This window comes from Diospyros lotus, chromosome 1 (assembly GCF_014633365.1).
Source record: "Diospyros lotus cultivar Yz01 chromosome 1, ASM1463336v1, whole genome shotgun sequence".
Classification (NCBI taxonomy): domain Eukaryota; kingdom Viridiplantae; phylum Streptophyta; class Magnoliopsida; order Ericales; family Ebenaceae; genus Diospyros; species Diospyros lotus.
Genome location: NC_068338.1, coordinates 16,491,250 through 16,548,235, shown reverse-complemented (window position 1 = coordinate 16,548,235; position 56,986 = coordinate 16,491,250). Strand labels below are relative to the sequence as shown.

General features: G+C 35.2%; 1 protein-coding gene across 1 annotated transcript; it reads left to right on the top strand.

Annotated features, from left to right (window-relative positions):
• The first annotated feature begins 27,969 nt into the window (after positions 1-27,969).
• On the top strand, positions 27,970-48,347 carry LOC127804075 (outer envelope protein 61). Its single transcript, XM_052340804.1, has 11 exons — positions 27,970-28,435; positions 29,187-29,417; positions 31,286-31,342; positions 31,476-31,604; positions 39,551-39,628; positions 39,747-39,817; positions 40,255-40,304; positions 40,422-40,620; positions 43,694-44,264; positions 44,656-44,799; positions 47,753-48,347. Exons 1-11 carry the CDS (start codon positions 28,340-28,342, stop codon positions 47,897-47,899), a joined length of 1,773 nt encoding a protein of 590 aa, XP_052196764.1. The 5' UTR covers positions 27,970-28,339; the 3' UTR covers positions 47,900-48,347.
• Positions 48,348-56,986: the final 8,639 nt, after the last annotated feature.

Below are 56,986 nucleotides of genomic sequence, written 5' to 3'. Positions count from 1 at the left end.
GGGTCAAAACCCATCTTCTTACCCAAATCATCTAGGCTTTTTCCTTCCACCTTTCGTCGCTTCTACCTTTACCATTAACAGCCATCTCTTTCTTCTTTACTCTTCATCAAGCAACAGACTTACTTCCAACGACTGCCTATCTGTACATTTCAACAAATCGATCGATTTGTATAGTGACCGATCTGTATGCTTTGACAGACATGCCACCCATCTTCCATTTCTACCTTCCACGGTGGCCAATTTGTACGCTTCAACCATTGGTTGCCCAAAAAGAAGAAGACAGTTAAGCATACAAATCCACCACCCATGGGTAAGCAACACCATTTTTGGTCGCCTCTACGTCGACCGTCACCTTGTCTTCCTACTGCAACATGGCTAACAATAGCCCAAATCTACCACCTCCAACTGTCATCAAACGCCAACCGCTTTGCCATCGCGATCATTAGCTCTCGCACACCTTCACTGATAACTCACACACGCCGTCACCATCAATTCTTCAGTCACCCATGATCTATTTGGCTAAGTTTTCATCGTTGGCTTCTTCTGCCTCCAAGTTCGATCGGACAATCTCGCTTTATCCGTCATCGATTATAGAAGCTCCATCACCATTTGCCCTTGTTTTGTCCTTTTTTTCGACCACTTCGCCATCGTCTTTCACCAGCTTTCACCTAGATTTGGGTTGACCCAACTCACCATTTCTTCCACCCCATATTTGATTATTAATTTCACCAAAACAACATCATTAAGCTGGGGCAGACGCTTGCTCAATCAAGGATAAAATTGAAACAAAAGTTAAGTTCGATGACCAAATTGAAGCAAAGGTCAAAACTAAATGAAATTGAAAATTGATCTTAAGTTCAGGATACAACAATTTATTCGACCTTTCTCTAATCATCTTCCTAGTCAACTTAATATAAGTAGAAGGGGTGCTTCCTCACAAAAGGGATTGCAATGACTATACTTAAGCCCATGCAACTGTTTACTAAAAACACAGGTCTTCATGAAGTCATACGAGTATGTATGGGGGTTGATGCCTGCCCAGTGCTTGAAAGTTTGTTCTTATCTTTTATTGTTGAAAAATGACACTATATTTGTTGAGGTGTGATACCCAACAAGTCTAAGGCGATGATGTGTTTTGGTTGGGTAAATTATCTATCATAAGCCACGACCCAGGATTGATAGTTTTTTATGAGAAGTCCAATCCCACAAATAGGTAGCCCGACAAGAAGATGGCCCAAGCACATTTACCTTGTGTTTAAAGAAAGTTGGGCTTGGCTCTGCTGCTCAAACCAATGACCAAGCCCATTTGTCTAAGCCCATAGTGCCTTATCTAAAAGCCCATATATATATATATATATATATATTAGTTTGACCTAGCTTCTCCATTTATGTTCTCTAACCAATTCCAAAGCATGTTTGTTTCTTCTTCAGCCGATTCCAACGTAGGTATGGTTCTCTTCCCTTATCTTATATCAACCTATCGGATAACCCAATGGTTATCCTTGTCCTTGGAGATATCTATCTGGTTCTTGGGAGGTCATTTTGATCCGTAAATCGGGGAAATAGAGGGCGCCGAATAAGGGTGAATGCAAGAAGAGAGAGAGAGCCGAGAGTGAGAAGAGTGTTCTCCTTAGTGGGGTTTCTTCGTCCTTATGTGGGTATGCTATTCTCGGTTGTGGGTTTTGTGATTGAGGTTGCTTTGGGTGTTGATTGAATGCGATTCTTGAGTTGTGCTTGGAACCGATTATGGGTTACTTTTTGTGGGTGTCAGACCGATCAATGCTAAGCATTGCAAATCCACCTTCTTCTTCTCCATTACTGAGCAACAACAAGGAGTTTGTTGTTTTAAATTTCTAGCTTCTGTTCTTTGATTTTTTACTTATTGTTTTTGTTATTTCTTTACCCTAACGATTATATCTTGTGGTTGTTTTGCGAGGTATTATCTCTACAAAGTGGTATCAGAGCCTTGGTGGCTTCGTGGGTGGAAGAAATCGACAACTTCTTGGCCGATTTCAAATATAGAACGTTTTGCAAAAACGTAACCCAAATTTCAATATCGGGCCAGATCTCCTTGCTCCATTCAAATCTCAGCGTGTGAGACCCTATGTAGTTTCTCGACATTGAGGCGCACCGATGGATGAGGTGCGTGTCACTCAACAACACCGGCAGCAACGGCACATGGTGACTGCAGCAACGACGCATGGCAACTTTGACCTATGTGGTTGGTCCTTTCAAATTCTCTCATTCATTTATGGACTTATTTATCATTCCGCTCGATGAGAAAGTTCATAACCGAACTTTAAATTTCTAGCAACTAACAGGCCATCAGGTGGGGGTGCCCATTAGGTTGGGGATTACCTTGTGGTGGTAACCAATACGTGTTGCTAGAACTAGGGTTATATATGTGATTACTTGCTCATTAGCTGTGATTTAATCCTCTATGTGGTTGCTGTTTTTGTTGATTTCCTGATTATTTAAGTTGCTGCAAAACTTACACCCTAATAGCTAGTCATTTCCTTGTCTTTAGAATTTGTTTCACTTGACATTTAGAAGACCCAAAAACAGTCTACTTGAATATGTTTTTATCTTGTTTTTGTGTTGCATTCTTGTGTGCTTTATGCATATCATGGTTGCACATCACTTTGAGTTAGGTGTGTTTAATGGAAAAGGTGATTTTACAATTTGGCAATAGAAAATGAAAGGAATATTGGTTCAACAAAAGGTTTCAAAATCAATTGATAACACTTTTGATAAATCTCTCACTAAAGAAGAAAAACAAGGAAGTGATGAGTTAGCATATACTTTTGTCATCTTGCATTTGTCTGACTCAATTTTACGCAAAATTGGTAAACATGATACGACTCAAGAACTTTGAAAAAAACTAGAGAAACTCTATTTAACCCAGTCCACTCCTAATAAGCTCTTCTTACTTGAAAGTTTTTTTAGCTTTAAAATTAACCCCTCAAAAGATAATCTTGATATTTTCAATAAATTTGTTCATGATATCACTAATTGTGGTGAAAAAATTATCGAAGAATATAAAGCTATCATTCTTTTAAATGCAATTCCCGACATATATAAGGAGGTCAAGAATGTTATTAAATATGGGAGGGAGACCCTTACACCATATATTGTGATTGAATCTCTTAAATGTAAGGAAAAAGAAATGAAAGCTAAAAGAAACGAGAGAAAAGGTGGAAAAATACATATTGTGAGGGGAAGGCCTCAAACTAAGGGTGGTGAGAGACAAAATAAGAGTGGCAAGAAAAAGGGTAGAAGTAGGTCAAAGTCACAGAGGAAGGCAAAAGGTAAAAAATGCTATGGTTGTGGAAAATTATGGCATTTTATAAAAGCTGTTATGCAGAGAAAAATAAACAAAAAGTGAAAGAAATGAGTGAGGCCAATGTTATATCTTCTCAATGTGATATTGGGGAGGCATATATGTTGGTGAACCAAGAACCCTCTAAAATTAATCTATCTATGAACTCCCATATGCATGAGTAGATCCTAGACTCCAGTGCATCTTTTCATGTCACATCTCATAAACACTGGTTTGAAAACTTGCATGAGTCTGATCATGGGCATGTCATTACATGTGATAATGTTGCTTATAAAGTTGTTGGTGTTGGTGACATAACTATTAGATCTGAAAATGGCTTTATGCACACATTAAATGGAGTTAGGTACATTCCACAAATTGGTAGAAATCTAATTTCTGTAGGGGAATTAGAAAAGATAGGCTTTACAGGTGGGGCTGATGGTGGCATAATTAAAATGTTTAAAGGCACTCTTAGAGCCCTTAAGGCAGTTAGGAAAAATGGCATATATATCACCTATGTTGAAGTAATTAGTGGCACTACTCCCACTATTGCATCAGTTGACACTGATCACACACAAAAGTGGCATAATAGATTAGCCCGTGTAAGTGTTAAAGGACTTAAATTTCTTAATGATAAGGGTGTGTTTGGTAAGGATCAGGTGTCAGATTTACCATTTTGTGACCACTACGTGCTTAGAAAACACCATAGGCTTTATTTCTCATCTAGCAGTCATAAAACGTCTAGAGTCTTAGAGTATATTCATACGGACTTGTGGGGTCTTGGGAGCAATCCCACTTTTGGAGGCAATAAATATTTTTTGTCCATTATTGACGACTTCTCTAGGCGTGTATGAGTTTATTTGTTAAAAAAAAAATCTGATACTTTTCAAAAATTGAAAAATTCAATTGGAAATTCAAACTGGAAATAAAATAAAACTTTTGAGAACGGATAATGGTCTTGATTTTTGTAATGCTGATTTTAACAATATGTGCATTGAGAATGGCATCACTAGACATAAAACAATCTCTTATACTCCACAACAGAATGGAGTTGCTGAGAGGATGAATATGACTCTACTTGACAAAGTTAGGTGTATGATGTTGAGTTCTGGTGTACCTAAGTCATTATAGAGTGAGGTTATTATGATTGTTTGCTATTTGACCAATTTGACTTCTTCTGTTGTTTTGAATGGTGACACTCCTTATGAACGTTGGTATGATAAATGTGCGGACTACTCTGTGTTGAGAACTTTTGGTTGTGCTGCTTTCTCTCATCAGAGTGAAGGAAAGCTAGATCCTAGAGCTAGGAAGTATGTCTTCTTAGGTTATTCTGAAGGTGTTAAGGGATACAGATTATGGGATAGAAGCAAAAGGGTGTCAAAATCATTATTAGTCAAGATGTCACATTTAATGAAGTAGATATGCCATGTCTTAAGGATGAGTCCAATTTGGTGAGTGAGAAATAACAAGATAGTAAAGAGCGTGAGGTTGAGGTGGAGAGAGTGAGTACCCACATTCCCGTTACCCCTAGTGAGATGGAGAATGATACTCAAGATCAGTCTATTACTGAGGAAGAGAGTAGTGAGGATGTGGAAGATGAATATCCTATTGACCAAGACCTTTTAATTGATTACCAATTGACTAGAGATAGAGAGAGAAGACCACGTAGGATTCCTCAAAGATTAGGAACCGACTATACTCTTGCTTGTGCCAGTTATCAAGAATTAGTTAACAAAGAGTCAAATACATATGATGAGGCAATTAAAAGTGAAAACTCTAAGGAATGGGTCAAAGTAATGAAAGAAAAAATGAATTCACTTATGAAAATCAAACATGAGAATTAGTGCCTAAGCCAAAAGACAAATTCTTAGTGGGTTGCAAATGGATTTATAAAGTTAAAGAGAGTACTAGTGGGAATTAACCAATAAGACTTAAAACTAGGTTGGTAGTTAAGGGGTTCACACAAAAGGAGGGGATAGACTATAATGAAATCTTTTCTCCCGTTGTCAAGTATACCACTATAAGAGTGATGCTTGCCTTAGTTGCACATTTTAATTGGGAACTTGAATAATTAGATGTAAAAATTGCATTCTTGCATAGGGATCTTAAAGAAAAGATTTATATGTCTCAACCTAGAGGTTTTGAAGACAAAGATAAACCTAATCATGTGTGTTACCTTAAGAAATCTTTATATAGTTTGAAACAGTCCCCTAGGCAATGGTACAAACGCTTTGACTCTTTTGTGCATTCCATTGGGTTTAAGATGAGTGAATTTGATCACTGCCTATACTTTCAACAACATGATAATAACTGTGTGTTCTTATTATTATATGTTGATGACATGCTTTTAATTAGCCTAAATTTGAAGGTGATAAATGAAATAAAAATAACTCTAGATAAAGAATTTGACATGAAAAACCTAGGAAATGCTAGAAAAATCCTAGGAATGGAAATTGAGAGGAATATGTCAAATTCATGTTTATTTCTACACCAATCATCTTATGTTTTGAAAATATTGAAAAAATTTGGTATGCATGATTGTAAACCTGTATCTTTACCTTTGGCTAGCTATTTCATATTGTCTAAAGAACAATCACCTGCTAATGAAGAAGAAAAAAAAAATACATGAGTAAAATATCGTACTCTAATGTCATTGGATCTATAATGTATCTAATGATGTGTATTAGACTTGACTTAACTCACGCAGTTAGTACACTTAGCATGTTTATGTCTAATCCTAGTCCTAAACACTCGGAAGCACTGAAATGGTTGTTAAGATATTTGAAAGGTTCCTATGACATTGGCTTAGTGTATAAACATAAATCTGAAGGAGTGAAACTAAAAAGATTTACAAATTCTGACTATGCTGGTGATAGAGATAATAGAAAGTCCATGTCGTCCTATGTGTTTACTTTATGTGATGCTTGCATTAATTGAAAGTCACAACTTCAACACATAGTTGTACTTTCTACCACCAAATCTGAATATATAGCTACCACTGAAGTAATTAAAAAAACATTGTGGTTTAAGGGTTTACTTAAAGAACTAAGTGGTATATTCAGATAGTCAATTGGTATTCATTTGTGCAAAAATCTTGTGTTTCATGAACGCACTAAGCACATAGATGTCAGACTTCATTTTATACGTGACATTGTGTCTTAAGATATTGTTAAACTTGAGGAAATATTGTCAGAGTATAATCTTTCAGATATGGGAACTAAGGTTCTCACGTTGGCCAACTTTAGAAGCTGTCTTACACTTCTAAACGTTGGTAAAGGTAAGTGAACTTTCAATTTGTTTGGTACTTATGTTAACTAATAAATTTATTTGCTTGTGTGCAGGCCTTGTTAGGTATCGAGGTGGAGATTTGTTGAGGTGTGATACCCAACAAGTCCAAGGCGATGATGTGTTTCGGTTGGGTAAGTTATCTATCATAGGCCTAAGCCCAGGATTGATAGTTTTTTATGAGAGGTCCAATCCCACAAATAAGTGGTCCGACAATAAAATGACCCAAGCACATTTACCTTGTGTTTGAGGAAAGTTGGGCTTGGGTCAGCTGCTCAAATCAAGGACCAAGCCCATTTGTTTAAGCCCATAGTACCTTATCTAAAAGCCTACATATATATACCTTAGTTTGACTTAGCTTCTCTATTTCTGTTATTTGGTCAATTCCAACGCAGGTTTGTTTCTCTTCCCTTATCTTATCTCAACCTATCGAATAAGCCAATGGTTATCCTCATCCTTGGAGATATCTATCTGGTTCTTAGGAGATTATTTTGATCCATAAATCGGGGAAATAAGGGGCGCCGAATGAGGGTGAATGTGAAAAGAGAGAGAGAAATGCGAGAGTGAGAAAAGTGTTCTCCTTGGTGGGATTTTTTCGTCCTTGTGTGGGTGTGCTATTCTCAGTTGTGAGTTTTGTGATTGAGGCTGTTTTGGGTGTCGATTAAATGTTGTTCTTGGGTTGTGCTTGGAACCGATTATGGGTTACCTTTTGTGGGTCTCAGACTGATTAACGTTGAGCCTTGCAAATCCACATTCTTCTTCTCCATTACCGAGCAGCAACATGGAGTTTGCTGTTTTAAATTTCCAACTTCTATTCTTTGGTTTTTTACTTACTGTTTTTGCTATTTCTTCACCCTAACGATTAGATCTTGTGGTTGTTTTGCGAGATATTATCTCTACAATATTATTATCCTTGAGAGTGTATGAAAGAACTAGGATTGAGATTGATATTGATATTAGGGCTAATTCGCTCATTTTTGGTATTCTTCTATACGTAATTATATATAAGAAAAATTTATGTTTTAGTGTTATGAAATTATGTTAATAAAATATTTTATTATTTATATATAATAGACACCGTGTTATGGTATTATAAAACCATGTTAATAAAGTATTTTTTAAAATCATCTTTATATATTTTGCTTAAAAAATAAAAGTTTACTATGTTAATAAAATTTGAACTCATGATCTCTAAAAAATAATTAATTTATTAAACAATTTTACCTTTACATTAAGACTCATTTTGTTCAAAACTTTGCTTAAAAAGATTAAAAAGTAAACTGCAACTATAAAAAGCCTCCCCCAATAAAATTTTATTTATTTTTTTTACATGTGCATGGTACGAGCTATCCTTTCAGTGTGTGTGTGTGTATATTTAGGGTTTCAGATTTATCTATATTCTATATATAAGTAAACATCATGTTTTAGTGTTACAAAACTATATAATTAAAGTATTTTCTTAAAAAACTCTTTATATATAAATAAACACCATATTTTAGTGTTATGAAGTCATGTAAATAAAGTGTTTTCCTAAATACCCTTTATGTTTTTTTCTCAAAAAACAAAAATTAACTAATTTAAAAAAATCTGAATTCATGGCCTTTAAATAATAATTAATTTATCAAACAACTTTACCTCCACACTAATACTTATTTTATTCAAAAATTTGCCTAAACAATCAAATGTCGCTTGATAAATCTTCATTTAGAATTTTTATTTTTTTTTATATGCGTGGCACAAACTACTACTCTAGTTTAAGATTCCAAATTTATAATGAAACAGTTAGTTTAAGAGAGGGGGAGGGGGTGAATTAAGATTTTTCACCATTTTTAAAAGCTTCAAAAAATTGAAACAAAGTAAAAATATAGCACAAATTATTAGAGTGGTTAATTTTAAAGGCTAATCCATTAACACGATTCCTCAGCAAGGATTTTGACAAAATACAATATTACCTATGTAACTTTTGAGCAAACTTAACTACTTAACTTTTATAATATGGCTTTTCAACACTTGACTCAGCCACAACCAATGTCTTTTATAGGTTCAGATTTAATCTTTACGAGTTTCACAAATAATGTGAAAAAAATTATTAAGAGAAAAATAAAAAATAATAGAAGATTACATATTTTTTTCTTGAATGAAAGAAAGATTCAAAATGTAAAAATTTAATACACTCTCTTTTAAAATCTCACAAATAGTAGACTTTGAAAGCACGAGAATGAAAGATTAGAAAGTTCTTATATATTTGCAAGTCGTGGTCAAGCTCTTGTAAACTGGTTAATCTTTTTTAATATGTTTCATCTTCTATTTATAGATTTTATGCATTAAATACTATTGACAGATCAATAAACAAATAGAATGTTTGTTTGTCTCACTCATTTTTTGTTTTTACAAACTTCAAATAAATGGTTAGTCAATAATAAAATAAACATACTTGCGTGGTACCAACTTCTACTCTAGTATATTTATATGTTTTAAGATTCAAGGTTTATATGGGAGGATAGAGCATTCTTAAAAATTATATCATTCAAATAAGTAAGCTTAATTAGCATTCTTTATTGGTTTAAAGTTCTAAGGTTTTACTTAATGTCTTTGCTTATATCCAAAAACAATTGTTACCAAACTAGGATCCTTTAAGATTTGTACACATATAACATTTTATTTAGAATTAACAAGGAATGTAATATTCTCTCTTATCTAATCACTTGACAAGCACATTATTTATTATATTAAGTCCATTTTTCTATAGTACGAAAATAATCATCTTAGCTCAACTCTACCTTCAATGACGCTTGTAGTATTAATAGAAAAATGATACACATTTTTAGTTTTGTATTACTTTATCATGAGTTTACAACTCAAAAATAATTATTACCAGATGTAACTCACCCCGATTTTATAAACTCACATCTATTTAATTTCTAATGTGTTTTATTTAATATTCATGGATGATGATCCTTTTTAAGTAAAAAAAAATTAGAAAGATGCACCAATTGATTTATGCAAAAATTTTTATTTGTTTTGCTCTTAACGAGAGTGAATATAAATTAATCTAAAGAGATTGATTTATTTTTTTAGCTTGAAGAATAAATATATAATTTTTTTTCAAAAAAGAATAAATAAATAAGGTACATGAATAATTAAACTCTTGGGCATTAGATAAACAGATTAAAAATAATAAACTAGTTATCTAGTTAAGTGATCCTTAAAAAAAGGTGATTTTTGATTTGAGGTTCAAACGCAATTACCTTAAATTGCTAGGCTATTATGTGATTTTGGTGAAGTTTGTGGCTAGGAGTAATTAATTGGTGATGATATGTGGCAGGCAAGGTTGGAATTTATCTTGGCTAAATATATAGAAGCCAACCCCGAGTTATGAACATCCTATCGTAGTTATTACATGTGATTATACAAATAAGGCTAAACATAAAATTATTGCATGATAGGTACTTGGGGAGTTAAAAATGATTAACCCATATACAACAATTAGTGTAATACCTTGAGAGCTTAGAAAAGTTAGTATATATCGAGGATAGTGTAAGGAAGGAAATAACACCAACTGTATATCTTTTGGGCTAAATGTTGGCAAAGAACTTCCAAGTTAAGCGTGTTTGACCTGGGGTAATTCAGGGATGGGTGACCCCACCGGGAAGTTTGCGTAGGCCCATCAGGATAAGTTGTTTTGATCCTTTCTATCGCTCGAACGAGATGTTACAGGTGGTATCAGATCCGACTCGGGCCGTGTGTTAGGACCGTGTACTAGCCAAAGGCTGGGGGTATTAGACTGGGGATCGTGTACTAGCCCAAGGCTGGGGTACTGGACTGGGGACACTGAACGGGAGAGAGCTGGGACCAGTTGTAAGGTCGCATGACGAGGACGTCATGTGCTCAAGAGGGGGAGAATATAATACCCCGAGAGTCTAAAGAAGTTAGTATATATCGAGAATAGTGTAAGGAAGGAAATAACACCAGTTGGATACCTTTTGGGCTGAATGTTGGCAAAGAACTCCCAAGTTAAGCGTGCGAGAGCTGGGGTAATCCAGGGATGGGTGACCCCCCTGAGAAGTTCGCGTAGGCCCATCAGGATAAGTTGTTCCGATCCTTCCTATCGCTTGAATGAGATGTTACAGGTGGTATCAGAGTCGACCCGGGCCGTGTGTTGGGACCGTGTACTAGCCAAAGGCTGGGGGTACTAGACTGGGACCGTGTACTAACCCAAGGCTGGGGGTACTGGACTGGGGATACTGGACAGGGGAGAGCTAGGACCAGTTGTAAGGTCACATGACGAGGACGTCATGTGCTCAAGAGGGGGAGAATGTAATACCCCGAGAGTCCAAAGAAGTTAGTATATATCGAGGATAGTGTAAGAAAAAAAATAACACCAGTTGGATACCTTTTGGGCTGAATGTTGGCTAAGAACTCCCAAGTTAAGCGTGCTTGAGCTGGGGTAATCTAGGGATTGGTGACCCCCCTGAAAAGTTCGCGTAAGCCCATCAGGATAAGTTGTTCAGATTCTTCTTATTGCTTGAATGTGATGTTATAGGTGGTATCAGAGCCGACCCGGGCCGTGTGTTGGGACCGTGTACTAGCCAAAGGCTGGGGGTACTAGAATGGGACCGTGTACTAGCCCAAGGCTGGGGGTACTGGACTGGGGATACTGGACATGGGAGAGCTGAGACCAGTTGTAAGGTCACATGATGAGGACGTCATGTGCTCAAGAGGGGGAGAATGTAATACCCTGAGAGTCCAAAGAAGTTAGTATATATCGAGGATAGTGTAAGAAAAGAAATAACACCAGTTAGATACTTTTTGGGCTGAATGTTGGCAAAGAACTCTCAAATTAAGCGTGCGAGAGCTAGGGTAATCTAGGGATGAGTGACCCCCCTGAAAAATTCGCGTAAGCCCGTCAGGATAAGTTGTTTCGGTCCTTCCTATCGTTCGAACGAGATATTACAATTAGGTACTACTAAGCAATACAAGGTGAGATTCATAACCAGAAGAGGAAACCTTGACCAGAGGAAACCTTGACCAACTAGGGTCATAGTTATAGAAGTGTTCAATCAATTCGGACTAACCTTAGACTGAATAGAACCAAAATCAAAATTAGTAAAAGTTTTGAACCGAGGACCAAACTATATAAGGGCAAAACTAGATCGATTCAATTTGATCTAGTTGGATTTGGTCTTAGTAAATTTGTATGTACATCTATACAACAATACATACCAAATATATATGCTGTTATATTTTTAATTACAACAATATTATTGTATATTGTTGTAAATATGACAGTTATATACCGTTGTATTTACATATTATTGTATTGTCGAGCAATGTTACACAGAATAATTTGTTTAGTTTTCAATAAGAAACTAAGACTAGACTAATGACTGATTTTTTAAATTTTTTAGACCAAAGACCAAACAAAACTTATTTAGTCTTATATTATATACAATTTTTCGATCTGACTAAAATTTGAATACTTCTACATGGATTGCAAACAATAACATAGCCAATAGCAGCTCTCAAGATATGGCACAAGTGACAAAATTTTTAAATTTTGTTGGAGTGATTGAACATCAACTTTTAGTGGAGACATAAATATTTTATTTGGTGAGATTTGATTACGTATCTATTTAAAAAATATATGAAATTATAATTACATTTAATTTATCTAGAAGTAGAATCAGAGAAAGATCTACCTATTTCAAAACATAGCCAATAATGATGTGGGCTCAGAACGATATAATTGATAATACGTGGACTCCTAATAAGTGGTGTAGTTGTGGCACAATGGTGGCCACAGAGAATGCAGTAGGTATACTTATAGATTAACTCTAGATAGAGAATGCAAGTGTTGTAATTGTGGCAGAATAGTGGGCATCATGGAAGACCTAGTAAGTATGTTTACTCGTAAATGAGCTCTGGTTAGAGCATGCATGCGGTGTATTTAGTGGCATTCTAGGCTTGAGGTAGATAAGGCACTGATAACTCCTAGATGGGACAATAATGATGGTTATTCTGACTTTGGTGGGTCTCGAGACCAAGGTACAGTCAACTTCAAGAGAGCCAATACTAGGGACATGAATGGTGCCTAACTGAATGGATACTAGGCAAGAAAACACCTAGTGAGGTACTATCATCCACTTTATATGGTTATTATCAGGTGAAGCCAAAAGTAAGACTCATAAGGTCTAAAAGAAATAGCTTATAAATATGGTGAACTAGCGCCATTAACAGGACAAAGAGACCTATGAGAGGTGAGGGTTGAATTACACAACTAGGTTGAGTCATGCTGCTCTGGGAGCAGGTTCAACTCGAGGCATACGCCTATATTTAGACACGAGGGCTTTAAAATTAATAATTAATTGATTAATTATTTTTATATTTTAAGATATAAAATTATTATTTTTATTTTATGATATTTTTTTTAAAATTCATTCTCTATTTATTTTATTATTTTATTTGAACGAGGAGAATCTTTAACTCCCTAAATTCATGAATTATTTTTTTATATTAAGCAATGTATAGTGAGATGTCATTTAGATGAGTAGGCCGCTAATTTCATAAGTTTACGATCATTTTTTAATATTAGAGAATAAATAATTAGGTGTAAATTAATAAAATAACGAAAAAAAACAAAAAATAGTATTATTTTAAAAGAACAATTTAATAAAATAATTTTTTAGACAATAAAAATTTTGTCCAGATAATTTGCACTAATTTGGATATTAAAGAAAATTTTGTTCGGAGAATTTGCAATGATTCTTTAGACAATGAAAATTTTGTTTGAAGAATTTTTAATTTGCACGACTTGTCTGTAAATTCTTCACATTTTTTAATTATTCAATTTTTACGTTTTTAGATATTTTTCTCTTGTCTGTATTGTCAATTAAAAAAGAAATTGATTCTAGAGTTGAATACAAAAATTTAATTAGTGATTTTATATCTCAAAAAATAAATAAAATAAAAAATAAATAATTTTTAATATTTATTTATATCATTAAAAAATTATTAAATTAACTTTGATCTAAAACCACGTATATTCTTTAACACAAGACTCGGAGCATTCATGGACTTACAAGCGAATAGTTGAGACCTTGGAGAACAAAAGGGTAGATTAAGGCACTGTCATGTCATGATTGAATCACTAAGTGAAGGGCTGGTAATTAGTGCATATTGGGTATGCAATATTTAAATTAATAAAAGTATAATGAGACACTGTTAGACATTTCATGGGAATGCTAATTGTGCACATATTGGCATGTGAAGGGCTATAGTTAAATTTTGACAAGAAAAGGTGCTAAAGGTACCAAACAATGAATGCTTAAAGCTAAGTATTGATGTGCTAGGGGTGGGTCACGACTGTGGAGATGGGTGCAGGGTTGGGTTATGATTATGGGGATGTTAGGGTTAGGGTTTGTTGTTTTTTTTTTTAATTTTTATAAAAATAGTGATGTAAAATTATAATTGATGTGACAGTAACGTGATAATGTGACAAGGCAAAGTTAATGTCTCAGTTAACGTCGGTTAACCCAGGAACTAAAAATGAGTAAAATTATTTTATTTAGGGATGAATAATAAAGACAATTTAGTTGATATCCTTAAAGTCATTTTTTTTTATTAGTCTAGGGACTAAATAATGTATTAAGCCATAATATTAAGTTTGTTGTTAATATTAATCCATGAGATGGGGAAGTTTGGGTACACGAAGATGTATAAATTATATTTTATATTTCCAATATCCCTATGTATTTGGTGCATAGTGGATTGAAATTGTAATAGAATTAGTGATATAATAAGTCATAAATGTACATGGTTTGAGGCTATGAAGTCAATCATATATATTGTTCAAGTGTATGCATCTACTATTAAAGGATGATGTCTGTATGATAAGTTTTTAATTCAGTGGCATAGTAATATCAATTGTAAAGCCCAATTTTTTTTAGTACCTTATTGCCTTGAAAATTTAGATTTTTTTAGAATTACATTTACACATGCAAATTTGCATGAATTCCCTTTTAACCCCTTAACAAAAATTAAGGCGATTAATTAGAGTTATGCACTAAGCATAGTATAAATCAAACTTAATTGAGATATAATACCAAAAATTAAACATCGAATTAAACTGAGTTATTACATGTCGTGTTCTCATGTTTAAACCATTTAAGGAAACTATACAATAAAAAGGGAATTTATTCTAAACACTAAAACATAAGTGGATAAAATTGTCTTCTTAGCCAGCATTTTCTTATTCTCTTTTGAAACACTCGAATCACCTATGGCTTGTTTGAATATACTGGATTAAGTGATGAACTACTTAGTAACACATCCAAAATAGTTTTTTTTATGTATATGAATAAACATAATATGTGTAAAGTACCTGCTTTCAATAGGACAAATTAGGTGATAATTGCTATTAATTGCTTATCAATTGAACCTATGATATTTAGTTCAAGGTAAATTGTCAATCACCCCCCTGATAACAATATATCCTCTTATTTATCTATCAAGTCATAAAAGGTGCTGATATAACCACACATGCATGCGTGTTATAAAAATAGGAATTTACGTCATGCTATAATATGCATAATTTTCATGACAATAGCGCAATTGATGTAAATTTAACAAACATAAATGTAGTAACATGTAAATTGCAAGACATTGATGCAATTTGAATAAAAATAGAAAGTATATGCATAATAATAAAACTTAATTGATCTAAGTACAATAACTCAAAAATTTGTAGGTAGGAGTGCCACTTGAGAAATTTGCATCTTCCTTAACAACACTTAGTTAGCATGTGACCTTTGGGGAATCACCAATGAAACACATACCAATAACACCTTATTGTTGTCATTACCCCTTAAATATGTTGAAACTCATTGAAAACAACCATTGAACTCAGTTCGTCAGAACTGGTGTTTTAACCACCAGAAGCTCCTAAGTTCCTTCTTTGTTCTTCCTCTTGCTTATTTTTTTTTTTTTAGTTGTGCTTTCAAGACTAAACGCTAGGCCTCATTTTAGAGTGATATATACATTACATATGCTATCATATATGCACTTGATTTCTTGCTAAATTCCTTTGATTTTTCCACCTATCTGATCCTTCTCAATCCGTGATAACTCCTAGATCATATTTGAATCTCAATATACAAGATTGGAGAATTTTTTGATAATTGGTCATGATAAGATATTCGATTTCTTCTTGTTTATTTTGTCAATTTTTGGCTTCCAATATCTTTGTGTTGGTGATCGAAATTATATACTAGAAATATTTGGTTATTCTCCTCCATGTTGTCTACAAGGCCTATTAAGAGATTTTGTTGAATTTGAAGATGTTTATTCAAAATTTGAGTTTAAAGTGGCCTATCCAAGCTATTTGTCAGGTCGCCGAACATATTTTTTATGATCTTTTGAGCTTAATTACTTCTAATTTAATAACCGGCAATGCAATCTAAAAGTACCATCATGTTCTTGGCTATGCCTAGTTCAATTCCCATCTTTTGACTCATCCTATAAGCCTAATTTGATTTTATTTGGGTTTAAAGTGTGCTAGCTAAGTAACTCATCATTATGTGTTTCAACCAATTTTGAACTTAAATAAATTTTAGTTTGATTGACAATTTCTCCTGAAATTGGGTCTTGCGTGTTCATCTCAATCTCGTCTACAAAGCTTAGTATTGGGATTAACCCAATTTGATGTAGTTTGCTTGAATTTTGAGCTAAAAATTAACTCTTTAGCAAAATTGACTTATTCTATAATTTTTAACAAATTACACTTAGGCACCACACACCCAAGATGGGTCTTTTAAAAAATTTGTTTGAAGAGTTTTTTTTAAAAAAAATAAATAGTGAGTAATATGAATGTTGGAAATTTTGTATTTGAAGTGCAATGTATGAAAAGTTTTGAGAAAATGTAAAAGCACAATAGACAAGAAAATTTTAGAATGATTTGGCTATCTCGAGCCAACGTCCCTACTCTAGCTCCCTGTTAAAAATTTCTAAATCTACTAAATCAAAACTAAACAACAAACCACAATCCAATACAACTGCATCCTGCTACTAGCATTTCTCGCTAGAAAATTTCTTACAAAGAAAAATGATAAATACAAAACTGAACACAAAAATCTCAACAAGAAATCTCGTTACAACAAGCTTGGAATATATTTTATAAAATAAGAACAAGTATTAAATGAGAAAATTGAAACAATTAAGCTCAAAAGAATTTAGAAGATATGATCTATAAAATATGCAAGCTTAGTATTTCACCATCTAGTATAATTTTCAAAATGGCTAGTATTTATAGATTTGAATGTCCCTTGCAGAATTCCAGCCATTGGAGATCGAAATGGAAAATGATTAGTCTGCAAAAAAACTAGTCACTAATAATTTTTCAAACATAAACTATCGATAGTTTCAATAAGTAATCGACGATTTATTTTAAAATTTGAAAAACCAATCAATAGTTTTTTCAAGTTTAAAAATCAATTGATTGTTTAGTTCTGAAACATTGATTTAAAAGATATGCACTAAATCAATTGACTTTTTTAAGGAGACAGTCGATAGTTTATGTTAACCAGTTAATAAACTTACAAAGAAGTTGACAATTCTTAAAAACTAGTCGATAGACTTAAAGAATGGGCCGTCAATTTTTTATTAGATTCAATGGAGTGAAATAACATGTGCCTTAGAAGGAGATATTCCTTTTTTTTTTTAAGAGCAAAATCATAATCGAAATTGGGGACCTAACTACGAGCAATTTAAGAAATATCAACCCCATTCCTTAAGGAGGCACTTGTGTGGTACCCACAAAAGTAGGCTAAGACAAATGTATAAGAATTTTACTATATTGGGATGCCTACATGATCAAAAAGTCAACCTAGTAGTTTTCATGCTAGAAAACAGGGCTAAATGGAAGTTCACCCTAGAAACTTGTGGTACTAAATGATTTGAAATCAATTGGCAAACATTCCAAGGCCTATTTAATGAGGAATTATTTCCCACTTGTTTATGTTGGGCTAAAAGGGAATAATATCTAGAACTTTATTAAGGTGAAAAGAAAATTGTGGCATAGTACGTAGCTCAATTATGTGAATTGACCCCATAATGTGCACCTCAATTAGTGGCTAATGAATACGACAAAGCTCAAAGATTTTAGTAAGGAGTAAAGCTTAAAGATTCACTCAAGTATCTCATTTTGTGTTGAAAACGTATGTGGAGGTAGTAGAGAAGGCACAAATGATCAAAAGTGGTTTAATAAAAGTCCAAATAAGGATACGACTATAAAAATGAATCAAGGTCAAACATCTCGATCCTCCACTTTTCAAGTCAAAATCTAAATTTAATTGTTGCGTCATAGACAAAAGTCCATTAAAATGTTCAAAAAATAAAAAACTTAAAATAACTTTTTGGGCTAAAAAGCTTAAATTTCTCATATGCGAGAGAATTTCACATAAACACGTAAACTAGATAACTCTGACATTCAAAAATTTCTTATAATATTATAAAAAAAAGCAATTATACATAAAGAATTTTAATTTTAAAAGAATTTCTAAATATTGAGATAAACAGTTATCCATAAGAAATTCTATCCCCCCAAAACAGAAAAATAAATGTTATCTACAAGAGATAGACGTCAATCATAACAATCCTAATCCCATCTAGATTAGAAAAAATCAAGGTAAATGTTATCTATAAAAATCCTAATTTTAACAATATTGAAAAAAGTTAAGATAAATGTTATCTGCAAGAATCCTAATCCCGAATTACTTAAGATTACTCCATATTCCTCTATAAATAAGCAAACAATTATTCCTAAAAATGTACTTCTCTGATATTGATTTCAATATAGTTTTCATCATCTTCAGTGTCTGGCTTAAGTATCAGAGTGTTTGTGTGGGGATTTTTTCGCACTCTCTGACTAGTTTTTTCTACTCCTTAACAACAACGTTTCCAGTCAAATAAATTTATTGTTGTATCTTGACAACAATACTAACCTTAAGAAGAAAAACAAAACTAAGAAAAAAGGTTTAACTTGCAAGTGTGTGGGAAATTCTATAAGACTAGTTAATGTTATCGACTAAATGGGGTTTGTTTCAAATGTGGACAATGAGGTTACTTGATTAAAGACTACCAATATTTATGGCAGATCTCATCCTCATTTATGGCGGATTCTATTTACATTAATGAAGATCCTGTCGACACCATGCTACCACCTAGGAACCTTCACTGGCGTCGGATACTCAGTCTCATCACTTGCAAATGCACGATACATGCATGTAGAATGACTCATTCTCCTTCTATATGAACCTGCTCTTTTTAGAACCAAGATATGTTATTCTCTCTGACTCGCTAATATTCTACCACTTCCTACTCATTTACTCAATTGAGCATCGAAGTACTTGTAGCTGCCAACCACCCTTGTCAGATCGATCATCGAGGCCTATCCCTCGCTGTTGCAAGTTTGCCTCCGACTGTCCCTTTTTTTCAAGAAGGAACATTAGGATATGCGCCTCAATTAGTGAATAATGTGTAACACCCTAAGTCATCGTGAATAATAATTTGGTATTTAGACCCTAGAAAAATTATTAGAATTATGACATTAAGCGATAAATTTAATAGGGTAAGGTATAATAAATTTATTGATTGGTATGTAGTTAATTATAAATGGTGTGATATAATCATAGTTAAATGAATTGCATATAGTTTTAAATAAATAATAAAAATATATCAAAAATTGGTATTTTATTCTATTAATGTTTATGAATAGATATATATGTATAAGTGTATATAAATAGGTATATGTATACGTATGTATATATGTATGATATGAACATGTATATGAATATATGTATATATCTATATATATATATATAAATCGTTGAAAATCTGGAGCAGGCGCACGGCCAGAGCATGGCCGCGCCTACAATCGGCCACCAGAGGCAAGGGGAGCCTTAAATGCTCCAAAGGACGTCGGGATGGCCTTCTAGGGCATATGGGTGCCTCGATGGGATGTTCCGCGGTGGAGTTTTGGCTATAAATAGCTGAGGTCGAGCGAAGCTTTTCATCCAAAAGTTTTAATTCATAAATCGCTCAATTTGGGTAGTGTTTGAGAGATTTGAGAGTGGGGTTTTGATCCTCGAGGTGTGGAAAAGCTTTCTGGTGATTTTGGTGGCTAACGGAGCAGCGGAGAAGGAGATCTAAGCACTCGCCGGAAAATCACGCCTCGCCGGAGCCGAAGCTTCAACTGCCGATTCAAGGTATTTCTTGTTTTTTTTTTTTTTTAAATCTAAGGCTATGTTCAAATTCGGGAGGTCGAGATTAAGGGAAAAGGAAGCTTTGTTTGAAGGTTGGGGGGTTAGAATCATCGCCGGCGGCGAGGCAGCCGCCGAAGATGATGAACCAGACAGGCACGTGGTTGCACGCGCCCGCGAGTGGGAAGAAGGCGCGTGCCTTCCAGGCGCCCGCAAGAAAAGAAAAAAATAAAAAGAAAATAAAATAAAATAAAATAAAGAAAAATAATAATAAAATAAAAGAAATAAGAATTTTGCAAAAAATTTCATTAAATCTGAAATATTGTTTATGTCTTGTTTTGTGAAAAATATTCTAGAAAATGCTAAATTAGTCATTTATTTAAATAGTTTTTCTATTATCGAAATAAGAAAAAAATAAGAAATTAATTTGAAAAATTCCAAGAAAATTCCAGAATGCTAGAAATATTAATTAAGGAATATTGGTAAAGAGAAATTGGATTATATGAAAGTATAGATAATTATTATGTAATTTTAAATAAATAAGGATTAGAAATAAAGAGAAATTATAGAAATTATGGGAAAATAGTAAATTTATATTCTAAAAATAAACTTAATGTTTTAGGAGTCCTTGAGGGCAAGAAGCTTGAGAAATAGCCGCTTGACACGATCTTCGAGGTCGACACGCCTTTCGAGACAACTTAGCTGTAAGTGTACCGTTTCAAACTTAGTACGGTTATAAATGTTTATCTTCGAGAATGATTTCATCATATTGACATACTATGATATATACCCAACATGTAGACTGCATCCATGACATAATTATGAAATGCATAAATACACGTTGATATCATTGATCACACGTATTTGAGGCCGTAGGGAGTATGAACTGGCATTGCTGCTTTACCAAGGGTGCACCCATACACCCCGGATTCGAAAGAGGTGGTCGCTAAAATGGGAGGTAGCATGAGGGGTGTAGTTGACACCTACGAGGAAAGACATTGCATACACACATGACATAGCATAATATACTCTTATTTAGATGGTTCATCATCTAACTTGGGTTCGCCCCTGGAACATTCGATGTTCCAGTCGAGACTTGCAGTGATGATACAGAGGTTGAAGATATGTAGTGATGCGAGACGTCAAGAAACGAGTAAATGTGCCATATTGTAATATGAATAGTTTAAGAATTATGTACGTTTGTATTTATCTTCAGAAGCTTATGTAATAACTCTATAATAAATGCCATGTTTAGTTATTTATGTATGTAATGCCATGAGCAGGTTCGATTCAGCTTCCGCTTTATACGATTGTATTTATTTTAGTGTATAAAATATTTCGTCAAGCACTAGATAGGTCTTAGGGAATTTTCGATAAAAAAAAAAAAATAAGACCCAAATTTCATAAGGCATAACACGCCCTAAGAAGGTGGGGTGTTACCTAATGAATAGGACAAAGCTAAAAGATTTTAGCAAGGAGTAAAGCTTAAAGTTTCACTCGAGTATCTCCTTTTGTGTGGAAAACGTATGTGGATGTAGTAAAGAAGGCACAAATGATAAAAAATGACTTAATTTATCCAAATAAGGATACAACTTACAAGAGTGAATCAAAGTCAAATATCTCAATCCTCCACTTTTTAAGTCAAAATCTAAATCTAACCTTAAGAAGAGGAAAAAAAACTAAGAAGAAGGGTTTAACTTGCCAAGTGTGTGGGAAATTCTGTAAGACTAGTTAATGTTACCTACTAAATGGGGTTTGTTGCAAATGTGGACAATGAGGTCACTTGATTAAAGACAACCAATATCTTTTGGAAACCCTGTGGGGCAACTCCTATTGAAAATATGTGAATGAAGTAGTTAACTTAGACATGGCATGAAAGATTGCAAAAAGAATTAGTAGCATCTCACATTGTCTATTTATCTCTCTCTATATTTATCGAGCAACCTTACATTGCAATTTGTTTAACTTCCATTAACAAATAGTGACTAACCTTATTAGCCTATTCTCTATAGCTTCAACTTTCATTATTCTCGCTCGAATTTTGTATATCTCATCACAAGATTAACTATTACATAAACTTTTCACCTAAGTGCATTGAGTATCCTTCTAGATCCATTGGATTCCAGTGTTCTCCCTTACTTTCATATACATCTTTATCAACCAAAACTTTAACAAACATTTAGGATACACAAGTTCTAATATTATGGTCAATTTTTCATGGACCACTCACATATTGTCCTAGGTGTTATCACAAATCTTTTCTAAGTCTCATAGCTTTTCTACCTAACCATATATGTGACGCCCCGTTCCCACTTACGGGTGCTACTCGTGAACAATCATCCGAATTGCTCACATGCCCGGTCATATGTGAAGGGCGGATTATGTTTCAACATGAAACACTCTAGATGAGAAATCGGTTTCGTCATTCCCTTCCCTCAACCTTATGATCCACTAGCAGATTTGGGCTTTAACCATACCACACTTGACTTGATTAATTTCCATTAAGATTGCCCTAATCGTCATTTTTTTTAATTTTAATTATTTTCTTCTTTCCAAGAATTCCATCAGACTCCATAAGAATTACCATTTTAATCAATCCATTAATTTTTACCAATTTTCAAGAAAAAAAAACTCAAAATTTTCATTTTTCAAAAATTCAGCATTTATCTCAAAAAATGCCCGAAAAATCCATTTATTTTGAAAATTCATTTAGAGCCCAAAATCAATTAGAAAATACCCCAAAACCCCCTTAATTTTCAATTTTTTTTAAAAAATTAACCGACGGTACCTGCTTGATTAGTGGTTAAATATGTCAAATATTATCATATTTTCATCCATTTTTTATCTAATAAATAAGATAATTTGGCATATTTATTTATTTTTGCAAAGACTTATCGAAATTGTGCCTAAGCAATGCAAATAACGAAAGTGATCAAAGTCATATCTGGGTGTGTGGAGAGAGAACATCTGGATGTTACTTAGCATATCCGGATGACCGTTCAAGGCCATCCAGATATGAAGATGCCGCATCCGAATGCATGAAGACATATCCGGATGACCATCCAAGGCCATCCGGATATGAAGATATTGCATCAGGATGTCCTTCAGCACATCCAGATACAAATGAAGAAGCTGCCAAGAGAGATATTTGGATACATCATAACGTATCTGGATCTAAAGAGTATATATCCAGATGTCCCTCAACACATCCGGATACAAGAGCAAAATCCAAAGAAGATACATTCGGATATCATACAACATATCCGGATATTAATAAAGCCTCATCTGGATGCGTCACTGAAGCATTCGGATACAAGACACAAGACTCGCGTGACACATCCGGATACCCCACAACGTATCCGGATATCAGAGAGAATGGCCAAAAAGTAAGATCCGGATATCGCACAATATATTCGGATATTAGTGAAGCCATATTCAGATATTACATTACATATCAGGGTACATGAGAAATATTTGCACAAAGCACGCCTTCGCACAATGGGGGCAAATTGAGTGTACATTTGTTTTTTATCTGAAAAAAAGTATGAGTGGAAATACTTTTGTAGGAGTATGGGCAGAGGAATGATAAGGAATTGTCGGGAGATTTGAAAATTGAGAGTTCCATTGGTAGAAAAATAACAAAAAAAATAATATAAAGGGACTAATGCTCATTGGTGAAGGGAGGGAATGAATTCTTGAGTTTTTTTTCTAGATCGTGGTTATCATAAAAAAATCTTCTTACTAGTTACTTTGAAGCAGAGACGCAGACACAACTACTGTCTATTTTTCTTGTTGTTTATTTTCTTTATTTTGTTGTAATGTTCTTTTCTTCCATTTTCGATTGAGCAAATTCATCTTGTCTTTCTTTAAGAAACTCCATTTCAAGCACTTCCAGTTGCGTAAGTTCATTTGTGCCTTTGATTTTCAAAGTTAAGTTCTTGGCACTTTAAACACTGCAAATTACACACATAAAATTTTTATTCTATAATTTTATGTTTTTTCATACTTTGTAATCTCTTGCACATAATAATGGAGATTTGTGGCTAAATAACGCTCGGGTCAAGGCAATAACAGTGTCCAGTGCCATAGACTGCCCAGAATAGCCAAACTTCATGTGCATGAGTAGAAGTCTGGTTGATTTAAGTGTTGTGCGTGCACTGCATCTTTGGATCCAGATATTAAGCATAGGTCCTAGAACACACAAAGAAAGCATGCTAATGCACACATTTAAAAGTTTAAGTACATATTTACAACTTGCAAGCCAACATCCCATGGGGCTATCTCTTACCTTAACACCTTTCTTTGAAGCTTCAAGAACTTGCTTTGAAGACTCTTCATGCTTCCAATCCTTCTTGCTATTTCTTTCTTTCTTCTTCATTAGAGAACTTCTTTCTTTCTTCATCTAATCACTTGGTCAAAAAGCTTAACACTCTTCTCTACCTCCCTTTATATAGCCAAAATTCCTCTTTTTTTTCACTTATTTTATTTCCATGGCAAGAATAAATCGTAGCCCTAGGATTTTACTTAAATTGGAATAATGCATCCTAGCCTTCCATAACAAGCACAATCCATGTACTTTGGAGGCTTTAATCTCATCCATTAGATTTTTACTTACTTTCCAAGAGATGATTTCAATCTTTCAAAGAAAGCATAATCCATGTGCTTTTAAAAGATTTAATCTCAACTATTCATTTTTTTAATATTTGGCAATCCATGCCATTTCTTCTCTTTAAATCCCCACCCTTGGATTCATTCTCTTTATAAGAATAAATCTCACCCATTAGATCTCTTGAATTTCCTATTTTTTCCCATTTAAATTAATGAGACTATTTTTCACCATTAATGCATGACTAATTTAATTTCTTTTTGAATTTTTTTTTAATCCAACACCATCATGCCTCTCATTAAATGCTTGGAAGACTAATTAGCATTTTTTTTACATTTATTTAAATCTCTCCATTTATCTTGGACCACTTAATGCCATGTGTCACTCTAAGACACCAAACTTGGCTTCCAAGCTTCCATCTCAACCATCCATGTGACATTACCATATTAATTCACTATTTTAGGGAAAATTAATTATTTTCTCAAATAATTGAATATTTATTATTTTTCATATTTTTCATAATTAAATTCTTTTATAGAATTTACTCCAAAATTACCAAAATACCCTTTATTGGATTTCATTATCTAAATTACCAAAATGCCCCTCTCATAGGACACCCTTATTCTCAAGAATCCAATACCTTCTTAAGGATATTTTTGAAAGTTTTTCACTTTCTTTCTCATTCTCTTAACACCGCTAACATCGGATATTACAATATACTACATTTAGGGAATCTTCTTCGATCATCCACCCAAGCTGGTTGATTTATATTCTTTTAGGCCCAAGAGTCACTATTAGGCATTATGTTGTTGTATCATTACAAAGAATAATATATTTTTCTTTGTATACATATTGTTATGGTCATAGCGTTGGCATGGTGTTATGGGTAGTGATACATCCTCTACCATGGGTGAACCATTGAGTTGAACCTCGGTACCAATCTTTACAAGTTAATCGATTTGGTAAAGGTTTCCCTCTATATAGAAGGAGTTCTTATTGGTGCTTCTTCCTCTAGAACTTCTTTGAGAAAAAAAAGTTATTTCAAGATAAAGAAGTTGGGCTTGAAGAGGGAAATCTCTATAAGGTATACCTATAAACACCCTATGGTATGGTTTTGATATTATGCATATGGTCGTTTGGAAATTGAGTCTTACAAGGTGATTTTGTACTTTATCTTTCGCTGCATTTTATGTTTGTTTTCGAAAAAGTTTTGAAAACTGAAAACCTTTGCATTGATACACCAAGAGTTGGCGTTATCCCTTCAGAGATGTCAAGAAAAATGTTTGTATTCATTACACAATCATGCACAAAAATCTTTTTTTTATCCCTTACTAAGTGTTAAACACTTACCTTACACTTAGGTGAAGTCGATACTTTAAAAAGAAAAGAAAAATTGAAGACTTAAAAAGATGATTGATCACGTATCTTAATAGTGTTTTAGCATTTTGATAATTTTTACATGCTCAACCATGAGTCATGAGTGCATGCCTATATATGACTTGCCTTATAAACTTACATGTAAAATGATCTTGTATGTATTTTGATTTAGTTGTCTATATAGTTGAAACTTATGAGAACAAATAATAGGTCTAGAAGCTTTTGAATGTAAAAGTAGGTCATTTTTGTAAAATGAACCATTTATATTCATATTATTCTTTCATAACTTGAAAATATATCACCATCTTGCTTTCTCTTTTGGCCCAAATAAGGACTTTGGTCTACATTTATGCTCAAAATTATATTTTTTTAGAAACTAAAATTTCTTAATTAACTAAGGGCACAAAAATAATCTAAAAATGATTTTTACAACAATCTTAATTTTGTACAAAAGATATGATCAATTTAGTAGGATTAGGCAACATGGTCAATCTGCAGAAATAACTAACTTTGAGTCAAGTTCGAGGAGATCAAACCTTAATAAAATCAATTGAATTTTGGATATATTATAACTAATCAAATGAGTTTTCCAATGGTGTATGACTCATGCAAAAATAGAGAAATTCGGTTACCACAATAGGAATGAAATTATGAACAATCAAATTTATAGAATTTTTAGAAGGCCCAATTGTTTTTTTTTTTTAGATGATGTTTTTACTCAAGGTCAAATTATGGGTCTTCAAATCTTTGAAAAATTTTCACATTGATAAGTATATCTTAAAAATTAAATTTTAGTAGGGTGTTGGGTTGCAACCCTCAAAAGAAAAAAAAAAAGGATAGGTCTCTTAAATTTAAAGGTGGGATGAAAATGACTCAAAAATAATATAAAAAAACAATATCACTAAGGCTCGATTTAATTACATTTAGATGCATCAAAATGCTGATTTTTACCCTAAAGTAAGATTTTATATAAATCATGAAATTTTAAAAATGAATTAAGGGTGAAACTCTCTAGTAACATTTTTCTTTATAAACGTACTTAACCAAAAGAAATGTGTTAACACATTTATTAGAAGAGCCAAGAGGGAAATAACACATTTAATAAGTGAAGTTAAATTAATTATTTAATTTTAAAATAGATTTCTCCTAATTTTTGATTCAATAACATGCTTGGGACAGCAAGGTGTGCATTGAAAATGAGAAAATCAAAAATCCAAACCAAAGTGGGGTGTTTAGTTCGATTTTTAATAAGGATCATTTTGGTTCCGGATCAACATTTCGAAAATAGAAGGAATTTTAGCTTAAGTTCAATCACGAGTGCTAAAACACAACTTGAACCAAAAACATATACCAAGCTTATAAACTAATCCAAGCCTTAATAGAACACTAATAGGCTTTTTAAAAAATATTTTTTCCCTTTTAAAATTTTTTCTTATTTTTCTCAAATATAATAATATAATATAAACTTAACCTATTGTTCAAAACCCTTAATAGAAACATAAAACCCTTACAACCTTAATTTTCTTAATGCCTCACTTTTAGTCCATCAATTTGGTCTCAATGATTTGATCTATATCTCAAATCTAAAAGCTCAAATTCTTAACTTGGATTTTAATCTCTTAATTAGATCATTGACTTCATCTTTATTTGAATCTGATCCTCATTGAGCTCAATTTTAGTATCAATTTGTTTGTTGTCATTATCATCACCCTTATTAGGCTTGCCAGAGGTAATTTTTATATTTTTTTTAAAAAAATCAAATAAAACAGTTATTGAGTATCAATTTTGATTTGATAAGTCTAAATAAATATAATAAATTAGATTTTGACAAAAATTGAACCATGCACACCTTTAATAAATAATAATCTAGAATTGAAACTAAATAGAAACTTCAATAACTCAATCAATAAAATTAAAAATTAAAGCTACAATTTAAAAATAAAAATAAAAAATGAAAATTGAGTTTTTTTTTTTATCAATCATGTTGCAAATTGCAATCAATAGCCTTACTATTTTGAAAGTCAAGACTGAGGACAATGATGTAATTTCGCGGATGCTCAGAGGCATATTCCGGACTCCTTCCTTCGCGAAGAATAGCTTTCTGTATTGGTCTGGGTGATAATATACAGCCGCCGGACGAATCAGATCCAAAACGGAGGCTGATTTCGACTTTTCCCAGAGCTACGTACAATCATGTTGACCTCCAGCCACCTGTACGCCGCCTGGAAAAATTGCAAATGTCCCTGGCAATAGCCTAATCTCAAAGCTTTCTCCAATAGGTCTATATATATATATATATATATTTTCTATAATACAAAAATCATATGATCGTCTAACGTTCGATGCTCTGAATCGATCGATCCCTCTCAAAACGTTCAAATCTTCATATTCTCTCTGTCGATTCCTCGAATCTAAACCCTAAATCTTCGCTCAAGGGTTGAGGATCGAGCGCGGGTTGTATTGCTTTCGGTTTCGAGTCGTTTTTCTTTTGTGTAGAGAATGTTCAACGGTACGATGGATCCCGAGTTGATTAGGATCGCCCAGGAGCAGATGAGTCGCATGTCGCCCGCTGATTTGACCAGAATTCAGCAACAGGTCGCCGATTTGACTTCTTTGTGGTTTCGATTCTTTTGAGCTTGTAGTTTTCAGATTTTGGGCAAAACCATGTGCAAGTTAAAGCTAATTCTAATTGAATCACACTGTAATTTCGCTGGGTACGGTGATATTTGTTGGCCTAGTGGGGGTTTTGGCTCATGATTGAAGAAAAAAATGGTCTTTCTCTTGCTTGTTTGATGGTTTTACGTGTGAGGTATGAATTTGTTTCAAATTGAAGGAAGAACTGCAAGGAAATATAAGTTTTGGTGTTGAACTTTCTGCTTGTTGCACAAAGGTTTATGAATTTTATAGCCAACATTAGGTACCCATTCTGGCATTCTGCAAAGACTAAATCATGTTCTGTATTGGACTTAAAAATACTTTTCAGATAGGCACAAGTATAGTGACCTAAACTCAGAAAATTGGGCAGTTTGAGTTGGACAAAATGGCCTACAATTCGTGCAGCCTTTTATTTTCCTGTAGAAAATGATTAGATGATTAGACCTCCTTTATGTGGTAAAGATTATCCCCAGGCCTTGCTAAGCCAAAATTGTCGAGGAAATTGATTCTTGAATGTTGGTTACAATTCTGTTTCCACAAGTAATATTTGCATGAGTCAGTAAAGTTTTTGCTCACTGTATGTGTTGGCCATCTTCTTTATTACAGTTAATTGGTTTTACTCAATTCCACTCATTTATTGATATTGGTTGAATAACATTGTGTTGTTTGGAATGGTCTATTGAAACTGTAGATGATGTCTAATCCGGAGTTGATGAGAATGGCTTCAGAAAGCATGAAAAACATAAGGGCTGAAGACCTGAGGAATGCTGCTGACCAGTTGAAGCATACACGTCCAGAAGAGATGGCTGATATTGCCGAGAAGATGGCTAACACAAGCCCTGAAGAGATAGCCACAATGCGTGCGCATGTTGATGCACAGGCGACTTATGAATTAAATGCAGCTGAGATGCTGAAGAAACAGGTACCATTGTCTTCTAACTAATGACTTCAAATCCATTTTGTTTCTCTCCCAAAAAATTTCTCTGTTGATGTTCCTTCACTGTGATAAAAAGAAAACCATTACTATAGCAGCCCTCTTATAGCGATGGATTTTGTTATGTTTGGCATTCAAGTAAATTTCTCCACATTTTATCTTTTGAACTTGCCACTGTTGCCTGTGTCTATGTGTTTCTGTTTCAGTTGATTTTAGAATAGGGGCATGTTTTCTGCAGTGCCAGATATTGTGTAACTTGTCTTACAGATGAGATTTCCAATCATCTTGTGTTGTTATATTCTGGCAAGGGACTTTGTAAGTCCAGTAACCTTACTTGTTTTATGGACGAATTTGAAGTTTAAAGTCTAGGGTGCAATAGTATGAACTTGAAAGATTGACTAGCATAGATAACTTAAGTTTGACAAGTGTCCTATTAGCAAATTCATCATAGTTTCGTTTGACAAAGACATTAAGAAATTTCACCATGATGGAAGATATAAATTCACTAATCAGGTAAGTAGAATTTTGGGATAAAATATTGTTAGAGTAGGATTTGGAATTTTCATTTCTCACCTTAGCATATATCCATTCTGTCTTTTAGAACCAAAAAGTATATATATTGGTAAATTAGTTTATCAAGTGCATGAAATAAAAAAATAACAGAGAAATGTTTAGCAAATTTGTGAGATCTCTGAAGTCTGGATGCTTGTAAATAAGAAGGTTTTGCGTTGTTCGCATCAAACATTCGTCGGGCACACCCCAACTCAAGTCCAAGTGTTTGTATACTGTTAGCTTTAAACTGTTAATACAAATTATAAACTTATGTGTGCCTGTCGTTATAACCTGTGTCTAACCTGTGTCTATCACTTAAATATACATGAATCAAATGACAGTTTTAAAGACGTCATTCTGTAATTTTTGAAATTTTGATACCAAAATTTTTAATTTGTTTATGAATTAAGACAAATTTGGATTTTTGGTCAATCTTATTTCTCAATGTGTAGAATGTTGTCATGAACCTAGGGTTCATAACAGGGTTGGAATTGGCAATCGGAAGGGTCTGATTGAATAGAACTGAAACAGAATAATTCAAGAGGGAAATGGTGCAGAAATGGGGGGAAGAAATTAGAGAGAAATGAGGGATAGCAATAGAGAGAAACAAGATGGAGATTTGAGAGAATTGTAGAGAGAGAAATGAGATCTTTGTTTATCAATTCAAGCATGGTCCCCAATCTCTTACAAGTAACCTTTATATAGGCCTTAGCTAGCTGTTAACTGATTCCTAACAGCATCCTAACAGCACCCGTGTGCTTCTAACAACTTGTAAAAATATTCTAACAGACCATTGCGATCCTATTACAATGATGTCCTTTTATTGTTTCTTGGGTCATGACAAATGTGAAAGGAAAACAAGAACTCATTATGGTCTCTTTGCCAAGAGGTCCCTAGTGACAACCAGTGGAGCAACCCATCTGCTACTGTAGGGTGACAAAATAAAGTCTTTTTATTACATGCAGTATATATATATATATATATATATTCATCAGTTGTTGTGTGCATGTAGTGTAATGCTTTGATTGTTTGAAGATTGTTATATTAATGTGTCTGTATCGTGTCATGTCACATCCATGTCTTGTGTCTGTGACTCTGTATCTGTACCCATTCTTCTTATATAATTGTAGAATATTTTCTTTTTATCTTTGATAAAGCATTATTGCTTTTCAAACCCTAACCACCTTTATATCTTCCCTTGAAATATTTGTCATTATTTATTATTGTGGTTATTGGAAAATAATCCATTGAAGAGATGCATTGCCATCTATCAAGTGGTTATGGATTCATTTTCATTGTTGTAGGGAAATGAACTTCACAACCAGGGCAATTATCACAATGCATTGCAGAAATACTTGCTTGTAAGTGTAGCATTTGTGTCCATTTCCATTTGTGTATTTTATGTGTTGGTTTAGGGCCTGCTTCTCGAAGTTCAACTAGAATGAATTCTTATTTCATCCTGTCTCCCACTTGCTTTATTGCCAACCATTTTAGGCAAAGAAGAACCTGAAAGGAGTTCTATCCTCTAAAGGCAAGAGCCTATTGTTGGTATGCTCGCTTAACATGATGTCATGTTACTTGAAAACAAGGCAGTATGATGAATGCATAAAAGAAGGCACTGAGGTATGGCAAGTCTTTTGTCACTGTGTTTCACTTTGAACTTGATTAAATTTGTCATATCAAGATGTGATTATTTTATTCCTTTAAAGGTAAATTCTAGTGAGGAAAGTTGCTGGCCTAGGTACTACTACCCAAGGAGAGGTGTGGGCTTTGTTTGGAAAAGTTTTAACTCAAAAGTCACATGAAAAAGTCAGTAATGCCTGGGTTTAGACATACAAGATAAGATGCGTAAGTTATTTAATGCAAACTTAAACCAGAAATTTGTCCCAAAAACCTTTGGAGAAACATACCCTCAAAACAGCCACTGACGTGGGTATGAGAATTTCTCAACTCTCTTCAAATGATTCTTTCAAATCACTCACAATCACTGATATCTTGCTAACTCTCTTACAAATAAATTGTACAATTAAATGTTGACACTCAAGCAATAATAACACCTAAAAAGCTTAACCACTGAAGAGAAATGAATAACTAGGATTGGGCCTTTGGTCCATTGAAAGTTTATCTTGTGACAGGTGAATGTTTTCACAATTCTGTAGCCTGGAGCTTAATCTTAGTGTTGGAATGCATCTAATGCAAAAAAATATATAAAAAACAAAATAAAATAAAAACTTTTTGGAAAAGCCACTTCCAGTGCACTTTTTCAGGTCTTGGGAGCTCATAATGAACTCTCTTTTGACTGTTGAGTCAATAACAAGAAGTCTTCTAAAGGAATTTGAACTCTTATAATTTTGATCAGTTCTGGATCTTGGAGGAGTTAATAGACGGGTTGTGCCAGACAACAAAATTCTAAGGTGCTGGTGTTTGGGTTTGACTTCAGAAAGTGGAGTTTGATAGTTATGTCCTATTCTGCTTTCAGTTTCATTCAAAACTATATCAGGCCCAATGATCAGTTAATAAAGCATTATTAAGCTCGAAATCACTTGCATTTTAAGTTTATATTTGTCTTTTAACTTCGAGAAAGGGAAAGTGTAGAATTTCAAAATATAAGGCTTTGTGATCTCATGGCATCTTTTGAAGTTTTACCTTTAATTACGTATGCTGTGTAATTATTTCCTTCAAAATTAATTAGAAATCAAGGTAGAAATCTTGGGGTAAAAATATCCCCTTTTGAATTCAAATTCTATATAGAGCCAACATATGAGAACATTGCAACCCTGCCTCTTTCCTGTAATGAAATCTAGGGCACGAAAGAAAAGGAAATGAGAGAGAGAGAGAGAACTTTCAATTATCGAAAAATGAATCAAAGCTTACAAATGACATCACTGCTAGTGTTTATATAGCGAGCTGAAACATAACTAAACAACATAGACAAATAACAATATAACAACCTACGCAAAATATAACTCATCAACAATTAAAAAGATCAGCCACTTAGTCGATATATGCTTCAACATTCCCCCTCAAATTAGACTCCCTGGAGTAAGCCATTTCTGAAATGTTGACAGTAGACTTAGGATTGTTCTGTGTAGAAGATAAAACTAAACCAAGCTTCTTACAAAGAAATAGAAACTGATCTCTTAACAATCCCTTAGTGAGGATATCAGCAACTTGATGAGTAGTAGGCACATACCGAATCTCAATTTCACCACTTTCAACTTTCTCTCTCACAAAATGAACATCAATCTCAATATGTTTAGTTCGAGAATGAAAAACAGGGTTCTCTACCATTCTTTTAGCAGCCAAATTATCACTCCACACAATGGATGTGGTTGAACATGCATAACCCAATTTAGATAGTAACGATTGAAGCCACAAAAGTTCAGTAACACCTAGGGCCACAACTCAATATTTAGCCTCTCCAATCGAGCTACTACATATTGCTTCTTAGAACCCCACGCAACTAAATTTGTACCCAAATATACACAAAAACCATTGGTAGATCTCCTTGTGATCTTGTAGCGAGCATGGTCTGCATTTGTGTAAACAACTAGAGACATATCCTTAGAAGATGGGGAGAACGACAAGCCTAGACCAATAGTTCCTTTAAGATACCTCAATAATCTCTTGCAAGCTGATTAGTGTTGCAGCCTAGGAGCAGACAAAAATTGGCTTAGTTTATTAACAATGAATGCTATGTTCGGTCGTGTATAAGTTAGGTATTGCAATGAGCCAATCATAGTACGATACGATACAAAGAAGGATTAGCAAACAAATCACCCTCATCAGTTAAGGAAACACCTGAAGCCACAGGTGTAGAGCAGGGTTTACAATCCTGCATAGCAGCTTTCTTTAATAAATCCATTGTGTACTTGGATTGGGTCAAGTATAAACCAATGGAATTTCTATAGCTTCAAAACCTAGAAAGTTACTAACTGGTCCAAGAGTTTTAAGAGCAAAATGCTTATCTAAATCATGAATGCAAGACTTCAAGGCAGTAGGATCAGAACCAGTCAGTAAAATGTCATCAACATAGACTAAGATAAACAACACAAACTCAATAGTGCGTTTAATTAACAATGAAGCATTCGAAGTGGCTCTAGAAAAACCCTAGCTCTGTAAAGCAGTTCTTAGCTTTATATACCAGGCACGAGAAGATTGTTTAAGTCCATAAAGAGACTTTCGTAGCTTGCAAACATGTGTGGGAAACTTAGAATCAACAAATCCCGCAGGTTGAGTCATAAACACATCTTCAGTGAGATCTTCATTCAAAAAGGCATTGTTAATGTCAATTTGTTGAATCTCCCAACTAAAAGAGACTGCTAAAGAGAATAGAACATGAATGGCAGGAACTTTAACTGACGCAGCGTGTAGTGAGAGTGTGAAGAAAACACACCAAAATAAACCCTTGAAAGAATAAACTTCAATGGCTGAAGCTTGGCTTTCAAGAAGATGCAAAAACAAGATTTGTTTTGCTAAGAAAACCCAAATAGGTTGCTAAAATTTGTATTGAAAAACTTGATTACAAACTCTAGATCCTAGGCATATTTATAGTATTTGGCTAATCCAAATCCATCTAATATTTGTAAACAAAATTCAATTAAAATCCTAATAAAAATAAATCCTAAATAAAATTCAATTAGAATCCTAATAAAAATAAAACCTTAATCAAACATGAAATAAAATCCTAAATTAAGTAGAAACATGAAATAGAATCTCAAATCAAGTAGAATCCTAAAACATATGAAGTATTTAAATACTATTCTGTAGGGGTGTCAAAAAGTATTTGAAAACCGGTGAACCGGACCAAATCGAACCTAACCGTGCCTTTTGGATTGATTCTATGGTTCAAAGGTTAGGTTCTGGTTCTAAAAAATTAAGAATCGATATATTTGGTTTGGTTACTGGTTTTTTTTCTTCAAACCGTGGTTCGAGCCGAACCAGAACCGATATTATATTTGTATATATATTATAATTTTTTGGGTATATATATATACACACATACGCAAATCGATTAGAAGAAACACCACCATCCTTGGATAGCGAAGTAATGCCTGAGCTCTTGGGACTGGAAAATACCCCGGTATGAGTCGACAACCTTGGAGTTTCTGTCATGTTAGCAGCATAAACCAGACTTGAGTTTGCAAATGTGGAGGTTGTTGGGACAACATAATGTTCGAGATCAACCTCCAAACTCATCGAAAATCCATTCTTTAGTTTATACTCATCGTTTCCCCAATGATTGTGTTGTTGCACATTCCTCCTAACCCCTCTACCACTAGGGTTGGCTATCATACGACCAAGATCATCCTCATCATCGCTATCATCCATCATTGGTCTTTTAGGATTAATGAGGACATGATTAATGGCTGGTCTTCCCGGTTTAACATAGCTGACTTGATTCACACCATTAGTCTGGTTTCGATTATCCTTAACTCGTTGTAAAACTCTCAATTGGTTGCGGATTCACTCCAATTACTACTGCATTGTACGAGTTATTTCCCGTTGTTCTTCTGCAACCCCCGATCACCATCATGAGGCTAGTTGCTACCGTTACTTTCAAGATTGACCATCTGATTAGTTGATGAACCGCTTTGATACCACTTGACGCAGCGTGTAGTGTGGGTGTGAAAAAAACACATCAAAATAAACCCTTGAAAGAACAAACTTCAATGGCCGAAGTTTGGCTTTCAAGAAGACGCAAAAACAATACTTGTTTTGCTAAGAAAACCTAAATAGGTTGCTGAAATTTGTATTGAAAAACTTGATTACAATCTCTAGATCTTAGGCATATTTATAGTATTTGGCTAATCCAAATCCATTTAATATTTTTAGTCAAAATCCAACTAAAATCCTAATTGAAATAAATTCTAAATAAAATTCAACTAGAATCCTAATAAAAATAAAACTCTATTCAAATATGAAATAAAATCCTAAATCAAGTGGAAATATGAAATAGAATCCTGAATCAAGTAGAATCCTAAAACATATGAAGTATTTAAATACTATTCTGGCGCTACTGTTTCGACGATACTTGTTCCAGTGTGGTCGGGTCAGTCTTGGGCCGAGTCTTAATCAGTGACTGCATCATTAACTGTGGGACTAAAGGTGTCTGCATAATCTACACCCGGATTTTGAAGAAAGCCTTTTGCAACAAGTTTGGCCTTGTGTCTAAGAACAGTCCCATTAGAATTATACTTGACCTTGAAAACCCACTTACAACCAATCAAATTTATCAAGAGAAAACGGGACAAGATCCCATGTATGTGTACGCTACAAAGCTGAAAATTCCTCTTCCATGACTTTAACCCATCATGAGTTTAAAAGAGCTTCATGAACTGAGTTTGGTTCTAAAGAACTTACTAAAGCATGAGGTGAAGAGGTCATTAACCGTTTAGATTTAGATCTTGTAATCATTGGATGAATAGAAGGTGCTGGTGTAGTAAGAGGTTTAGAGACAGGCTTTGTAGGTGCAGGAGATGGAGAATTAGACAGCTGAACAAATGAAGGATGGGCAGAAGATAGAGGATTAGAAGGCTGAACAAAAGAAGAATGTGAGGAATTTTTGATAGGAGCTAAAGGTGGTGTTACTTGGGAACAATGAGAAGGAAAAGATTGGAAGAAAGAGGTTGATAACCCATTAGTTAACATCCCAATAGTATCTGATGGGTATGAATGAGAAGGAAACATAACAGCAAATGGAAATTCATTAGGATTGAATTGAACATGTCTCGATACATACAACTTTCCTGATGGATGCAAACACTTGTAACCAGCTTGAGTTTGGCTATATCCAATGAATACACATTTTGTGGAATGACAATCAAATTTGTGCTTATTGTAGGGTCTAAGATAGGGAAAACAAGCACATCCAAAAGGTTGGAGGTATAGGTAATTAGCTGGCTGATGATATAGAAGATCAAATGGAGTATTTAATTTGAGAGGAGTTGCAGTTAACAAATTTTTAGTGTGAACAACAGTAAGAAAAGCCTCTATCCAGAATTTCAAAGGCATGTTTGCATGAGCTAATAGAGTTAAACCCATTTCCGCAATATGTCTGTGTTCTCTCTTGGCCACTCCATTTTGTTGGTGAATATAAGGACATGTAAAGTGATGTTGTATCCCATGGCTACAAAGGTAGGGCAAAAAGGCTTTAAACTCCCCTCCATTTTCAGTTTGAATTGCTTTCAGTTTAGCTTAAAACTGAAGTTCAACAAATTTGTTAAAAACAATAAAGGTTGAGAGGGCATCAGATTTGAGTTTCAAAGGATATAACCAAGTATAACGTGTATATGCATCTACAAATATGATATAGTATCTATATCCTGCAACTTACACAACTGGTGAGGGTCTCCATAAATCAGAATATATCAACTCCAATGGTTTTGTGCATTTGATTGGACAATCAGCAAAATGAAGTTGATGCAATTTACCCAATTTACGAGAGTCACAGAAAGAAAGTTCAGACCTTGAAAAGGGAATTTGAATTTTATTCAATATACTTTTTAGTACATTTGATGAGGACCTAATCGAGCATGCCATTGTTGGCAAACATTCTAACTTTTAGCTACATTAGCACTCACTGACAGTCCATAACCAAATGAAGACTGTTTATTACAATTATTCAAAGACAAATTCTGTCTATTATTTTGGTTCAAATACAAATCAGGTCTAGAAGAAAAAGGCTTAACAGGCTGCTTGATAGGATGAACAGAAGAGTTGGAAGCAGCATGAGCAAATGTTGGGATCCATTGATAGAGTCCATCCTTAAGTTGTCCCTGGAGTAACACCTGCCCTGAACTCTTGTCCTTTATCAAATAAGAATCAGCATAAAATTCAGCAACAACATTGTGATCACGAGTAAAAAAGAAAGCCATGTAAGCTCTAGGAAGCTCCTTGAACTAAACCTATCTCACTCATGTAAGGTCCATTAGACTAAGGGAAGCCATGTAAGCTCTACGATCATTCTAAATAACTCCATTAGATCTACTAAAACTTTGATTTGAATTAGTTCTCTGGAAGTTTCTATCATACCGGTGATAACACCTATTAGAAAAATGCCTTGGTTTGCCACATAATTGGCAATAAAACTTCCGACCAGAGGCTCTACCTCAATCTCTACCACCACCTCGATTCCCATGACCACCATAACCACCACCTCTATTATCATTAGTGTTACTGGAATTACCAACATTCCTTGAGACTACATTTGTTGACATAGAAGAGGTCATAACCGATTCAAATTGACCAGATGATGTTGGCATATTCTTAGCATTAACTCTCTATTCATGCACAACAATAGATATTGTACTTTCTCTAAGTCAATATCATCCATTTGATATGTAATCAAACTAACAGTTTCATATTCTTGATCCAAGCCATTTAAAATTGCAAGTAGGATTTCCTTATCATTCAACGGTTCACCAATTGCTGCTAAAGCATGGCCAATAGTTTTTATCTTCAGTATGTAATCATTCACCGAGAGTGATTCTTTCTTAATTTCTTGTAATTGTTGTTTTAGTTAGAAAGACTTAGCTATAGTTTGCCTTGAATAAAGACTTTCTAGAGAATTCTATACCTTAGCAGATGATTCACAATGAATCACCTGCACAAGAACATCCTTATCGATGGTGGAGAACAGCCAACCTAGTTGAAGTTGATCGACCTGAGCCAATTCAAATAGTCAGGATTTACGATTTGAGATCTAGCTTCTCCTTCTGGATCTGGCACGTACTTTAGTGGAGCTGTCAACTTATTTAGAAAGGACGTTAAATCAAAGGCTCTTAATTGTCACAAGGATCTAAGCCTTCTAGAAGATGTAATTGCTAGAGTTGAGTTTAAAAGGAATGAAACTAAAAGCTTTGGGTGTCGCTACAAAATCATACTGCGATGCAGACGACAGAGAAGAGGAAGATCGAGGTGGTGGAGAAGAAGAGGAACTGATTGTTGGATTAGACGCCATTGAAGTAGAGCGATAGAGGCTCTGATACCATGTAATGAAATCTAGGGTACGAAAGAAAAGGAAATGCGAGAGAGAGAGAACTTTCAATTATCGAAAAATGAATCAAAGCTTACAAATGACAGCACTGCTAGTGTTTATATAGCAAGCTGAAACATAACTAAACAACATGGACAAATAACAATATAACAGCTTACACAAAATATAACTCATCAACAATTAAAAAATGATCAGCCTCTTAGTTGATATATGCTTCAACATTTCCAAGATACTTGAAAATTTTCATTTTTCATCCATGCGTTTGCTATTATTAAGATCAAGTATGGAAATCTTGGATCTGCATGTTGTTTTCTAGTGGCAAATATCTTGGAGTTAAATTCCTCATTATGTACATTGTAAATTGCTTTCTTTTGATAAACCTTGCACTTTCTGCAGCTGTCAGTGCAATTGAAAAAGACTTGTGTTAAATCACCTTTTTCTGGGTTTTGGGGCCATATCATTTGTAATGTTCAGTAGCTCAGTACACTGCAGACACCCTTTTAGTAGTTCAGCCGAACTGTTCTGCATCTCTTTAATTTAAAAAACCAATTATATAGTTGTACTATTACAGGTCTTGGCACATGATGTAAAGAATCTCAAAGCTCTATACCGAAGGGGTCAAGCTTACAAAGAATCAGGACTGTTAGAAGTGAGTATCCATCATTTGTATGACATCCCCCAGTGGTTGGAGAATTCTGTGTCTTTATGTTGCATAGTTACCTGAATGTTTTCTTCAATAATCTCCTGAATTTTGTGAACTATTCTAGGATGCAGTCTCTGACTTAAGTAAAGCACATGAAATTTCCCCTGATGATGAAACAATTGCAGATGTCTTAAGGTAAATTTTAGTCAATGTGCCTAACAATTTCTCAATAGAATAATGTTACATGAAATAGTGGCCTGTTCTGTGTAACCAATATGCCAAAAGTTGCTGTAGTAGACTTTAATCAGCTCTTTGCCTTGGTTGTAAAGCAGTGAATGCATGGGCTTTTATTTGGCTAAAGAGTGAACTATTTAGCTTGTGCCCTTTTCTCTTTCAAAGACCCCTTTTTTTTTCTTTGCCAAAAATTTGTTTGGATCCATGTGCATTCAACATTTCCCGAAAATTTAGGAATTCGATATTGATCTGCAATAATTTCCTTAATCTGCATGCAGAGGGCCCTCATTTTTACAGTCATCATCTTTTCTTGTTCACTCTGTGTTAAAAACAATATTTTGATACAAGATGATAGATTTCCATTGGCCTGTTTTGATGATGATTTTTGGTGGATGTAGGGATGCTAAGGAGAGATCGATGAGAAAAGGTGGCGGCAATGCATCAAGAGGCATTTTGCTTTTCCTTCCTAAAACCTTTTCCATCAACCTTAAATTCAGATGCCTAGAGAATATCCATCTCTTTTCTCATGTAGTTTCTTTGATTTGTTTCTGTTCTTGTTTAATAGGATTGGTTATTGAAGAAATAACTGAAGAGGATGTGATTCAATCATCCGAAATTTGTGAAACTTCAAGTAAAGAATGTTCCGTACCACAAGTTCAAAATACCAGTGACTTCTCTGAGAGGCAGCCTGATGTCAAAACTAATGATCGTTTGACTAATTCAGAGGCTATCCAGGCTTTAAAAGATGACCCAGATGCTATCAGGTTTGTTTCATTTGTCAAAGAATTTTTTGAGGTATATGTGTGCATTTTTTAAGGTCTACATGTATCTGGAAGGTTACTTAAATTTACTATTACTACTTTGTGCTCGTGTCTTTCTGTTTGATATTGTTTTTTGGAGGCATGCTTAAGCATGGGCTTAAATTTTTTTGGGGGGTGGGGGGATAAAAATAATAGAAAACAGTGCTTTTTGAGGGAGAAATATGTTTCTCGTCTTTTGTCTTTTTTCTAACATCATCTTGGGAAATTTCCCTCTTTTTTATGAAGATTTTCCAGTTAACTGCATTGCAGTGACTATATCATCAACTGGATTGGTCTATGGTGCTCAACATGGAAATTGTTTAACCCTCATGAGTATCACCATGCTGGCTCAACTCTTAGCAGTTTATGCACAGTGGTGAAACATTTGATCATTGTGTGTTTCACTTGAAGTTCTAAAAGTAATGGTGGGTGATAAGTTGTAGTAACTGCTAGATTACATTGTGGTGAGACTAAACCTGAGGGGCTTGTGTGAAACCATGCAACTTGAGTAGTGGAGCAACTGTCTGAAACCCGAGTAAGTTAGTGTAGTTACACAGCTTAAGTAATGGAGCAAAGCTGTGCAACTAGAGTAGTGTCAGAGAGCTGTGTATCTGAAGCAGTGGAGCGCATTCATGTAAGTTGAATGATGCAAGTGGAGCAACTTAATTTGAGTAGTGAAGCGGCTCCATAAAACCAAACCTGATCTGTGTGTGTGTGTAATTGAACTAGCATAACTTGACTAGCACTAGCAAATATGTGTAGCCATAAATGTAGACTGACTTAACATAATGAAGTATTGGTGTGGAGCCATATGACAAGAATAATAGAGCAAAGTTGCATAACCTACTTGATGTGAGCAATCCACCTAACCAAAGTAGCATGAGTGGGGCCACTCAAATAGAGTAGCTGTCATAGTTGTCAAAGGCGTGCCTGAGGCACACCTAAGGTCAAGGCTCAAGTGAGGCGAACCGTAAGGGGCAAGACACACGCCTTTTACTCCTATGTAATCATTTTGTTGTTTTTTGATGGACTTGTTAAAATGTATCTAGTAATAACCAGAAAAAAATTCAAATAAATTTGATAAAACAAGAAAACACTTGATTATTTAGTTAAATGGTATTGGTTATTTGTTATTTATGAGTTTATAGTGTGCATTTACCTCTTTATAGGTATGTATTGAAAATAATGATGTGCAAGTATTTTTACACAAATTTTTTAAATGTGCTCCTTACATCCAAAAGGCTCGTGCCTAGGCTTCAAGCACTTTGGTGCCTCAGTTCGCCTTGAACCTTTGACAACTATGGTAACTGTGTGAAGTAACCAAACCTTAGTAGCAGGGCTGACAACTAAGGCTTACAGGGACAATTTTGGTGTTAATCTACCAAATATGAGCAGGGCTGCCAATCTAAGAAGCACAAGCAGACTTGTGCAATTAGATGAGTCACAAGGCAGGATTTTGCAACATAAACAGCAACGGGGATGAACAAAACCTGGCTTAGCATAAGTGAGTCCACGATGTCTGAATAGGGGAGTGGATCTAAAACCTACATATTGGAGGGAATGTACTTAATTATAGTCAGGGACTGAATGCACAAGCTTCTATCTTTCTTGAGTGAATCCACACAAGCACAACTAGTCATTATTGTAATTCTAGCAGGTCATCTCGATCGCACTTTATGTTAGTGAAACCCAATTGATTGGTTTGTGTTGTTTATTTACTTTTGCATAACAAATATAGCTTCTCCTATATGCATCTTAAGAGCATCCTGATGGCTCCCATATTTAGTGCCTCCAACATCTCTAACCTAGGCCCACCTAGGAAGAGGCTGGGTGATATAGGATGGAGAAGTAGAAATTGAAATTAGTATTGCTTATTTTATTTCTTTTGTTTTCTAGAGTTAGTAGATTCCATTAATTAGAGAAAGGATTATGGTTATTAGTTGCCTATATATAATAGTTTAGGATGTAATTGAAGGCAGCTTTTAATCATTGATATTGTTAAGATATTTGAGTTGAGTTTATTGATTGAATATTTAGTTTTTTCTTGAAGGGATCAAGTGCCACTCCTTCCTTATAAACATGGTTCACTCTAATGAGATTTTAGGCCACAACTTATGACCACTATCCTTGGAGATTGACTATCTGACTTGATCCCTCCGCTATAAATATAAAATTCAGACCTTTTCCATTTCTGTTTCTTTTACTCACCCCTCAACTGCCTTAACTCTCTCTCTCTCTGATCTGATAGTTCCTGCTAGCTCAACCCCACCACCATAATTCCCAAAAGACTGTCAATTGGACTCGGCCTTATGCTTACTAATGGTTAAATAGAAAAAAAAGGTTATGAAAATTAATTTTAATAGTAATGGAATGGTGGAATTTCAACTCGATAAAATTTCATGAAATATTCTGTGCAGAGATTTAATAGCTGACCATGGGATGTGCGAGCTATTAGGGTTCTCTTTTCAAACCCACTTCAGTGGGAAAAAAAAGGCTAGACATATATGGGCACACTTTTGTTCAGAAAGTGTATATTGGCACACATTGACAAAGTGAGGGAGATGACTAATTTAGTATAGCACTATTACATCAATGTTAAGTGCTGAAACATATTCTAATAAATTTGGAGTATGCTGAGTTTATGTACCCATGTATAAGAAAATTTCCATTTGACAGTTTTATGAACATCTCATTCTCACTGTTAATTTGTGAAACTGAAAGAGAAGTCCTCTACCATATTCTGAAGTAGGATTAGGATCAGAGTACTACCATGGAGTGCCTGCAATTTTAAGGAGATTTTTATTTTTATAATCAAACTTTAGCTTGATTTTAAGAGGTGATAGTAAGAGCTATGTCACTATTCCAACTTGGATCCTTTAGAAAGATAAAATATTCGATTTTTCAGCAATTTCTCTGTCCTGTCTCTATTTTAATTTTGCAGCTATATTTTTTTGACCTTCCTGTTTGCTGTCTTTGTCCCTGCATTCTATTCAGTGCAATTTTATTAATTCTGATCATCCATACTCTCATCTGATAGATCCTTCCAGAACTTCGTGTCTCGTGCTGATCCTGAGACTCTGGCTGCTATAAGTGGTGGAAGGGCTGACGCGGTGTCTCCTGATATGATTAAGACTGCCTCAAATATGATTAACACGATGTCTCCTGAAGAACTTCAAAGAATGCTCCAGTTGGCTTCTTCCTTTCAGGGGGAGAACCCATTTCTTAAGACAGGCTCTTCAGATTCAGATTTCAATAGCTTCAGAGGTGGGCAAATTCCCCCTGATGTGACACCTGATATGCTCAAAATGGCAAGTGACATGATGAGTAAGATGCCAGCAGAAGGGCTACAAAAAATGTTTGAAAAGGCATCTTCTTTAAAAGGCAAGGACTCAATGTCTACAGTAACAGGTAATGGATCCAGATCAGATTCTGGATCAAGACCTGCTGAAGCTCATGAAAGCTTTGCTGCTAGGAGAGATGTTGGTCAAAGTAGTTCATCTAATGCATTTCAAAGTTCAAGAGGTACTCCTCAATCAAGCTTCCCCAACTCAACTTCTGAATTGCAAGAACAAATGAAAAACCAATTGAACGATCCAGCAATGCGGCAGGTATTTGGTTCGATTTTGGACATATTGTGTTACTGAAATCTTTCTGGTGCATTCATTTCAATTTATTAGAAACAAACTTTGTGCCCAGTGATTAGAATGTTTTTGGTGTGTACTTGTAGAGCAAACCATAATTAGAAACTTATATGTGATTCATATTTCATCACATATGTTGATGCCCTACAATGATTTTTTACTTTTTATGTTGAGACCATTGTTTAAGGATGACTCTAATTTGCTTTACAATGTGCCATATGTAGAATGGATGTGATTGTGCTTTCATTTGTCATGTCATTTGTGGTGAAATGGTCTTTATGTAAATTTTTGTTTGATAAGTAAATGTGGATGTCTCCTTACAAGCTTATGCAAATGTTTACTGGTTGCAAATTGGCAGATGTTCTCATCTATGATTAAAAACATGAACCCAGAAATGATGGCTAACATGAGCGAACAATTTGGAGTTAAGCTTTCACGAGAGGATGCAGAAAAAGCTCAACAAGCCATGTCATCCTTGTCACCGGATGACTTGGATAAAATGGTACCTTCTTACCCAAATTATACTTTATGTGACTTCAATGATAATATATACTTTTGCTGTCATCTTAATACAATTCAGGCACACTTTTGAAAAATAGAAAATTTTAGTTCATTTACGTACAATTCTAATAGCCACTTGAAAAGTTGTTGTCCTTAAGACCACCACACACTCTCAGCAAACTATCCCTCAAGAACTCACTGATTATACCTCAAAATCTAGACACACAACACTCGATAGAACATACAAGAATAAGAATAGAAAACAGCAATAAAACACAACAAGATACACCAGATTTTATCCTGGTTCAGTCTCATAAATGAGACCTACATCCAGACTGCCTTAGGCCCATGAAATCTCCACTATCTTGAAAACCTTACAGCAATTACATGTACCAGGAAACCCTCTCTTTCCCTCAGTCTAAAACCCTAGACTAAATAGAGAAGAAAACCCCAAGAGAAATATAGAATAACCCTTTCTCTCGGCCTAGTACATCCGCTCAATCCCTCACAAGATAACCCAGAGTTCTCACACCATTTCCGAGCCCCCCCAGCCCCTATTTATAGATCATAGAGGCGGGCAAGGCAGTTACAACCAACTGCCCTACCTGACCGAAAAATAACTAACTTTCGGTCAGCTATAAACAACAAGGGAAAACCTATTACATCAAGTAAAATATGCTAACAGAATTATTCAAGAGAAAACTAAGTACATAAACTAATCTAAGGCAAATGTCTTCACAAAAGTGATGATTTTATATTCAGTTTTCCCCATTTAACATGAGATAAGACTTGATGCATTTAGTGATATGTTCTTTTAATCTAATTTCATATCTTATCTGCCATCAATACTTATTCAGATTCTGAACTATGTCATTTTTTTTCATGATCGATCAATTATGCTGCTTTTATGTTATATTGTCGATAAACTGATTGTGCCTTTGAAAGGACAATTCTGCAAAATTGCCAAGTCCAGGAATTATTGTCTGGGAAAAAAATATAAGAAATGTTTAAATTATCTTTTTCTGCCTAGGGTTTCTGATATTATTTGAAATTACATGTAGTACTCCGTCGACCTGTCTCAGGTTGTATTTTCATTAGGAAATGGACAGGTATAGACAAAAAGGACAGCGTTTTTTTGTTTTTTTTTTGTTTTTGGTTAAGTCTTTTGCGTCAAGAAACAGAAGAGAAAGATAAACAGAGAATTCTTTAAATATTTTGGGACGAGAAAAAGAAGAGAAAACATAAACAGAGGATTCTTTTTCCATTTTTTTTCTCCCTAAATTTTGAAGTCTGAAACAATCAATCTACTGATTTCTTTTTTTATTGCTAAACCCTAAATTAAAATAGAGGAAATGGAAAAGACTCCATTGAATCTTGGTGCCCTTAGGACTATAGTTCATTGTCTCTTGCCAAAACTTAAAATTTTTTGCCTTCTCTGCTGGCAAAATTATTTCAGACGGGTAAGCTAATAGCATTATTGGTGGCATTTCTATGGTACCATACATTCCATGGATCTCCTAATATTGAGCATTTTAGAATGATATCTTGATGTATAGGACCCACAAGTCAGTTGAGCATGCTGTATTAAAAAGTTTTATTTTGATACCCTGCTTTGCAGTCCACTCAACTCTAGACTGCTGATACTGTTAGATAAGATTATGATAGTCTAGAACACACTTGATGCACAGTTATTAGAATCAAACCTTAGATCAAATTTATAAAGGTATCAGTTCATGGCTTAGTGCTTCAATTTTTTTACTGTATAAGAAAGTACTTGATAATCTTATTAATATAACTAGTTTGTCACTTTGCTTGGCAGCTGCCTTATTAATATAACTAGTTTTGTTGTTTTGCTTGCCATCCAGCTGCCGGTAGAGCCGAGTTTCCAATCAATTGGAAGCTCCTTTTTGAGTGATTAGGATGAAAACGATTTGCAATTCTCCCTGTCCTTTATACGTCAAACTCCATCGCACCCATCTTATCTAAGAGTTTACCTCAATTTGTAGGTTCTGGAAGTAAGTGGGGTGTCACTCACTGAGAAAGAGAATATATTCTCACTTCATACATTATCATATAATGTCAACTAATGACCACACAAAAGCCTAGGCCAAACCTCTTTCTTTGTTATGTTAATTGAATAAAGAAAGAATTTGGAGGTCAAAGCTCGCTGTGTGGAATGAATGAATTTGGAATGTGGAATTCATTTGCAAATGAATTCTATGTAGAATGCATTTATTAATGAATTTCATGTTTGGTATGATAACTTGAAATATGGAATTGAATTGAATTCCACAAACCTATGTTTGGAATAAATTTAGAATAGTTTCATTTTCTTTTACTTCGTAAAATTCCCTTGATATAATTGTGAGAGAGATGAGAAAAGAAAGGTTGTTACAGGTATCAGGATATTTTTGTCTGAAAAATTTGTTTGTTTAGATGTGTGGAATTCATTTGCAAATTCCACTCATTTTTGTGGAATTTAGTTTAGTTATGTTCAATTCCATGGAATTGAATTCTTAGAATTAAAATCCACGGTTTTTTTTTTTTTAATTCCAAACATGGAAGTTTGGAATTAGAAATGAGTTTGAAAAAACTTTGTGGAATTCATTCATTCCAAGCAGGGGTTTGATTAAATCATTTAAACATGTGGATCATAGTGACTGGTTTAACAGTTTCACCTATCTGGTCCAATCTGATATCATCCGATTCTGGTAACAATGCTTTCTATACTTGAAAATCATAGTTAACTGTGTTTTCCTTGGAATTTTGGGAACTCCGTACGCATGCTTATGTTAGAACATCATGGTTAATGAAAACATATAGATGAGTTTGAGACCATAAAGCTTGATGCATGTGGCCGGAGAATCACTTTGATGTCTTTGTCTGATTGAGCTTATCATGCTGATTTTATGTCTGAATCTACATTACGGCCTTTTCTTTAAACAATATTGCAGATGCGATGGGTAGACAGAATTCAAAGAGGAGTTGAATGTGCAAGGAAGGCCAAAAATTGGCTACTGGGAAAACCCGGTATGATTTTCGCAATGCTAATGCTCATTTTAGCAATTATCCTCCATCGGCTAGGCTACATTGGAAGTTGAGGGTGGAGCCTGTACTTGAACCATGCACCTGCAGTCAAATTCAACTGACTACTGATGAGTTTTACTCCATCTAACATTCTGCTCAAAGTAATCAAACGGTACGAACACTCTGCAGAAGACCAGCACCAGATAGCTCAGTCAGTTATGCTTAGTGGGTAGAGCTGGACATCCAATATTTTCTTTTTTGCAAGTTGTAGCAGGTGATTGTTTGATTGTTTATTCGCTGATGCTCCTATAGAACAAAGTTCAGTATAGGAGTTGGGAAACTACATTTTGGAACATACATTTGACAAATCCAGCCTTTATCTTTGAAGTACATTAGATGGCCATATAATGTTGCAGTGTATTGAAATAATGCTCGTACTTAAGTGGCCCTTTATCACTTTGTTCCAAACCTTTGAAGTGACCATTTGATGGATTGAATCATGACACCTAGTTTTAAGGTTTATGTTTAATCTTACCATATTTCATACCCTTTATGTTCCAACTGTTTTTCTGTTTATTAATTTTAAAATTCTAGATTCAACTTCTAAATTTTTTTAGTTGTCACATCTAACTTATTATGTAGTTTTATTAATGGACTATCGTTTCTCTTACCTATAATTCTCATGAAATGATGACGTAACAAGTTTAAATGGACTATTTAAAGAATGAGGTGGTAAATTGTTGGTCTCATATGTATTTTCTATTTTTGGTTTGATTTTGCATAAATTTGCCAAACCCTACCATTTAGGAATTTTTTTAAAAATGTTAGATGCTAACGGCGCCAAGTGGCAACATCAAGCAAGTTGTCCCCTTATTCTTGGGATGGAATATTATTGACAAGGACATATTTTTAATTATTGAAATCAAACTATAAGTTGAATGTTAGTAATATTTAATAGTGTACCTTTTATGGAGATGATAGCAATCTAGTACATAACTAATTTTTGGCCTTCCAATTGCAATATTTAATAAAAAGGGCAAATTTATACGTTTGGCCTTCCAAATGTATAATTTTTAACAAAATAAAGTAAATTTTAAACTAGAGATCAACTACTTTTGGTATTACATGGTCATTTATGCGGTGTCGTGTCATCATATGGGTGTGTAAGATTGGCAAGTGAAACTCAATGGACTATTTGTCCATCTAATTGTATTGGATTGATTTGATTTGATTTGATTCTCAATTTTCTTGTATATATGGACACCTAAATTGGTGAGACGTTCACAATATTGGGAGAGAAGTAAAGGTGACAAGTATGGTTATGTTAACATTAATGTCAATCTAAAGTTTATATATGGACACCTAAATTGGTGAGACGTTCACAATATTGGGAGAGAAGTAAAGGTGACAAGTATGGTTATGTTAACATTAATGTCAATCTAAAGTTGAATACCAAGACGAGCTCAAAAAGAAGGCGAAAGAAGGAGACTCAGGAGATCTTTTCAACAGAGCTATCCTTGAGAAACCCTCCAATGGGCCTTTCCTAGATATTCTTAGGAGACCCTTCCCAAGAGCTTTTCTTAGGTTTTAGAGATATAGACTTCGGGGGACTCTTTGGGTTATGGCCCACTAAAAATACGTCAACTCACCTATAAAATCTTCACTTGAAAATTTAAAATGGACGATCCTCAAAGAAATGGATATTCTTCCATCTATCTAAATTCAATATCTATAAATAGGGAGTGATCGCTCTAATCAAGATAGGACAAAGAACTCTACTAGGACTACACTTCTACTGCTAATACTGCATATTCTTCTAATTAAACTAACTTAATCATCGAAGGGTCCGTGTAGGAAACACCTCGTGCACTTAAATGTCTTCTGTTTTATAGGTGGACCATACTGATCCTTTGGGTCGACCTGCCACTTGGCACTTAGCCCGATCCCTATGCTAGATCTTGGCCCAAGAGCTCGGATAATGTTTCCATCTAAGTCGAGATCCTTGCGCTAGTACGGATTTTATCAACCCTGAACAATTTGCACACTGATCCTTATTAGCTCACAATCTTCATCAAATCCAAGATCCTCGAGGATGATCCTTATCACTACTGTGCATCTCAACCTTCTATCCTCCCACGACGGCTGGCGGTACGCAAGGTATCTTCATCTCTATATAAATCAACCTGATCACAAGCCAAGGTATGCCTTACCCATACTCTGACATTCTAAATCCTCACTGACTTGAGCATTGGAGTGCTTGTAGGTGCTAGCCACCCCTCGTCGCATAGATCTCCAGATCACAACATTCCATCGCCACTGAAGTTAGTCTGATTAACCTCGTGGGGTCGAAAGGAACATTTGGTGCCTACCATGGGGGTTGATAAAACTCATCTACCCCACACGTTGAATCCCCACAATCTCCTTTACAACCCATCCATGGCCAGAACCAGAAGCCATAACAAAGGCCTCGGGTTGGAACATCTCGCTCTAGAGACTCCTCAAGTCGGCCTCAGCGTCATCACAACCCTATAAGTTGGGCCTAGATAGAGGCGCCTGACGGATGATCGACGACCGAGCTTGAGGTCCTGGATGGCCCAGACTCCTCTCGAGCAATTCTTGGCCTCTTCTGCTACAACGGGGTCTCCTCGACATCAGCTTGCTTCTTGGCCCTTTAAGAGATCGCGCCTTTCAAAGTAGTTTGAGAAGCTAAATGGGGAGCTAGCACTAGATCCTTAGTCGACACGTGGGCCTTGGACGACTGGGCACCATTCTCCAAAGTAGGGGCCTTCTCGGTGACCTTGCGTGTTGTTCGCGTATTCTTTCCCGCAAGTGAACGGAATTATAACAAGTAATATAATGATGAATAGAGTATCGTTCCCACGAGGATTAGCTTTCAATCCCTACTTTAACCACTATTAACTTTAATAAACCACACAAAATTAAAAGAATATTTAATGGAAGTTCTATATTAACTAAAACCAACTCACTAAATGGAAAACACAAAATAATTCTTTAGGTTTTAAATGTAGAAATTTAATGCACTAGGGTTCATGAATCTACCGTAGTTTTATAATTGGTTTAATCTTTCAGTGATCGGGTTTTATAATTCTTGCTTTGAGATGAAAATCGATGATCCTAAGTTAATCAAAAGCCTTTCTCGATGGTCAATTGAATCTATGCTTACATATGAGATTAATTATCTCTTATTAATCTGCAAATATACAAACATGCATTTATCCACAATGATCATCAAAATAGGATTTCACAAGGCATAACGGTATCTCTACCTATTATTGAACCTCATGTCATTTATTACCAAGTGCTAATCTATATTGAATCTCTCGAAAGCAATATAAATCACAAACACGTTCTAATGGCGGCCAAGCATCAAAACGGAATTAGTGCATAACAAACGATCAACCTGAAAGACAAGAATATAATAAAACCCAAATACTTTTAATTAAACCATCATTGAACTAAGTTTCATCAATCACCCTAGCAACAAAGTACTTAGCCTAACATAATTTCAACCAATGAAAGAATAATAAAAACAAATTTCATGATGTTGGAGAGAAGAAAGAACAGAAAAATACAACCAAAACAAAGATCTTCAAGAAAATCTCCCTCTTCTTCCTAGACTTGCCGTCTTCTCCTCCCAAAAAACTCCTAAATCTCTCAAGAATCATTCCTTATATAGTGCTTTTTAGGTCTTCAAAGTCGTGCTCCTTGAGAGAGCCCATCTCCACTTGATTTGGAAGGAAACGAGCTCAAAACGACATTTTTACGAAGCTTAGAGGACATAATGAAAATCTTGTCACGGGATTACCATAGAATGCTTTCTGCGGTAAGGTTGTGAGCCACAAAATACTTCTTCAACCATAGCTTTATCACGGAATGCTTTTCACGATAAGGCCGCGAGCCATAGAAAACAATTCTTACCACGACCCTACCACGCAATGCTTTGCGTGATAGCACTGTGAGCCGTTTCTCTTTGATTTCTAACACTTCACCAATGACGTCATTCTTTTGGCGCTTTGCAACATCATCATCCTCGACCCCGAATGGACCTTTGACCTTGCCTTTACTGCCATTTTAGCTCCAAAAATGCGACATCATCATCACTTTTTGCTTCAATTGTCTTCAACACATGCTCCACATCTACATAACCATATATAGAACCAAATCAAGTAGAAATCATGCTCATTGAATGTATAAATGCTAAGTTTATAGACCAAAATAAGTGTATAAAAGACACTTATCACGTGTTGACCCTAAGCTAGTCTTAACCTTCATTCACCTTAGCGCATGTTGCCTCACCTTTTCGGCAGTCATCTTAGGGGCCATCTCACTTGAAATAGAAAATAAGCAAGGTAAGCTACAATAAGAGTTAGCCGAAAAGGAAGGGCATGACAAAAACTAACCCATATAGGCGGCTAGACCCTCTTGGTCATTCCCATACTTGATGAGGGCCAAGCTCTTTAATACTTGGCAATCCTTGAGGAGATCCACCGTCAGCTGGTTCTCCAAGCTTAAACGTTGGTATTCCACCCTTGTGATGCAGCTCGGCTCCTTGCTCCAGCACAAGAGGAATTTGGCAATCGTTTTATTGTTCAAGAAGAAAACGAGTACATCCTTCCGAGAGGCCACTTTGAAATAGCCGACCTTGAAATTCTTATAAGAGCTGTCGAAGGCCTTCAGCAATTTCCTCCTCAGTAGCCTACTCAAAGAGACCCAACTACCCTTACTGACTCATTTTGACTGGAAAAAAGAGAAGAAGACCTATGTGCTCACTTCTTGACCTAAAAAGCTCAACAACACTTCAAAGGTCGTCACAAAGGCCCAACTGTTTGGGTGCATTGGGTCTGGGCCACATTGAACATCGCCAACACCGAGCACTGGAACTCAGTAAATGGGAGTCGAAGACAAAGACGTGTGAAAAATGTCTCGTACACAAATATTGACCCTGAGTCTACGGCCATGAAGACTCGCTCCTCCTCCCCACAAGGTTGACACTCAAACGAACCCTCGTCTTTAGTCGTTGATAAAAGTATCCGTGACCTCAACACAACGACGCTGTTAGGTGAGTTTTATACTAAGGCGACCTTGGACACGTCCTGACGCACCTAGCTATAATTACCACTTGTGCTAGAAAGCTGGTTTGAAGGTGACCTAGCCATGGATGAAGCACCTACACTATCCTCGGAGGAACCAGAGAAAACAGAGTTATTAGAAGTCGTACTCCATTCCTACTCCAATCTATGTTTCAACTACTCCGATCTACACATTGAATCACTCCCCTAAGCTTAACCAGTAAAGCCCGATGGCCAGGCGCTAGACTTTTCACAAGGAGCTCTCCCACGAATATCATGAAATCACTCATTTCCCCAGATTCGCTCCCCAAACTCACCCTAAAAGTAAAAAGTAGCAAAACGTGGGAAGAGAAGAGAATCAAAAGCATTAATTTTGTGAAGTTACCTATGAAAGCGAGCGAAATCTATTGAAAAAGAGTGAAAGGGGAATTTGGCCTAAGCCAAAAGCACTTGAACAATCGAAGGCAGGAAGAATGTAGAAGCTCTCAGGGCACTAGGGTTCAGAAATCAATCTCAAACGTAAAAGTGAGAAGCGGAAAAATGGCCCACGGATGTCATTATATATAGATATTGCCCAACGGTTACGATCTAATCCTATTCCATATAACAAATTGGTACTACACGATGCATCCAATAGACAAAGATTAAGCGTCACCAATCACCCGTAGAGATCGAGCCACCTGACATGCATTAAACGCCTTGGTTTAAGGCACCGAGACAACTCCCTATCTGCCCACGATGTCACATATTCCAGATTGGACGCCTTGAGTTTTGAGACTGCATGCGTTTCTAGTCAATGCCCCAAAAAATGCCCTTGAGAACTGTCGAGCCTGGCTCTACCAAGCTTAGCACTAGCTAGCTCGACCCAAGGTTAAAACAAACCCAGGCGCTATCTCCATCTTGGCTACGTTCCAAGCTTGGATGTTCGCTCCTGCAATCATATGACCTAGGGGGTTTTGGACCGTATTGATCCATTGGGCCGACCCACTACTTGGCACTTAGCCTGGTTCTCATGCTAGATCTTGGCCCAAGAGCTTAGATAATGTTTCCATCTAAGCTGAGATCCTTATGTCAGTAACGGATTTTATCAACCCCGAACAACTTGCACATCGATACTCATCAGCTCGCAATCATCATCAAAGCCAAGATCCTTGAGGATGATCCCTATCACTATTGTGCATCTCGACCCTCTATCCTCTCACAACGGTCGACGGTACGCAAGGTACCTTTATCTCTATATAAGCCAGCCTAATCATAGGCCAAGGTATGTTATTTCCAAGCCTTACCCACACTCTGACATTCTGAATCCTCACTGACTTGAGTGTTAAGAGTGTTTTTAGGTGCCAGCCACCCCCCGTCGCACAGATTGCCAGATCACAACATTCTTCCACCATTGAAGTCAGTTCGACCAATCTCATTGGGCCGAAAGGAACAATAGGTCTCTTGGAGATTGAAGGCTAAAGACGAAGACTCTTATGCAATTATAAATTTATTATTGTATCTTGGAAACAAAAATTAGTACTATCTGTTGAAACAGATCAAAAAGCCGAAGAAAACATAATAATGGCTTGATTAAGGAACATTGTAAACTGGAGAAGTTAAGAAGGACCTAAAGTTTAGTCATCTGGAAACCCATAAAGACCCTAGGAAACCTTCCTAGCAGGTCTCTCGAGGACCCAATCACCAAGAAACTCACAAAGTCACCGGGAGACTCTTTCGATTGTTCTCCCTAGGTTGGGAAAAGGTTTATCATTGAGTCTTGAGCAATTTCTCCGCTTTCACCTTTATAATAATTTTAAAAAGTCACAAGTGTAATATATCAAAAATAGAGGTTCAAAATAAGAGCGTTAAATTGGAATTTAGTGAACTTACTAGGTAAAAGTACAGTTTAAAAAAAGTTACAACTTTTCGAGTAACTTACACTACCATTGGTAGTGGCTGAATCTTGAGGATTCAACCTAGGGATGATGAGAAGGGCAATGAATGGTTGGGATTTAGGGCTTTGAGCAGTATGGGCTATGGATTTTGGGTATATAAAGAGGTGAAGGTTTAGCCAAAACTTGAGGGATAAATCAACCACATTTTGATTGGTTTTAATGGGTTTTGGTATAACGTTATTGTAGAAGAGATCAAAAGGAAGAATTTGGGACAAAAATTGAGTAAAATAGAGGATTTTTTGGTGGGGTTTTGAGGTGTTGTTGGAAAAATGCACTTTACTGAAAAAACCAGTTTGACAAGACACAAACTAAGGACACTAGAAGGTGTTTTAGGTTAGGAAAGAAGACGAAAGATAAGAGAGAGATGAGGGGAAGAGAAAGAGAGAAAAAAAGAAAGGAAAAGATTGAGAAGGCAATTACAAAAGTCACCAGCGAGGAGGAGCTGGTTGGAAAGGAGACCAAAGATGGAGGGTTTGTTAGGCTCATGGAGCACTTGTGCTAGAAACCAAGTGTGAGTGAGACATGCATGTGGCAAGGTATGTGCAATACACATGCTAGAAAGAAAAATAAAGAAAAGAAATAGAGGAAAGAAAATTGATGAAAAATGGGAAAAAAATTCAAGGCTCAAGAAAATAATTTCAAGTGAATCAAGGCTATAAACAAAAAGTTAGATGTTGACACCAACATAAAGATTTTCTTGGTTTTTCTCCAGATGTAATCAAGGTACAGGGTATTAGCGTTTTGTTTGCATAATTGACATGAAGTATGTGATTGCAAAATATTATGTTGAATAATATGAAATAAAGTATGAAAAATTATCTTACATGTGTTTCTATTTTTCGAAAGTTCATGCCAAAGTGCTTTCCATGATATTCTAATACTATTGATTGGTCTTACATAGCATTTTTTTTTTGGATCAAATGTAAATATATATATAAAGATCAAAATGTACAGTATACACTGGGCATACCCGGGACGATAGAGGCAACAAAACTAAAGCCCCTAAAGAAGAGTCTCATACTGGATCAAAACCTGGGGATACAAAGAAAACATAGCTTTGTATACAAAGGTTTTAATCCTATATGAAATACTCTCACTACAAGGCTTTAAATTATAAAAAACGCTCTAATTTCTAACAACCCAAATGTGGTAGACCGTGGCTGCCAAAGCCATCCTTTTAACACGACTCTGCCAAGAAGACCCTCTGGCTTGCCTCTGGATAGACTTTAACGCACTTGACATTGTTGGCATTGTGCGAGAAAGGCCAAGCCAAGCCCTGATCGAGCTCCAAATGTTCGAACTAACATGGCATTGAAAGAAAAGATGTCTTAAGGACTCTTCAGCTGTGCCACACATAGGGCATGACTGATCGATATTAAGAAACAAAAGCCTGTCCTTCGTGAGAATTTTTGCCTTGGCACACAGCCACAAAATGAAAGCCTACTTAGAGATCAGGTTGGACTTCCACACCACTGAGAACCATCTGACTCTCTGACCCTTAAGCCTGAAATAATCATACGCTGCCTTAAACCTGAAGGCCCCGTTCTCAATCCAACCCGATATAATGGCCACAGTACCATCGGGGGTTCCTCCATCCTGTAATAAAGAGACCTTTATACACAATAATTTTTTGAATAAGGATGAGTCATCCTCTCTGCGATCCCTTTCCCAAATGGACCCTGTCCCTAAGTACTTGTGGCTAATCCATTTAACCCATAGAGAATCCTTCTTGGAGTGAATGTTCCATAAGATCTTGGATAACAACCCAGTGTTCCAACTTTTGAGATCTCTAAGGCCAAGGCCTCTTTCAGTCTTTGGCATACAAATGGACCTCCAAGAAACTAATGAACTTAGAGTTCCATAAGAAAAGCCTACATAAATGGACAATGTTATCAATCACCGCACCGGGGACATTAAGAATTGAAAGCCAATAACATTCAGTCCCTTGAAGAACAGCCTGGATGAGCTCAGATCTTCCAGCATACAATAAAGAAGAAGCTATCCATGAACTGATACAATCCGATATTTTATCAATAAGAGGCGCATAAAAGCTCACTCTAAGCTTCTGAGCCGCAAGAGGAAGCCCTAGATACCGGAAGGGCATGCTGCCTCTCTGGAAACCTGTAATGCTGAG

What these genes read in the sequence shown, in the direction of transcription:
- LOC127804075 (XM_052340804.1), top strand. Translation starts at nt 28,340, where the DNA reads ATGTTCAACGGTACGATGGATCCCGAGTTGATTAGGATCGCCCAGGAG. An exon ending in TGACCAGAATTCAGCAACAG is followed by an intron (nt 28,436 to 29,186) that starts GTCGCCGATTTG and finishes TTGAAACTGTAG; the next exon opens with ATGATGTCTAATCCGGAGTT. An exon ending in CTGAGATGCTGAAGAAACAG is followed by an intron (nt 29,418 to 31,285) that starts GTACCATTGTCT and finishes TCATTGTTGTAG; the next exon opens with GGAAATGAACTTCACAACCA.